Genomic DNA, 63,560 nt, shown 5'->3' with positions numbered 1-63,560 from the left:
TTTTTCTGTCATTGATCCTGGTCGCCCAGGGCGCCCGCACAGCGGTAGAGGAGCGCAGAGGTCCACGCGCAAATCCACTGAGGTGTGGGTGTATAAGAAGGGATCAGTAGCCTGTGCACACATCGGAGGGTGTGTGTGTCAGTCAAGTCACCCCCTCCTTGGGCACCACTAGGGGGTCCCCATCAGCAGATTGACTATGCTAAAAAAAAAAAAAAAAGAAGTGGATGTAAATTTTTAGGCGATCAGGTAAAAGGCAGTTGTGGCCTAGTGGTTAATGTACTTGACTAGTAATCAGAAGGTTGCTGCTATTTGGCCCCTGAGGAAGGCCCTTAACCCTCATTGACACATTCTGTAAGTCTCTTTAGATAAAGGCGTCGGATAAACGGCGAACGTGTAATGTAATGTAAAATCTGACAGCACTTTAACTACAGCCCTGGATTCAGGTGCTTGCTTACCTCCTAAATGGGTGAATATACTGTAGATGTGTTATCTGATTTATAGTCAAGGTTTAAGATTAAGCACTTGTTAGCCGCTCAGGTGGCGCAGCGGTAAAGTACGCTAGCTCACCAGAGTTGGGTTTCTAGATGCATCGTATCGAAACTCAGCTCTACCTTTCCGACCGGGTTGGGCGGCAGTATGAACAACGTTCGGCTGTTGTTCAGGGGGCTTAGGGGTAGAGTCGGAGCATAGGTCCTCATAACTGGTGCGACTGCGGCCCTGCACGGGGCCGAGGAATGACATCGAGGGGGGGTGTGACCCTCAGTGCGCAGTGTCTCTCGGTGTATGAACTCGGCTCGTGCGGGTGAAAAATGCAGGCTGTACTGACTGCGTGTTGGAGGGGGCGCAAGTCAGTCGAGTGGCGTCCGCAGTCAGCGGCAAAGGGTCGAATCAGTATAGAGGACACGATCAGGGTAATTGGACACGATTGGAATGGGGATAAAAGTTGGGGGGAAAAAATAGATAATAAAAAAAAGATTAAGCACTTGTTGATCGTTGTGTAAATAAATTGTCATGACTCTTTGCTGTGTGTGGTTAACACATTCTTATTTTTTTATTATAAGTGTAAAGTTCCATTTTACTTGTTGCTTCAGCATATTTTCCAGTTTCCTATTTTAAATGTCATATAAGAACATAATATCAACCGGTTTAACTTACAAAACACATCTATTTCATTAAATAATAAAGCTAGAAATGCTGTCTGGTGTTTGTTGTTTGAATATGTAATGCATACGGACCACATTATATTAATAAACTGTTTCAAATAAATAAATGCAAACACGTACCTGTTAAAATCATCTTTATTTATCGAGGTCAGTGTAACTAGACAGAAGGGATTTTTGTATTTATATAAATGTCATTATGTGCTAGAACAAAACAGCTGGACACCTGAAGTATTTTATACACTACATTTCCAAAAGTATTCACTCACCCATCCAAATCATTGAACTCGGGTGTTCCGATCACTTCCATGGCCACAGGTGTATAAAACCGAACACCTAGGCGTGCAGACTGCTTCTACAAAGATAAGATGCCACCTGTGCAACAAGTCCAGTCGTGAAATTTCCTCGCTACTGAATATTCCACAGTGCGCATAGAGGTCGCCAATGTTCTGAGTTCGCTACAGAGCTCCAAACTTCACGTGGGCTTCAGATTAGCCCGAGAACAGTGTGTCGAGAGCTTCATGGAATGGGTTTACATCAGCGAGCGCGATGCAAAGCGTCGGACGCGGTGGTGTAAAGCACGGCACTACTGGACTCTAGAGCAGTAAAGACGTGTTCTCTGGAGTGACGAATCACGCTTCTCTGGGTCTGGGTCTGGCGGTTGCCGGGAGAACGGTACTCGTCTGACCGCATTGTGCCGAGTGTAAAGTTTGGTGGAGGGGGGATCATGGTGTGGGGTCGTTTTTCGGGAGTCGGGCTCGGCCCCTTAGTTCCAGTGAGAGGAACTCTTAATGCTTCAGCACACCGAGAGATTTTGGACAATTTCATGCTCCCAAGATTGTGGGAACAGTTTGGGGATGGCCCCTTCCTGTTCCAACATGACTGCGCACCAGTGCACAAAGCGAGGTCCATAAAGAGTCCTGACTTCGATAGAACACCTTTGGGATGAATTAGAGCGGAGATTGCAAAAAGCCTTGTGGAAAGCCTTCCCAGAAGAGTTGAAGCTGTTATAGCTGCGAAGGGTGGGCCGACGACATGTTAAACCCTATGGATTAAGAATGGGACGTCACTCAAGTTCATATGCGCGTGAAGGCAGACGAGCGAATACTTTTGTACTGACATTCTGATTGCGATTGATCGACTGATAATAATACAGACATCCCAAGTGTCCCGGAAGTTCCGGGAGTCTCCCGCATATACACAGCGGCTCCCTGATGCCCGCAGGTCAGATAAGATCTCCCGGAATCTAGAACGAGCGGCCAAGAGCGACACGAACGCGCACACGCGTATTAAATCCGTGATCTGATATACAATCTAGCGCACTGTGTAGGGAACATAAACCAATTGTCTAATTCACTATCTAGTGCACTATGTAGGGAACATAAATCCGTGATCTGATATACAATCTAGTGCACTGTGTAAGGAACAGAAATCATCATCTAGTTATACTTTCTAGTGCACTATGTAGTGAACATGAATGCGTTATCTAATACACCATCTAGTGCACTATGTAGGGAACATAAATTCGTGATCTGATATACAATCTAGTGCACTGTGTAGGGAACAGAAATCATCATCTAGTTATACTTTCTAGTGCACTATGTAGTGAACATGAATGCGTTATCTAATACACCATCTAGTGCACTATGTAGGGAACATAAATTCGTGATCTGATATACAATCTAGTGCACTGTGTAGGGAACATAAACCAATTGTCTAATTCACTATCTAGTGCACTACGTAGGAAACAAATTCATATCTAAAATACTATCTAGGGAACATAAATCCGTGATCTGATATACAATCTAGCGCACTGTGTAGGGAACATAAATCAATTGTCTAATTCACTATCTAGTGCACTATGTAGGGAACATAAATCCGTTATCTGATATACAATTTAGTGCACTATGTAGGGAACATAATTAATTATGTAATACACTATCTAGTGCACTATGTAAGGAACAGAAATCATCATCTAGTTATACTTTCTAGTGCACTATGTAGTGAACATAAACCAATAGTCTAATTCACTATCTAGTGCACTACGTAGGGAACATAAATTCATATCTAAAATACTATCTAGTGCACTATGTAGGGAACATAAATCAATTGTCTAATATACTGTCTAGTGCACTATGCAGGGAACATAAATTCATATCTAAAATACTATCTAGTGCACTATGTAGGGAACACAAATCCGTTATTTGATATACAATTTAGTGCACTATGTAGGGAACTTAAATCTGTTAACTAATACGCTACCTAAAGCATTATGTAAGAAATATAAGTCTATTATGTAGTACACTATCTAGTGCACTAAGTGAGGAACATAAATTCATAAATTCAGACAGGGTACCTCCCTGAAATGAGTTTTTGCAACTTGGGATGTCTGATGATAATAATAATAATATGTGTATAATATCAGCCACATAACGAACACCAGTGTGTTTAACCGCTTGTTTACTGGAATATTTAACTTATTACTTAGATTCACGGACTGGAGTAAAGTCGGTTCGGCCAAATCATCCGAGTCAGCGGTGTTTCAGTGAGAGGACTAATAGAGTGGACACGGTATTAAGAAACTCCAGCAGCGCTGCTGTGTCTGATCCACTCATACCAGCACAACACACACTAACACACCACCACCATGTCAGTGTCACTGCAGTGCTGGGAATGATCCGACACCCAAATAATACCTGCTCTGTAGTGGTCCTGTGGGGGTCCTGACCATTGGTGCTGGAGTCTATCCCAGCTTTTCAATGGGCGCAAGGCACACAGTAACACCCTGGACGGGACGCCAGTCCATCGCAGGGCAGACACACACACACACACCATCCATTCACCTACAGGGCAATTCAGTGTCTCCAATTAACCTGACTGCAAAACTGAACATGCAAACTCCGCACGGAAAGGACCCGGACCGCCCCGCCTGGGGATCGAACCCAGGACCTTCTTGCTGTGAGGTGACAGTGCTACCCACCGTGCCACCCCACTGAATAATCAGCCAAACACAATGTAATCAGAAAAGTAAAGTTTTAATCCAATTTTACCTCAATAATAATAATAACAATATTTTTTAACATCCCCGACACCATTATTTTTGTTCATTTATTCGTGGCCTCTTAAACCTACAGACTTCTGTTAAAAAACACAAACCAACCTGTAAATCATAAATCAAGCTATAAATAAGTATAATAAAGACAAAATACACGCAATTCCAACTTTTTTGTACATTGCATAACATCAGTTATCAGAGTCGACATTTGAATTCTATATGATTTTAAACGACCGAACAGAGTAAGTTTGTACATTTTAATATTATTATTATATCTTGAATAACATCGTAACGTGAACCGTGCAATAACAGGAATTGAAAACATCTGAGAACAGCAATTCTAATAGCACAACAAGCTCAATCGGTTGCTTTATTTTAAAGTTATACAGACCTGAAGTAATGCTGTAGTCTGGTGTAGTTTTTGGTCTGAAAGGTTCATTCTATTAGTCATGCAAGCTTCGGAATGCCATTGGCACAGGCGGGACGGGATGAGCCGTGACGAACATCAGACATGAAGGAAAATGTAGGAAATAGCATGTAAACAAACTGCATACAGGAAGGAATGATGGTAAAGGTGGTACACTTCTTTTTTTATTTCATTTATTGTATTTTTTTAATGCATTTTCTCCCCGTTAGCGCGTCCAATTGCGTCACGCTTCCTCTCCGCCTATGCCGATCCCTGCTCTGACCGAGGAGATCGAAGCTAACCCACGCCCCCTCCGTCACGCGGGCAGCAAGCCGCATGCATCTCGTCACCCACACGTCGACGAGTGTTGCGCCACCTAGCGTTGTGTACGGAGAGACACACCCCCCGAGAGCGCTCCTTCCTCATCTCCGTGTAGGCGCCTCTAATCAGCCGGCAGAGGTCGTAACCGCACCATTCCGACAGAGAGAGACCCACGTCCGCCAATCGTCGTTCGTGTAGCCGCTCAGCCCAAGCAGGCAAGGCAGAGCCGAGATTCGATACGACGTATTCGAGATCCAGCTCCGGTTGCAGCGCGTGTTTTTACCGCCGCGCCACCCGAGCGGCAAAGGTGGTACACTTCTAAACGATCAACTATCGATATTCACCGATTTATGGTCTACGGTACACACGTTTGGTCCCCAATCTTCATTCGGACGACTAGATTTCTAGAACTAACATCAATGACAGTTGTAGCCTAGTGGTTAAGGTACTGGACTAGTAATCAGAAGGTCGCTGGTTCAAGCCAGGTTGCTGCTGATGGGCTCTTAAGCAAGTCTCTTAACCCTCAATTGCTCAGACTGTATACTGTCACTGTTCTGTAAGTCCCTTTGGCTAAAGGCGTCTGCTAAATGACAATGGGACGTTCTGCTAATTCACTAAGAAGAAGGTATTACTCTAAAGAAAACCTGGACAAGTGCTAAAACACAACAGTGAAACTATTCACAGTAAACTGCCTCTTTAAATGTAAATAATTACACATTTATTTCTGTATGAACGTGAATGAACAAGGAATACGTTCACAGATTTGAGGTGTGAACGATTTGTGAAGCTCAAGTCATTCAAATAAAAGAATTCTTTGGTAAACAAATTAAAAGGGACCCAAACAGTCACTTAACATAAACCCCTTTCACACTTTTACCACTAGATGGATCATTCTGAATGCATTTTGTCATAGACTGACCTGCAATCGAGACCTAGTTAAATTCTCTATTAATTACAAAAACTGTAGTACTATGTTTGGACAGGGTTTGGTTTTACAGCTACACTATATTGCCCAAAAGTATTCACTCACCCATACAAATCATTAAATTCGGGTGTTCCAATCAGTTCCATGACGCACCTAGGCGTGCAGACTGCTTCTACAAGCATTAATGAAAGAATGGGTCGCTCTTGGGAGCTCAGTGATGCCACCTGTGCAACAAGTCCAGTCGTGAAACTTCCTCGCTACTAAATATTCCACAGTCGACCGTCAGAGCTATTATAACGAAGTGGAAGCGATTAGGAATGATAGCAACTCTGCCATGAAGTGGTAGCCACGTAAAATAACAGAGCGGGTCAGCGGATGCTGAGGAACATAGTGCGCAGAGGTCGCCGACTTTCTGCAGAGACGATCGCTACAGACGTCCAAACTTCATGTGGCCTTCAGGTTAGCTCGAGAACAGTGTGTAGAGAGCTTCATGGAATGGGTCTCCATGGCCGAGCAGGTGCATCCAAGCCTCACATCACCAAGCGCGATGCAAAGCGTCGGACGCGGTGGTGTAAAGCACGCCGCTACTGGACTCTAGAGCGGTGGAGACGTGTTCTCTGGAGTGACGAATCACGCTTCTACGTCTGGTGATCCGATGGACGAGTCTGGGTTTGGCGGTTGCCGGGAGAACGGTACTCGTCTGACCGCATTGTGCCGAGTGTAAAGTTTGGTGGAGGGGGGATTATGGTGTGGGGTCGTTTTTCAGGAGTTGGGCTCGGCCCCTTAGTACCAGTGAGAGGAACTCTTGATGCTTCAGCATACTGAGAGATTTTGGACAATTTCATGCTCCCAAGTTTTAGGTGTGATGGGGTTGTTACCATTCGGAGGGGGAATAAAACCTGTTGAAACTGGTGCTCTGGTTTGCTATTGCTGAAATGATGGACACCTTGATATTTTATCCTCCCAATATGGTCGTATCCAATTACCCGATTGCATTATGCTTCCTCTCTACTGATGCTGATTGATCCCCCCTTCGACATGTGCGCAGTACCCCGACTGCATCTTTTCACCTGCATGAGGGCGAGTTCATGTGCGGATCAGCCTTGTGTACTGAGAGACACACCCTGATCGACACATCATTCCTCTACTCTGTGCATCAATCAGCCATCAGTTATACGGTCCCGGCTCCGGCTCCCACCCTGTATTACCAACAGCCGACTGTTGTTCGTGTAGGCGCCCAGCCCAGCCGGATGGCAGAGCCGATCTTCTGCTAAACAAGTCAGTCGTTTATGCTGAGATTAACCTCATAATGATCCATGTTTAAGTGTGAAAGGGGCTCCTAAAAAAATCCAACCCTACCTAAAACTATCCATACATAATCATTTATTTTAACACACATTATTGCTCTAAGCTAAATTACCATAGTAAATACACACCAGTGATCAGTTCCAAATGTCCCAAACGCAGAGACCTACATAAAGACGCCAGTGTTCGAAGACATGATCTGCATTGCGGTGAGCTTCTAGTTTAGCGCCTCAGCTCACTAAGATGTAGTGCAACTAAAATGATTGATCCAAATAGAGGAAGCACGAGCAAACCACACGTCAGTTCACCTCTTCCATGTGGAAATCGCTTCAAGTTTCATTTATCATCTACAGTGTATCACAAAAGTGAGTACACCCCTCACATTTCTGCAGATATTTAAGTATATCTTTTCATGGGACAACACTGACAAAATGACACTTTGACACAATGAAAAGTAGTCTGTGTGCAGCTTATATAACAGTGTAAATTTATTCTTCCCTCAAAATAACTCAATATACAGCCATTAATGTCTAAACCACCGGCAACAAAAGTGAGTACACCCCTAAGAGACTACACCCCTAAATGTCCAAATTGAGCACTGCTTGTCATTTTCCCTCCAAAATGTCATGTGACTTGTTAGTGTTACTAGGTCTCAGGTGTGCATAGGGAGCAGGTGTGTTCAATTTAGTAGTACAGCTCTCACACTCTCTCATACTGGTCACTGAAAGTTCCAACATGGCACCTCATGGCAAAGAACTCTCTGAGGATCTTAAAAGACGAATTGTTGCGCTACATGTAGATGGCCAATGCTACAAGAAGATTGCCAACACCCTGAAACTGAGCTGCAGCACAGTGGCCAAGGTCATCCAGCGTTTTAAAAGAGCAGGGTCCACTCAGAACAGACCTCGCGTTGGTCGTCCAAAGAAGCTGAGTGCACGTGCTCAGCGTCACATCCAACTGCTGTCTTTGAAAGATAGGCGCAGGAGTGCTGTCAGCATTGCTGCAGAGATTGAAAAGGTGGGGGGTCAGCCTGTCAGTGCTCAGACCATACGCCGCACACTACATCAAATTGGTCTGCATGGCTGTCACCCCAGAAGGAAGCCTCTTCTGAAGTCTCTACACAAGAAAGCCCGCAAACTGTTTGCTGAAGACATGTCAACAAAGGACATGGATTACTGGAACCATGTCCTATGGTCTGATGAGACCAAGATTAATTTGTTTGGTTCAGTTGGTCTCAAGCATGTGTGGCGGCAATCAGGTGAGAAGTACAAAGATAAGTGTGTCATGCCTACAGTCAAGCATGGTGGTGGGAATGCCATGGTCTGGGGCTGCATGAGTGCAGCAGGTGTTGGGGAGTTACATTTCATTGAGGGACACATGAACTCCAATATGTACTGTGAAATACTGAAGCAGAGCATGATCCCCTCCCTCCGGAAACTGGGTCGCAGGGCAGTGTTCCAGCATGATAATGACCCCAAACACACCTCTAAGACGACCACTGCTTTATTGAAGAGGCTGAGGGTAAAGGTGATGGACTGGCCAAGCATGTCTCCAGACCTAAACCCAATAGAACATCTTTGGGGCATCCTCAAGCGGAAGGTGGAGGAGCGCAAAGTCTCGAATATCCGCCAGCTCCGTGATGTCGTCATGGAGGAGTGGAAAAGCATTCCAGTGGCAACCTGTGAAGCTCTGGTAAACTCCATGAGCAGCAGAGTTAAGGCAGTTATGGGAAATAATGGTGGCCACACAAAATATTGACACTTCAGGAACTTTCACTAAGGGGTGTACTCACTTTTGTTGCCGGTGGTTTAGACATTAATGGCTGTATATTGAGTTATTTTGAGGGAAGAATAAATTTACACTGTTATATAAGCTGCACACAGACTACTTTTCATTGTGTCAAAGTGTCATTTTGTCAGTGTTGTCCCATGAAAAGATATACTTAAATATCTGCAGAAATGTGAGGGGTGTACTCACTTTTGTGATACACTGTATATATAATATATATTATCTCTAAAGGGTTAATGGCAATCTGTGGGATTCTGCACATAGTTTTTACTCCTATGAAAAAACTAGGATAGGATTTGTTCTAGTGTACGTCATATACTAGATATAATGTATATATATATATTTTTTTATTAGTAAAATCTAGATCTATTTACACTACTACGTATGAGATCTCTGCATATATATATAAACAGTGTCTGTCTAAATTCCAGTGCTGCTGTTGTTAAGAAGTTCCCTTTCATATACAACCCCAATTCCAAAGAAGTTGGGACGCTGTGTAAAATGTAAATAAACGTACACATCTCATAGGCCCTTGTTTTATTCACAATAGAACATAGAGCACATATCAGATGCTGAAAGTGAGACATTTTACTCATTTAGAACTTGATGGCAGCAACACATCTTATAAAAGTTGGGACGGGGCAACAAAAGGCTGAAAAAGCAAGTGGTACTCATACAAAAAAACATTTTAGAGAGGCGGAGGTTGGGTCCAAAATTGCATACTTCCATACTGAACTGTATGCAAAAGCAGTATGCGATATCCCATAATTCAACTGGAGCTGCGAAGGCATTCAAAGCGTAGTAAATAAAGTAAGTGTAGGTGTAAGTGAGACAAAAAATTAAAGTGTTATGATCGTGTACAGCCCTGAATAACGTGATGAGCACCTTTGTGGGAAACAACAGGACTAATTTTGTTAATTAATTAATGTGGCGTGGGTAAAACGGCGAACGTAGTACACCCGAGGTTGCGTGCATACTGCGCGCTCGCGTTCTGCTTCACGACGTACTGTTTAAGTGTGCGATTCTGGACGAGGTTTGGAACCCACATACTCCATCCATCCGGTCATCCATCAGGCTGAACGGGCCTGTCCGCAGTCCAGACCGTTCACCAAAATCAGGCAAGGACCCGGGACTGACAAGAACGGGCCAACAATCGTCTCCCAAAAACTCCAGCATTTGGTCTCCTCACTTCACGTAGGGGACGTTACACAATAAGCATCGGTCTCAATCTAATGAGCTCTCTACATAGACTGCATTTAAATCTAGCTCTGCACAAGGGCGGATGATTGACAGAGGGCATAGTGCAATCCATCACTGGCTGGCGACCTCACACACGTCAGGGGCAGGCGCACGGTGATCGTGGCTCGCCTTGGTCGGTACAGGGGTGGCGCGAGCAGCAAAAATGGAAGACGAGAAGGGGAAAATGCAAAGGTAAACATGGTAAAAAATGGTAAAATGTCTCACTTTCAGCATCTGATACTTCTGTGTTCTACTGTGCATAAAACATAGGCTTGTTAGATTTGCAAATCATCTCGTTCTTTGTTTTATTAACATTTATATACTTTACGCAGCGTCCCAACAATTTTTTTTAATTGTGGTTCTATATAAAGAATAGAAAAAACCCAAAGAACGATTGTAGGAGATGCAGTAACTGTATGGCTCAAGGATCATGATTAAACGTGTAGCTGATAGATTATCAGCACTGGTTAAAAGAACATAATCACAGCTTACTGCAGTGTTTCCCAACCACTGTGCCGCGGCACATAAGTGTGCCGTGAGAAATCATCAGGTGTGCCGTGGAAGATTATCCAATTTCACCTGATTGGTACTGCGGTGTGTAGTTACAGGCAGAACAATTACATTCTCTTCCACTAGAGGGCGGTACAACTTCTTGGTAGTGTGCCTTGTGATTTTTCTAACGTGAAATATGTGCCTGGCTCAAAAAGGTTGGGAAACACTGGCTTACTGGACTAAAAATAGCCTTTAAAAAAAAAAAAAGACACTAGAATCAGATTCAAAATCAGCGCAGTCCTCTCGCTGTGCATTATAACCCTTCATAAACCCCAACGTTCACTTACCACATGCTCCCTTTTTTTTGTTCTGCTCTCCGGCCCTTGTGTGTGTGTGTGTGTGTGTGTGTACTGTGACGAGGTGTTCGTTCGGCGGAAGTGTTCGTCTTGTTCTATAGGAAGGGAGCTGCAGACCTTCTCTGCACTGCAGCGTACGTGTGGTTGTGCGTCCACAGTCAAGTAAGTGAAATGAATAGGGTGAGGGAGGATTCACTCCTGCGGCGCAGCAGGGGGCAGCACGCCCTTCTCTCTCAGGTGGTTGCCCAGCATGTTGAAGATGCTGAGCTGCTGTTCGGGTTGCAGGACGAGCAGCTGCTGTAAGACCTTGCTGGGGTTCGGACCTCTGAAAGACAAACGGCAAAACAACAGTCAGTAAAAGTGTAGCCGTAGTTTTATGCTTGCTAATTCTTTTAGGGTGAATAAGGGTAAAATGTGGGACAATTACAATAATTGGGTAACTATTATTAGTAAAGGGATTCAGAAGCTGAGTGAGTTAAGGGACTTGCTCAAGAACCCAACCATGGCTGCATGGCAGAGCTGGGGTTTAATTTTACTAGCCATATATGGGCACGATTACCATATATGGGCAGTGGTAGCTCAGTGATTAAGGTACTAAACTAACAAGCAGAGGGTTGCCAGTTCAAGCCACACCACTGCCAAAGTAGTCACTGTTGGGCCCCTGAGCAAGGCACTTAACCCTCAACTGCACAATGCTGCCTACTGCCTGTACATCATTTTTAGTAGCGTCTCTGACTGTAGGAACATTGTTTGATTACAGTTTCTTTAAGAGGTAAGACTATAAAATTAGGATCAGCACAAAACATAAGAGTGTAAGGTCTCTGTTTTGGCCAAGGTGCACGAACAGTGGGGATTGATTCGTGGGGATTGATTGATAGCGCAGCTCTCTGTGTGCAGTACAGCTCTCCGATGTGAGAATCCACCACTGGCGATTGAACAGAAGCGGCTAGCGACCGCATACAGCGGAGGAAGGCCCATGATAGTCTGAGGCTCTCCTCGGCCAGTGCAGGGGACGAGAGGATTGCACCAAGGAACCAGAAATGAGCAGACTGGAGGACAAAAAGGGGAACACATGTCCGCTGGGTTCAAGGTAAAACGCACAACCTTACCTTATAAAGCTTGCTATGTAAACGTGAACAAATGTGGCCATCAGATACTGACAGTCGAATCGGTCCATGATGCCACCATGTCCGGGGATGGTGTCCGCAAAATCCTGAGGAATTAAAAACGCTGTTATTCAGTGTGTTACCCCACAGACAAGGCTGTACGGTCTTCAGCGCTGGATTCCCACGAACTAGGGTTGATGCTGCATAATTTCATGTCCCTATTATATAAAGTATATATATATATATATATATAATATATATATATAAAATGTATGCATTTTCTCCCTTGTAGTGCGTCCAATTGCCCGATTGCGTCATGCTTCCTTCTCCACCGATGCCGATCCCCACTCTGATTGAGGAGAATGAAGCTAACCCACGCCCCCCTCCGACACGTGGGCATCAGCCGTATGCATCTCATCACCTACACTTTGACGAGTGCAATGCGGATCAACACGGTGTACGGAGACACACACCCTGAGAGCACTCTTCCCTCATCTCTGTGTAGGCGCCATCAATCAGCCTGCAGAGGTCGTAATTGCATTAGTTATGAGAGAGAGAGAGACCCTATCCGGCTTAGTCCCGCCCATATCTGAACAACAGGCCAATCGCTGTTCAGCCGGAAGGCAGAGCCGAGGTTCGACACGATGTATTCGAGTTCCCAGCTCTGGTTCCAGCGTGTGTTTTTACCGCTGCGCCACCTGAGCGGCACAAACAAGATCTTCAAATGTCAACCTGAATGAATCAATCTGTTAAAAAGGCCCAAAGCTTGTTAAACTGTACTTAAATATTCATTATTTGGATTCCTTTCAGTCCAATTCAAATGCATCATAAACCCGCTTTGTTTTTTTTTTAAACCTGTCAGTTTGGTTATCATTAGGCTGCACATACCAATTTCCAGATGCATATTTTACCGTACAGGAGAGTCAGAAAGGACAAAGAGAAGATAAGAGCGAGTTATTCAGACTTACCTTGATTTTAAAAGCTCTTTTGAATCCACTGGCGAAGAAGCCACCGAAGGGGCCGATTAGCGAACCGAACGTGGAGAGAGCGATGCTGTGGATTTGAAATGGGTACAGATTCACCGTTTCCTGTAGGACAAAAACAGGCATAAAATTAAATACATTTATTACGCATCTGATGTCCAATGTACAGTATAAAATGTGTAAATAAAAACAAGTCTAATTAGTTTCTATCAGCTGTATTTCTGCCCAATAGATCAATATGCTAAAATCGGGTAGATGTTTGCCTGGTCGTTTTAAGAGCTTTCTATACATACACTGATCAGCCATAACATTAAAACCACCTTGTTTCTACACTGACTGTCCATTTGATCAGCTCCACTTACCATCTAGAAGCACTTTGTAGTTCTACGATCTGTTTCTCTGCATGCTTCGTTACCCCCCTTTCACAGAGCAGGTATTATTTAGGTGGTTGTGTTAGTGTGTGTTGTGCTGGTATGAGTGGATCAGACACAGCAGCGCTGCTGGAGCGTTTAAACACCTCACTGTCACTGCTGGACTGAGAATAGTCCACCAACCAAAAATATATCCAGCCAACAGTGCACCGTGGGCGGCGTCCTGTGACCACCGATGAAGGTCTAGAAGACGACCGACTCAAACAGCAGCAATAGATCGACCGAGCGATCGTCTCTGACTTTACATCTACAAGGTGGACCGACTAGGTAGGGGTGTCTAATAGAGTGGACAGTGAGTGGACACGGTATTTAAAAACTCCAGTTCCCAGATTTTACGTATCCTCCGGGAGCTATGGTTTCCTCACAACAGTTCAGACATCGAATTGGAGAGATGATGGTTTTTGACGTTGAACTTGAACCGATAAATCATGTATATTTAACCTGTAGCTACCTGTCCTGTCATGATGGAACCAGTGATTTGCGTGATTAGTTACAGCCTTAGTAAATTAGAAGCACTTTATTGTCTAGAATCGTCTCACCTTCGTACATTTAGACTGTAGAGGCACAGCACAACATGGATTAATCTACATAGCTGTGCAGCAATGATTTTTATCAAGCGTCTATGGTTGGTCAAGAAAGCCTTGATTGATTCTAGTTCATCCCGAAGTTGTTCGGTGGGGTCGTGGTTTGAACCTGGGATTTCTTAACGTCTGTAGAGCTTGCTTTGCGCACAGGGGTAGGGCCTTCCCTAAGCTATTGCTGCCAACTTGGCAGCATATCATATCCTTTCTATAAATGATTTATTACAGCCGTTTGGGATCGTCGTGGCTGTAACACATACATTCCCAATACTTTCGTCCATATAGTGTGTGCACACGTCCTTACCCATCTCAGGACGTTCTGCACCGCCGCGGGCAGCTTGTACTCCTGCAGCACGAACAGCTCCGAGGGTTCACATTCCACTGCGAACCGGTTGGTCTCGCTGTTGTACTCGACCGGGCAGACGAAGTACTGGTACTGGGAGAGCAGGTAAGCAAACTGAAATAGAAAGAAAATCAAACCCGGTCATCTGCACTGATGTTTAGGAAAAACGCTCTGAAGCTCGGATATGCGGAACATTTCATTGTACTGTAGATGTGTATATATACTGTATATATACTGTACACATACTATACACAGGTGCTGGTCATAAAATTAGAATATCATGAAAAAGTTGATTTATTTCAGTAATTCCATTCAAAAAGTGAAACTTGTATATTATATTCATTCATTACACACAGACTGATATATTTCTGATGTTTATTTCTTTTAATGTTGATGATTATAACTGACAACTAATGAAAACCCCAAATTCAGTATCTCAGAAAATTAGAATATTACTTAAGACCAACACAAAAAAAGGATTTTTAGAAATGTTGGCCAACTGAAAAGTATGAACATGAAAAGTATGAGCATGTACAGAACTCAATACTTAGTTGGGGCTCCTTTTGCCTGGATTACTGCAGCAATGCGGCGTGGCATGGAGTCCATCAGTCTGTGGCACTGCTTTATCTATGGGGTTAAGGTCAGGCGAGTTTGCTGGTCAATTAAGAACAGGGATACCATGGTCCTTAAACCAGGTACTGGTAGCTTTGGCACTGTGTGCAGGTGCCAAGTCCTGTTGGAAAATGAAATCTGCATCTCCATAAAGTTGCTCAGCAGCAGGAAGCATGAAGTGCTCTAAAACTTCCTGGTAGACGGCTGCGTTGACCTTGGACCTCAGAAAACACAGTGGACCAACACCAGCAGATGACATGGCACTCCAAACCATCACTGCCTGTGGAAACTTTACACATGTCCTCAAGCAACGTGGATTCTGTGCCTCTCCTCTCTTCCTCCAGACTCTGGGACTTTGATTTCCAAAGGTAATGCAAAATTTACTTTCATCAGAGAACATAACTTTGGACCACTCAGCAGCAGTCCAGTCCTTAGCCCAGGCGAGACGCTTCTGACGCTGTCTCTTGTTCAAGAGTGGCTTGACACAAGGAATGCGACAGCTGAAACCCATGTCTTGCATACGCCTGTGCGTGGTGGTTCTTGAAGCACTGACTCCAGCTGCAGTCCACTCTTTGTGAATCTCCCCCACATTTTTGAATGGGTTTTGTTTCACAATCCTCTCCAGGTTGCGGTTATCCCTATTGCTTGTACACTTTTTTCTACCACATCTTTTCCTTCCCTTCGCCTTTCTATTAATGTGCTTGGACACAGAGCTCTGTGAACAGCCAGCCTCTTTAGCAATGACCTTTTGTGTCTTGCCCTCCTTGTGCGAGGTGTCAATGGTCGTCTTTTGGAAAACTGTCGAGTCAGCAGTCTTCCCCATGATTGTGTAGCCTACAGAACTAAACTGAGAGACCATTTAAAGGCCTTTGCAGGTGTTTTGAGTTAATTAGCTGATTAGAGTGTGACACCAGATGTCTTCAATATTGTACCTTGTCACAATATTCAAATTTTCTGAGAACCTGAATTTGGGGTTTTCGTTAGTTGTCAGTTATAATCATCAACATTAAAAGAAATAAACATCAGAAATATATCAGTCTGTGTGTAATGAATGAATATAATATACTAGGCTACAACTGCCCTAATATGTTACAGATGTGATAAAATAACAATATATGTTTCATTTTCTACTTTCGAGGTTGGTGCGAGCTTACAATGAACCCGAAAACCACCGTAGAGAAGAATCCTCCAATAAAGCCTTCCCAGGTCTTCTTTGGAGAGAGCTAAATAAAAAAAAGCATGAAGGTTTGACTTGAAGTTCATTTTATAGACAAATACTATTAAATATCCAAAATTCGACAGAAAATTCACCTTAATCAAAGGCGTTCTTCCAAAGAAGAAGCCGAACAGGTAAGCCATGATGTCATTACAGATGACGATCGAAATCGGTACAATGAACCTGTAAGACAAACACGCCAGCGTCGTCGTTAGCATCTGTCTGTAATCAAAACTAATCGGCAGATGCCGGGCCGACGAGTCGGATGCGAGTCCTGCTTACCAAATCATTCCTTCAAAAAGGTTTTGAATGACCAGATGAGACTGAGTTACCACAATCAACAGCGTCACATGGGTCCATGCAAACTGAAGTGGCAAAGAAAACACACACACACAGACACAGGACCACATTATTAATGGAACAGCCGGGATGACGTTTTGTTAAAGAAATTAGACAGCACACATTCCTACTATCATATATCATATATATCATGTATAATTCTACGGTTGTTTTACATCTATAGAGCTTTTAATATTAAGTCTTTATTAGTTGAATGACGTATAATACACTTCCTTTGTTCACTTGCTCATACTTCCATGTCACAATTATTCAACCCCTTCATAATAGCGCTGATCTTAAACCCTGTAAGACCTAAATTTGGGTACCTACATGATTTAACCATTGTAAATTCAATAACAACATTAAAACCACCTCCTTGTTTCTACACACACTGTCCATTTGATCAGCTCCACTTACCATATACAAGCACTTTGTAGTTCTACAATTACTGACTGTAGACCATCTGTTTCTCTGCATACTTTGTTACCCCCTTTCATGCCGTTCTTCAGTGGTCAGGACCCCCAGAGGACCACTACTACTACTAGAGCAGGTATTATTTAGGTGGTGGATCATTCTCAGCACTGCAGTGACACTGACATGGTGGTGGTGTGTTAGTGTGTGTTGTGCTGGTATGAGTGGAGTTTTTAAATACCGTGTCCACTCACTGTCCACTCTGTTAGACGCTCCTACCTAGTCGGTCCACCTTGTAGATGTAAATCGCTCATCTATTGCTGCTGGTTGAGTCGGTCATCTTTTAGACCTTCACCAGTGGTCAGAGGACGCTGCCCACGGGGCGCTGTTGGCTGGATGTTTTTGGTTGGTGGACGATTCTCAGTCCAGCAGTGACAGTGAGTGAGGTGTTTAAAAACTCCATCGTACTCATACCAGCACAACACACACTAACACACCGCCACCATGTCAGTGTGCTGAGAATGATCCTCTACCTAAATAATACCTGCTCTGTGGTGGTCCTGACCATTGAAGAACAGCATGAAAAGGGGGCTAACAAAGCATGCAGAGAAACAGACGAACTACAGTCAGTAATTGTAGAACTACAAAAGTGCTGAGTCAAGTCTTCAGGCTCTAGCTGAAGCACATTATCTACAATCACTCCCACTTACAGAATGATGGATTAATCGTGAGTCAGTGCGGTGAGAGGGTTCACAGATTGCTCAAGCAAATGTCATCAGTTCAGATACCGGATACAAGTGCACTGGATTTATTATTTATAATCTGTATAATCTGTATGCCAAAAGTCTTGCAGACCAACCTAGAGCTCTAAATTGTTTATTTATTTATGGTATGTTGCCACTTTAGCCCATTTCCATGGCATACCTTTGTTGGCATTTAGATACGATGGTTATAATACTGCAGTGATTGTATTAGGTGTTTTAAATTAACGTGGAAGATGTTTCTCAGGTTTTCGGGAGCTCTATAGAAGCTGGCTATGGCGGGGTTTCTTCCAGAACAAGAACAAGAACTGTACACCGATCAGGCATAACAATATGACCACCTTCCTAATATTGTGTTGGTCCTTCTTTTGCTGCCAAAACAGCCCTGCAACTGTGATGCTCTGTGTATCCTGACTCCTTTCTATCAGAACCGGCGTTAACTTCTTCAGCAATTTGAGCCTTGGCCGCCCATGACCCTGTCGCCGGTTTACCACTGTTCCTTCCTTGGACCGCTTTTCATAGATACTGACCACTTGTCCCACTTTAGCGCATCCGATTTCTGCCCGTCAATCATCCTCTCACTAATACCGGCCCCTGCTCTTGATCGGGGAGGACGAGGCTGCTCCGCGCCCCCCTCCGACACGTGCACAGCACTCGAACATCTTAACGCCTACACTTGACGAGTGCAGCGCTGTGTACGGAGAGCCACACCCTCTACCGCACTCCTTCCCCGTCTCCGTGCAGGCGCCACCGACCAGCCCGCAGAGGTCGTGATCCAGTCGCACTAGTCTGAGAGAGAGAGTCCACATCCGGCTTAATCCCGCACCTATCTGGACAACAGGGCAATCGTTGTTCACGTGGCCGCTCGGCCTGAGCCGGCCTGCAGTTTCGAAGATGCTCTGACCCGGTCGTCTAGCCGTCACAATTCGGCCCTCGTCAAACTCGCTCAGATCCTCACGCTCGCTTAATATATGCCACCTACTAACAGGTGCCGTGATGAAGAGATAATCAGTGTTATTCACTTCCCGTGTCCGTGGTCATAATGTTATGCCTAGTCGGTGTATATCCGGAATATTAGCTTGTTATTCTTAGATTCTTAGCCATGGGACCCTTACATCTACGAGACCCACTGTGGAAAAGGCCAGGTCTAGTTCTCTTCAAAGACAGACGGCTATGACGAACATTGAGATTTCTTGGCTGTGCTTCAAATCGAGTCCTGTATGACATAAGGTGTGACTTTAATATACGTAGTGCACTACCTAACATATTATTTTAAGGTTGCCAGGATGCAGTTAGTGACACTGGTTTAATAACTGCGCTCAGGTGGTGCAGCAGTAAAAAAAAAACACACGCTAGCACACCAGAGCTGGGATCTCGAATACATCGTATCGAATCTCAGCTCTGGCATCCGGCTGGGCCGAGTGGCCACATGAACAACGATTGGCCTGTTGTTCATATATGGGGGGGGGCTCACCGTGTCACGGTGGCTCAGTGGGTAGCACAGTCGCCTCACAGCAAGAAGGTCCTGGGTTCGATTCCCATGTGGAGTGGTTCAGATCCTCCCCCCCCCCCCCCCCCTTTAGCACATCCAATTGCTCAATTAGCATTCGAACCCGGCCCTGACCGAGGAGATCGAAGCTGACCCATATCCCCTCCGAAACACGAGCAGCAGCCGGATGCATTTTTGCCACCCACACATCGATGAGTGTTGTGCCACCTAGCGTTGCATGTGGAGAGACACACCCTAAGGGCGCTCTTCCTCATCTCCTGTGCAGGCGCCTCTAATCAGCCGGCAGAGGTCGTAATCGCACCATTCTGACAGAGAGAGACCCACGTCCGGCTCTTTGTCCCACCGGCCAATCGTTGCTCATACGGCCACTCGGCCTCGAACCGGTGAGGCAGAGCTGGATTCGATACGATGTACTCAGAATCCAGCCCTGGTCGCAGCGTGTCTTTTTACCGCTGCGCCACCTGAGCGGCTTGTTCAGATCCTTTCTGTGTGGAGGTTACATGTTCTCCCCGCGTCCGTGTGGGTTTCCTCCGAGCGCTCCGGTTTCCTCCCACAGTACAAAGACGCGCAGTCAGGTCAACTGGAGATACAAAATCGTCCGTGACCGTGTTCGATATTAAACCTGAACTGATGAATCTTGTGTAACGTGTAGCGACCTGTCCTGTCATGAATGTAACCAAAGTGTGTAAAACAATGGATTTAAATCCTTATAAAAATAAATTAATAAGTATTCTTGCCCTGCAGAACTAGTATTAGTGCCAATAAGTCTAAACCGAAATACAACGCCGTCATACTGATGGGTGACAAACATCACGCGGACACTCACAAGGCCGTTTTCCTTGCACAGGTGAAATATTACAGATTTACACCCAACGTTGTTACTTTTAAAAACGTCTACAGCACAGAGTGTGTGAACGAAACGACTCATGTTTGGTTAGTGCTTGCACGCGGTTCCGCTGGTACACACCATGTAAAACTGCAGGCGGTAATGTTTCTTCACTAAGCTCAGAACAAACATGCAGAAACCTGTGAAAGGCAAATAACATGCGGTCAGTTTCAAACCGATGGAACATTTATACAGTACACAGTGATAACATTACCAGAAAGTGAGTGCGTGTGTGTGTGTGTGTGTGTGGGGGGGGGGTATATGTATAACCATAGACTAGTAACAGAAGGCTCGCTGTTGGGCCCTTGAGCAAGTCGCTTTGGATAAAGGCCGCCCCCCTCCGACGTGTGCTTCTTTTCACCTGCACGAGGCGGGTTCGTGTGGGGTTAGGTCATGCACAGATCTCCCTCATCCCCCGTCTCACTGCGCAGGCACCGTCGATAATACATTTAAATACATTTTCAGCATTTATCCTAAGCGACTTACAGTACTGTGACATTATACAGTCTGAGCCAGGGGTGTCAAACTCATTTTCACCGAGGGCCACGTCAGCATTATTGTGGCCCTCAAAGGGCCGATTGTAACGTATCCTGCAGTGATTGCAGTCTGTTGTTTTTCTTGGAGGCTAAATTCTGCATTTATATCGTCCTCCTTTACCACAGACACGGCCTCATAACACAAGAGACGCACCGTTTTCTCTTCCTGAAGCACAAACTTGTTTTCATTTTCATTAAATTTCCTCCTTCTGCTTAATTTTCTTACTTATCTTCTTGTACATTTTGGGATCATGTGTAAATATTTGTTAACATCGTCTACTGGCGGGATGTGCCACTTTGCAGGTCACAAAATCAGCCTGCATTTTGAGAGATGCAGTTTATGTAGGATTTTACAGTGTATTTTAAGACAATCATTCTGCCCTCACTAATAGTTTATCCCCCTTTCTCAGCTAGACAGACAGGTAGACAGACAGACAGCTCTCTTCAGAATACAGTTGGTTTTATTTGCTTCCCAGCTGTGTGATACACTGTGTGCACCAGAATGAAGTAAAACTACAAACAATACAAACAATAAAGAACTTAATACAGTACAAGCACACAGCTGTAGTCAAGTGTTACATCTGGTACAATATGAGATTTAACCAAACGTAAAATAGCGCTAACGAGTTAGCATTTTGTGTAAAGATACTAATTGCTATAGTAACGGTAACAATTGTATTTAATTACGGTAAATTTGTAACTAAAACGCTGTGATATACTCACTAAACATTTACAAACAACTGAGAATATAAACGCCCCTACTTACACACGATGCTTTGGTAATATATTACAAGATAATTATTTATATTTATTATTATTGTTTACGTTACTACCCGCGTTCTTTTGCCGTAAAAGTCACATGGCTTCTCAGCGAGGGTCAAAGTTAGTTGCCATGACTACGATGTCAACAGTTGCACTTAAAGGCGCAGGTGTCCCATTAAATTATAACTGCGTCTCTGTAACGACTCCAACAATCGTACAGTCGTTTAAGCTCTCGCGGGCCACATAAAATGACGTGGGCCGTGAGTTTGACACCCCTGGTCTAAGCAATTAAGGGTTAAGGGCCTTGCTCAAGGGCCCAACAGCAGCAATGGTAGTGGCAGTGGTGGGGCTTGAACCAGCAACTTTCTAATTACTAGTCCAGTACCTTAATCCCTACAGTCCTCCCTCCCTCAGACTGGCCGATCAGTGTCCGATCATGTTCTTGCTGGTAATCGTATCGTTACAGGGTGAAACAAGTTCACCGTCATGCTACTTCATCCACCAATTAGTATCTGAGTAAAAGGTCACATGACTGGACTAAAGGTCACTGTAATCAGTGGCATGTTTGGATCAGAGCACCAAAAAGTCCTTCTAGCTTGCTCTTTAAACTCCACAACTCAAAGCCAACCACTGATCAGTCAAAATAACATCACCATGCATATTTGATAATTGTCTGGCTACTATTGAATATGTATAGAATCGAATAGTAGCCAGACAATTATAATACAATTACATACAATAAATCACAATTTGCTGCTGTAGTTTATCCAGTTACCATAAGAGACTAATGCAAACTCCTAGTTAGTGTAATCTGTGCCCCCCCCCTGCACTCTGAGCCTTGTATACGTTCTTACTTACCTGCCAGGTATAAGGTAAAGGAAATGAAGCGATGATAGCGAACGAGGAACTGCAGCGGTTCCTCCCTTTGGACTAACACACCAAAATAATCGGCTACTGTCTCGCCATAGAAGAAGTAGTTCACACAAATCAGAAAGTACCTGAAATGCAAGACACGTGTTTTTTATTGGAGACCATTACAGTACCATAGCACGCTTTATGTATACATGTATATGTACACTGATCATCACTGTACGCTCACTGTCCATTTTATCAGCTCCACTTCTACAATTACTGACTGTAGTCTACCTGTTTCTCTACATACTTTTTCACCCTGTTTTTCCATGGTCAGGACCCTCACAGGACCACCACAGACCGGGTATTATTTAGATGGTGGATGATTCTTAGCACTGCAGTGACACTGCCATGGTGGTGGTGTGTTAGTGTGTGTTGTGCTGGTATGAGTGGATCAGACACTCACTGTCCACTCTATTAGACACTCCTACCTAGTCAGAGACGAGTTGGTCATCTTCCAGACCTTCATCGGTGGTCACGGGACGCTGTTGGCTGGTTGTTTTTGGTTGGTGGACTATTCTCAGTCCAGCAGTGACACACTAACACACCACCACCATGTCAGTGCTGAAAATGATCCACCACCCAAATAATACCTACTATGTGGTGGTCCTGGGAGAGTCCTGACCATTGAAGAACAGCATGAAAGGGGGCTAACAAAGCATGCAGAGAAATAGATTGACTATATATATATATATAGATATAGATATAGCTATAGATATATGTATATACACACACTGTCTGTGCGGCTCTTGTTTGGATACAGTGGGCGCATTTTTTAAATTCTCCAGCATGGAAGTGCACTTTGCTCAGCCGCAGTTAGTCACTAGTTTATCTATGTACAGAGGTGAGAGACGGATGACAGGAGAGCACGTGCACTTGGGTTTAAACGTATTTTTTTTAATACTGTCAAAATCCAGGTGCTTTGACCGCTGACGAAAACAGCATCAGTGCTGCTCCCAAGCCTGCAATAAGGAGGGCTGCGTCAAGAACGGCACCAAAAGCGGTTTTGCTGCTTCTCATGTGAATGCGCCCTTAGACCGCTGTGCCACCCAAGCCAAAGTGTAAATAGTCACGCCATTGCGAGTCTTTTATAGATGACTACAGATGTGCACTTCAGTCAAACGTCACTTACCAGCTCAGGGTTCTGAACCAGGGCAGCTCGTAGGAATGGTAAACTCTATAGCCGATGGTTATGATTTCCTGAAAACACTTGATTTGAACAGACATAACCTGCGTAAAAAAAGATAGGTTTAAATATTCAGTAGTCTTCCAGTTTAATAAGAAACGTCATATTTAGTACATTATAAATAAAGTAATTTTTTACATCAACATAGATTAATAAAAATGCTGATATTATATATTAACTTGAAGAAAATGATGTAAATATACAGTTGTAATCACAAATCTTCAACTCCCCTAAGTTAAAAGGTATCATGATGTGTATATAGGTTGGTACATATACAGATGTACAGTACAATCAAATTATTACTGCGCCTATGCCAGCTTGTTTGAAAGCTGGGGTCAGAGCGCAGGGTCAGCCATTGAACGGCGCCCCTGAGAGGGTTAAGAGCCTTGCTCAAGGGCCCAACAGTGGCTGCATGGCAGAGCTAGGATTCGAACTCTCAATCTTTTAGTTGATAGCTTAAAGTCCTACCCATTAGGCTACCCATATGTGTGTGTGTGTGCAGTGTGTTTATATATATATATATATATATGTATGTATATGTAACTGACCTGTAAGGGCAGTGGTAACTTAGTGGTTAAGGTACTGGGCTAGTAACCAAAAAGTCACTGGTTCAAGCCCCACCATTGCCAGGTTGCCACTGTAGGGCCCTTAAGCAAGACCCTTAACCCTCAATTGTTTAGACTGTATACTGTCACAAATGCAGGTCGCTTTGGATGAATACTGACAATGTAAATGGCCCATCACAGCTGAAGCAAATTAAGGGTGGTTATTGAGTCCTAATGGTTTAATCATGCAGTAACCCAACTTTAGGTCCTACAGACTAGAAGTAGGTTATAAGATCAGCAATATTATGTAGAAGCTGAATAGTTGTGGCATGGCCAAAATACAGAGGATCCTCGATTTAACGGACTAAAACTGGGGGAGCACTGGTCTGTAAAATGCGACCGTCCGATTAAAACACCAGGGGGTGCAAAAAAGATACGAAAACACAGCACTAAGGTCCACAAAAGTGCTAAACATGCACATATAACGAACTGTGAAATGAACAATGTAAATAGAAATGTAAATATGTCATGTTAAACCTGTAAATAAATATTAAAACTGGTGTGCTGTACTAATAGGGAGAAATTTTCATTTAACTTGTGTGGTGGGGGAGCATAAAACAGAGAAAAAGGCGAGAACGAAGCGAGCCTCCCGGCAAAACAAAAGCCTATCACTCATGTACACAGAGACATGTGCACGGGCTAGAGGACGGTTACTGAGCTACTGGTCCTGGTACGCTTCTCCTGGGAATATTATCGGACCAAATAATCGGACCAGGCGCTCAGTTTTCCAGATTTTGTCTGTTAAATCTGAAATACGTTAAATGGAGGCTCCTCTACATCATCGTTGAACTGATAAAGACTTTTATCAGTATTAATCCTTATTCTCTTTCTTTGAGGGGAGGGTGTGTGTGAATATTTCAGATCGCAACTGTATAAGTCCAAAAATAACTAATTTCCTGAGCGTCCTGCTTCTTTACTATTAAACTAAATAAAAGCCACACATGCACATACTTACAACAAACATAAGCATAATGGGTCCCAAGTAGATGATGAGGAAAAAGCCTATGATCATTGTGAGTGATAAAATCCCTCGTACCCACCAGTTCTTCCATCTGAAAGCAAAACAATAACAGAATCCCATCAGCAACCTTCCATATTAGCTTACGTTGGTGTTTTCGGGGCGGCGCGGCAGCTCGGTGTGGGGTCCATTCTGTGTGGAGTTTGCATGTTCTCCCCGTGTCTGTGTGGGTTTCCTCCGGGAGCTCCGGTTTCCTCCCACGGTCCAAAGACGTGCAAAGCTGTCTGTGTGTAACATATATCTGGCAACCCTGATTACGCCAGCGCTCGACTATAGCTTATCAGGCACCTGCACAGAGACGGGGGATAAGGGAGATCAGTGCGTGACAAGAAGTCACTAAAAAGAAAGCAGGTGGCTTTAAAGCAGCAGTAAATTACACTAGCCCACTACCGCTGGGATCCAGGGTTCGGGTTGTGCCCCCGGCCCACGTGCTACTGCCATTGTGTCTGGTATTCTAGTTAAATTTACTAAAGCTGTAGCTAATCAGGCAAATTGTGCCAGAAGTACTTACCAATTGGGCTCTGCTTGAAGTGTCAAACAAAATACATTGAAACTATTTTAAGTGAGCAAGCAAACAGTCCTGAGAGTCCTGATGAGCTACAGCTTGAGTAAGTTCAACCTGGTCGACAGCACAGCTGGTGATTCAAACCCGGGATCCCAGCGGTAGTGGGCAAGCATAATTTACATTTACATTTTCAGTACATGTGACGGTACACAATCTGAGCAATTGAGGGTTAAGGGCCTTGCTCAAGGGCCCAACAGTGGCAACCTGGCAGTGGTAGGGCTTGAACTGGCAACCTTTTGATTACTAGTCCAGTACCTTAACCACTAAGCTACATCTGCTTTAAACCCACCTGCTTTCTTTTTAGTGAATTCTTGTCACGCACTGATCTCCGTTATCCCCCGTCTCTGTGCAGGTGCCTGATAAGCTATAGTCTGGTGCTGGCATAATCGGGGTTGCCAGATATAAGTTACATAAGCTTTGCACGTCTTTGGACCGTACTAGGAAACCGGAGCTCCCGGAGGAAACCCACACAGACACGGGGAGAACATGCAAACTCCACACCGAATGGACCGGGACCGATCCGCCTGGGCGACAGTGCTACCCCCCCCGACCCACCGTGCCTCCCCAGCCCCTTAGATAAAACCTAGGTGGGTTTTTTTTTCTGAACAAAACTGTCTTGTGTTATTACAGTGATAATCAGAATCAACACCGTATTATAAACCAGTAAATAAAATGCAGAGTGGGTGTGTCCAGTCTTCATAAAGCAAACACAGTAATCCTGGTAAAGGATCATTTATCAGCCTGTACAGTTACAGAGCCATAAAGCGTTCGCCAAGAGGAGGGGGCAGGATAAAGGACGGGCGCTGCCAACCCTGCAGCGAACCAACCAGCGTGAAGGCGAAGCTGTCGGAACAGAAAATGGAAGACGGTGTGACAAACGGGGTGGGGTGGTGCAGGAGAGAGGAGGAGGTAGAGAGGTACAGAGGCCTGTAGATTGTGACGTATAGCTCTTGGGTTTTATATCTATATGACCTTGGTCTGAATTTGCTGGGCTGTGCAGTCCTGGGGAGACTGGCTCTAAATGTCGATCAACTAATTATGTACATTTGATCATTAACACCTGCCAGCTAATTACTGTTGTTATGTATTTTTTCCTCTCACCTGGTTTCTGAATGTTGGTTTACTTTTGAGGAAAAAAACCTGAACAATAAAGGCTGATGTAAGCCACAAACTATGTATGAGGGTTTTTAGTTTTTGGTTCCACCTTTTCAAGCTATCAGTTATAGGATCAGGAAAAACGAGTCTGTGAGGAATGTGTGTGTGTGTGTGTGCGTATATATATATATAAATGTGTGTGTACGTAGTGTGTGTGTGTATGTATGTACACGTACACACACACACACACACATATATATATATGTATAGAACCCAGGACCTTCATGCTGCTAGTGTGTGTGTGTGTGTGTGAGAAGTGTGTATATATAAATGTGTGTGTATATGTGTAAGTATGTGTGAGTATATATGTTCTGTATGTGTGTATACTGGTGCTGGTCATAAAATTAGAATATCATGAAAAAGTTGATTTATTTCAGTAATTCCATTCAAAAAGTGAAACTTGTATATTATAGTCATTCATTACACACAGACTGATATATTTCAAATGTTTATTTCTTTTAATGTTGATGATTATAACGGACAACTAACGAAAACCCCAAATTCAGTATCTCAGAAAATTTGAATATTGTGACAAGGTACAATATTGAAGACACCTGGTGCCACACTCTAATCAGCTAATTAACTCAAAACACCTGCAAAGGCCTTTAAATGGTCTCTCAGTCTAGTTCTGTAGGCTACACAATCACGGGGAAGACTGCTGACTCGACAGTTGTCCAAAAGACGACCATTGACGCCTCGCACAAGGAGTGCAAGACACAAAAGGTCATTGCTAAAGAGGCTGGCTGTTCACAGAGCTCTGTGTCCGAGCACATTAACAGAGAGGCGAAGGGAAGGAAAAGATGTGGTAGAAAAAAGTGTACAAGCAATAGGGATAACCGCACCCTGGAGAGGATTGTGAAACAAAACCCATTCAAAAATGTGGGGGAAATTCACAAAGAGTGGACTGCAGCTGGAGTCAGTGCTTCAAGAACCACCACGCACAGGCGTATGCAAGACATGGGTTTCAGCTGACTCATTCCTTGTGTCAAGCCACTCTTGAACAGGAGACAGCGTCAGAAGCGTCTCGAATGGGCTGAAGACAAAAAGGACTGCTGAGTGGTCCAAAGTTATGTTCTCTGATGAAAGTAAATTTTGCATTACCTTTGGAAATCAAGGTCCCAGAGTCTGGAGGAAGAGAGGAGAGGCACAGAATCCACGAGCTGAAGGCCACTATCAGAGCAACCTGGGCTCTCATAACACCTGAGCAGTGCCACAGACTGATGGACTCCATGTCACGCCGCATTGCTGCAGTAATCCAGGTAAAAGGAGCCCCAACTAAGTATTGAGTTCTGTACATGCTCATACTTTTCAGTTGGCCAACATTTCTAAAAATCCTTTTTTTGTGTTGGTCTTAAGTAATATTCTAATTTTCTGAGACACTGAATTTGGGGTTTTCATTAGTTGTCAGTTATAATCATCAACATTAAAAGAAAGGTGGGGGGGTTAAAAACCTTCTCGTCCAACATCGGTCCATGACCTCACAAAGATCTGGATGGAACATGGACACATTTCCACAGGCAAAGCCTTCCCAGAAGAGTGGAGACTGTTAATCTGGAACAGGATGAGGAGCTCAAGGGCAGGCGTCCACATACTTTTGGTCATGTGTCTCATCTCCATGTTGAATCGGAACTAAATCAGACCTGATTTGCCTGTCCCAGCACTTAGTGATATTGATACGTGTATACCTGGACGACAGGCCCTCCAGGGCTTTGTTGAGACACTCGGGAGTGTTGTCTGTAGACGGGGGCACGTCGGGGGTGTCTGCTTCACCCTCATTGGTCAGGCCCAGTCTGTCTTCTTCCTGCACACATACACACACGGGGTCGGATATTTAAAGGACGGTAGGAATAAATGATCATCAAATACATTATTGTGGTCAGGGTTGCGATGGGGGCTGGTTCCACCGGGTAAACACCCCAGACAGGGCGATCTATCCCCCCACTCCACCCCTCAGCCAGACATAGCCAATCATGTCAAGTCAAGTTTATTTGTATAGCACTTTTTACAATAGACATCCAGGACTGACAGACTGATAGCCTATCACCTCTGAGATTTGAGCCCAGATCTTAGAGGTGATAGGCTATCATAAGAGACCGAGTGGTCATTACTATGACACTATACAGTCTGAGCAATTGAGGGTTCAAGCAGCCACTTGGCATTGGTGGGGCTTGAACCAACAACCTTCTGATTGCTAGTTCAGTACCTTAACCACTAGGCTACAACTGGGGCTGAGGGAATCTCAGCTGTGCTACCGGCCGGTCGGGCTTCTCCATGGCCGAAACAGCCCAGCCTTTGAGAGCTGTGCTTGTCGGTGCGCTCTTAGTGCTGATCCCAAACCCGGATAGAGAAACTGCTAGCGGGACATTTCGCTAGCACACCAGCACGTGTTTTACTCAACTAGCATTGTACATTATTAACTACATCCTTTGTTGTTTTACTCCAAAGACGTTCTGATGGAAACCTGTTCACCCGCCGAGGTTAAGGATTAAAGTCGAGACTGCCGTGACAACTATGCTGCTCCTGCCGGATGTGACGGGTCTGGAGTAATTGCACCAAGAATGACGAGAACTCACTACAGACTTTATTGAAGACTAGAGCGGATAACAACTCTATTATTATTTATTTATTTATTTATTTATCTATTTATTACCAGTTATAACTTTTAGATCATTTAATTCTGTGTTTGTATGCTTTGTGTAAATCGTGTATTTATTTAAAGTATCCTCCAGACCACCCAAGAAGGACGGGCCCTGCCGAGTCTGGTTCCTCTCAAGGTTTCTTCCTGTTATTTTCAGGGAGTTTTTCCTTGCCACAGTCGCCCTCGGCTTGCTCAACAGGGGTTTTTGTATCTGTTGGTCCTGGATTTTGTAAAGTTGCTTTGAGACAATGTCTATTGTAAAAAGCGCTATATAAATAAAGTTGACTTGACTTGACCTCCTCCACTTAATGATAGCTAGTTAGCTCAGCAGATAATTCAGTTAAGATATTTAACCTGTTATGGTTTAGTTGGCATAGCCAGTACACTATTTGTAATAAACTATGACACACAGCCTTCAGTTTGTGATAATGAATACAGCTTTCTCTTTTGCTCTTTCTATTAATAGCACTAAGCAATGGAGTGTGGATGAGAAGAGGTTCATGCTCCCCTCAAATGGCTGAGGTCTTCACAGACAGCATTCACGTTTCTCAACCACATGTTATAAATGTTTTTGACTTCCAGAGTGATAACTTCTGAAACATAACAGTTTCTAATGCTGTCCAAAGCTTTCTTATTTAATTGAATTGTTTTATTGTGATTGTGTATTAATGTTTCAAATATATTTAATTAAAATATCAAGCTTAAGTTTCATATTCATGTTTCATGGGTCATTATTTTAATTTGATATTGGAACTTAAATAACATAGAGTTTTGTTATGTTAAGGCAGAGATAGAAGGTATGACATAAATAATCGTTGACTAGTCGACTAATCGAGGAAGAAAAAAAAAAAAAAAAAAAAAAAAAAATCGTCAGATTAGTCGCCTACTAAAAAAATCGTTAGTTGCTTCCCTAGTTGCCACTGGTCGGCTGGGCGCCATCTAGCGGGCATAATTGGCAGTACCTGCAGCGGACACGTTTCTGACTACATGGGTGGGGTCTTCAAACTCTGTCTAAGGACTTCGATTAGCAGGTGGAGAGGCGCCTGTGCAGAATGCACGGGTGGAAAAAGGGTTCCGCCAAGGGCCGCGCGCGGGTCGGACTCGTTTTTACTGCTTGTCGCTGAGGCGAGCGGCAAACTGGGTCAAAGTTCAAAGTGCCGCCAACGAGACAAGCTGTTCACACAGGATGATGTAGGCAGGAGTGAAACACACCCGGTGGAATGAGACACAGCCAGCGGGGAGCGCTTTTGCCACATATCGGCCTAAAGGTGAACGAAGCCTCGTGTAAATGCTGCCTTGGTCTGCATTTGAGCCTGGCACTATACAGAACCCGCAGCAATCCCAGCAATCCCATTTTTATCGTTTATGACATGGTTAGGCATCGGCACCCTTACAGCACGGCAGGGCAGAGAAGAGCTGGAATGAAAATCCCGGCAGATGAATTTACCTGTCAATGAGAGACAGTCAAAGTAATGGGGCTGGACGTCCATGCCACTCTAGATCAGAACGAATGCCAGGCAAATGCTATGCAAATTGAGGGCGGACAGAGAAGCGACTCGTCGGAAAAATGATACACGCAGGCTGGCACCATACGGCACCGGTCTCGGCGTCAGGTCTGCTACTCCTGTCTCACCGTTCAATAAAAATCATTACAGGTACAATAATTAATGACGGCATATTCATTTAATACACTGATCAGCCATAACATTAAAACGACCTCCTTACCACATAGAAGCACAATTACTGACTGTAATCCATCTGTTTCTCTGCATGCTTTGTTAGACTCCTTTCACCCTGTTCTTCCAAGGTCAGGACCCCCACAGGACCCCCACAGAGCAGGTATTATTTAGGTGGTGGATCATTCTCAGCACCGCAGTGACACTGACGATTGATGGTGGTGGTGTGTTAGTGTGTGTTGTGCTGGTATGAGTGGATCAGACACTGCGTCCACTCTGTTAGACACTCCTACCTAGTCGGTCCACCTTGTAGATGTAAAGTCAGAGACGATCGCTCATCTATCGCTGCTGTTTGAGTCGGTCATCTTGTAGACCTTCATCAGTGGTCACGGGGCGCTGTTGGCTGGATGTTTTTGGTTGGTGGACTATTCTCAGTCCAGCAGTGAGGTGTTTAAAAACTCCACTCATACCAGCACAACACACACTAACACACCACCACCATGTCAGTGTCACTGCAGTGCTAAATACCTAGAGTCCTGTGGGGGGTCCTGACCATTGAAGAACAGCATGAAAGGGGGCTAACAAAGCATGTAGAGTAACAGATGGACTACAGTCAGTAATTGTAGAACTACAAAGTGCTTCTGTATGGTAAGTGGAGCTGATCAAATATATATGACCCTAAAGCTGACCGTAGTAAGGTTTCTCATGTCAGTGCAGGGTGGCTGGAGAGACATTACAGTAGAAACAATACGTGCACCTGCTGCAAATGCAATTGTTTTGCCAGACATGACATCAAAACGCACCAGTGGAAAAACATAGACGAGCTTGTATACGCAGGAGCCATAACAAGCGGCTTAGGGTTGACGGGCTCCTACCGTCATCAAACGTTAACACTAAAGAGTCAGACGCGTTCAGAAGGGCGTTCGACCAGTATAAATCTCGATTTGACAGTCTGATTAACTGGAAGAGTCTATCTCAATCAGACCTGATTGGCGACAATGGGCGAACAGCCTAACCACTGGGATGTGCCGGTCCCAGAGATGAAAATAAGAAGGTTGCATCAGGAAGGGCATTAGGCTTTACAATCAGAACCGCCCCAAGCAAAGCACCGGTAATCTTCGTATACATGCTGATAACGTCACCATTCATTAAAAGTTGTTTAAAATTGTACATTTATGCCGTTCAGGTGGCGCAGCGGTAAAAACACACGCCGCAACCGGAGCTGGATCTCGAATACGTCGTATCGAATCCAGCTCTGCCTTACCGACGACCGAGGCCGGGCGGCCGCACGGACGACGATTGGCCTGTCGTTCAGATGGGCGGGACTAAGGTCGGACGTGGGTCTCTCTCTGTGAGAATGGTGCGGTTACGACCTCTGCCGGCTGATTAGAGGCGCCTACACCTGAGAAGATGAGGAAGGAGCGCTCTCAGGGTGCGTCTCTCCGCACGCGACGCTAGGTGGCGCCACACTCGTCAATGTGTGGGTGGCGAGACGCATAAGGCTTGCTGATCGTGTCGGAGGGGATGTGGGTTCGCTTCGATCTCCTCGGTCAGGGCGGGGATCGGCAGAGAGGATGCGTGATGCAAATTGGGCAATTGGACGCGCTAAAGGGGGAGAAAATGCATTAAAAAATTTTTTTTACATTTATTTTATAGTCTTTTGTATACACCGATCAGGCATAACATTATGACCACCTTCTTAATATTGTGTTGGTCCCCCTATTTCTGCCAAAACAGCCCTGCGACTGTGATGCACCGTGTATCCTGACACCTTTCTATCAGAACCAGCATTAACTTCTTCAGCAATCTGAGCTACATTAGCTCGTCTGTTGGATCCGACCATAACCCTGTCGCGGGTTTACCACTGTTCCTTCCTTGGACCACTTTTGATAGACACTGACCACTGCAGACCGGGACACACCCCACAAGAGCTGAAGTTTCGGAGATGCTCTGACCCATCACAATTTGGCCCTCAATAAAATGTTCACTTGCTGTGTAATATATCCCCCCCCAGTAACAGGTGCCGTGATGAAGAGATAATCAGTGTTATTCACTTCACCTGTCAGTGCTCATAATGTTATGCCTGGTCAGTGTGTTTCTTTATATTTCTACATTTTTGCCCCACTCACTGCTGTAATAATGCAAGTTCCCCTCTTTGGGATAATACATGCTCTCTTATTTTATCAAAAACTGGGCCAAATTAGGTATGCAGACCACATCCACTGTGGTGACATAAATATGAGAACAGCACCCAAGTTGCAAAAACTCATTTCAGGGAGGTACCCCCGGACCCGGACCTCCAAAAAAAGCTAAAAAACCTCTCGCACACACCAAAGGATTATGGGTGATAACAGAACTTTTAGGAGCTGCTAACTGTTCGCGTCACAAACACATTAATGTGTACTACATAGTGCACTAGATAGTATTTTAGATATGAATTTATGTTCCCTATGTAGTGCACTAGATAGTGAATTAGACAATTGGTTCCCTACACAGTGCACTAGATTGTATTTTAGATATGAATTTATGTTCACTACATAGTGCAATAGAAAGTGTATTACATAATTATGTTCCCTACATAGTGCACTAAATTGTATATCAGATAACGGATTTATGTTCCCTACATAGTGCACTAAATTGTATATCAGATAACGGATTTATGTTCCCTACATAGTGCACTAAATTGTATATCAGATAACGGATTTATGTTCCCTACATAGTGCACTAAATTGTATATCAGATAATGGATTTATGTTCCCTACACAGTGCACTAGATTGTATTTTAGATATGAATTTATGTTCCCTACATAGTGCACTAGATTGTTTATTAGAAAAGAATTTATGTTCCTTACTTAGTGCACTAGATAGTGTACTAGATAACAGACTTATGTTTCTTACATAATGCTTTAGGTAGCGTATTAGTTAACGGATTTAGGTTCCCTACATAGTGCACTAAATTGCATATCAGATAATGGATTTAGGTTCCCTACATAGTGCACTAGATAGTATTTTAGATATGAATTTATGTTCCCTATGTAGTGCACTAGATAGTGAATTAGACAATTGGTTCCCTACACAGTGCACTAGATTGTATTTTAGATATGAATTTATGTTCACTACATAGTGCAATAGAAAGTGTATTACATAATTATGTTCCCTACATAGTGCACTAAATTGTATATCAGATAACGGATTTATGTTCCCTACATAGTGCACTAAATTGTATATCAGATAATGGATTTATGTTCCCTACATAGTGCACTAAATTGTATATCAGATAACGGATTTATGTTCCCTACATAGTGCACTACATTGTATATCAGATAACGGATTTATGTTCCCTACATAGTGCACTAAATTGTATATCAGATAACGGATTTATGTTCCCTACATAGTGCACTAAATTGTATATCAGATAATGGATTTATGTTCCCTACACAGTGCACTAGATTGTATTTTAGATATGAATTTATGTTCCCTACACAGTGCACTAGATTGTATTTTAGATATGAATTTATGTTCCCTACACAGTGCACTAGATTGTATTTTAGATATGAATTTATGTTCACCCCATTGTGTATTACATAATTAATTATGTTCCCTACATAGTGCACTAAACTGTATATCAGATAACGGATTTATGTTCCCTACATAGTGCACTAAACTGTATATCAGATAACGGATTTATGTTCCCTACATAGTGCACTAGACAGTATATTAGACAATTAATTTATGTTCCCTACATAGTGCACTAGATTGTATATCAGATAACGGATATAATACGCGATCGGGGAATAAAGTCTGTGTCGCCTGCGTACGTGTGTGTGTGTGTGTGTGTGTCCCTCTTGGCCGCTCGTTCTAGATTCCGGGAGATTTTATCTGACCTGCGGGCATCAGGGAGCCGCTATGTATATGCGGGAGACTACCCGGAACTTCCGGGAGACTTGGGATGTCTGTTATTGTAGTCATGTGACAGACACCAGCGCATCAGCTTTTTAATGCTCAGTGAAGCTTTAAGAATAATCGTCTCCTTAATCTGCAATAAAACTAGATTTCAGATTTCACTTCTGCAGCCTGTCTAACGAAGTTTGACCTTGCAGCTACGACGAAACAGTAAACAGTAATAAAAAAAACGACATACGCTTGTTATCAGGGTGTGAAATCTGAAGGACCTTTACCAGCTTGCTCAATACATCACGCAGCGGCGCATGTCAATAAACAGAACCTGGACAAACTAAGCAGGCCACACCCTGATAAGTAAACAGCGGGTGAAAAGAAGTCATCTAATAAAAACTATTGCAGGGTGGATCTTTCCTCCCACGCTTTTGGACAAAGCCAGTCATGTCGGTGTTAGTGTAGGCACCTGTAGGTGTAGGTTTTAAGGAAATCTCCTGGACGGCTGCTATAGTGTCCAAGTGACAAACAGCCAAGGAGCCAAGGCATTCTACACCAAAAGTATTCACTCACCCATCCAGATCATTGAATTCAGGTGTTCCGATCACTTCCATGACGCACCTAGGTGTGCAGACTGCTTCTACAAACATTAGTGAAAGAATGGGTCGCTCTCAGGAGCGCAGTGATGCCACCTGTGCAACAAGTCCAGGTGTGAAATTTCCTCCCTACTAAATATTCCACAGTCGACCGTCAGTGCTATTATAACGAAGTGGAAGCGATTGGGAACGACAGCGACTCGGCCACGAAGTGTTAGCCGCGTTAAATTACAGAGCGGGGTCGGCGGATGCAGTCGATCGCTACAGACGTCCAAACTTCATGTGGGCTTCAGATTAGCTGAAGAACAGTGTGTCGAGAGCTTCATGGGATGGGTCTCCATGGCCGAGCAGCTGCATCCGAGCCTCACATCACAGAGCGCGATGCAAAGCGTCGGACGCGGTGGTGTAAAGCACGCCGCCACCGGACTCTAGAGCAGTGGAGACTAGGGCTGGGTATCGCCACCAATTTCCTGGATCGATTCGATTCCGATTCACCAGGTCCCGATTCGATTCGATCTTCGATTTTCGATCCAATTTCGATTCAACACATTTAGGCATATTTGAGTTACATTAACAGGTTTTGTTTACATATGTACAGATGTTCAGAGAACGAATGTGATAATTGTACAAAGAACACTCATTATTAAAAATATTTGTGTATTTTGTTTACATAAATAATTAATCCAAAACAGAAAACAGTAACATTCAACAGCCAGGTGTATGTTTACATTACATTTACAATGTTGTAGCATGTCAGACAAATGAAATAATAATAAAAAATGAATGTTACTGTTTTCTTCCATTTGTCTGACATGCTACAACATTGTAAATGTAATGTAAACATACACCTGGCTGTTGAACAGCTTATGCCAAGTTTACACTACACGACACTCTGATTAACACGTGGTCACTGTAATGTTCACACTACACGACTGATCGGCGATGGGGGGTTTTACACTACACCATCTATCACCAGGGGGAATCACAGGCGAGCTTCTCTGGTCTCCAAAACTACGTTTTGTCACGAAAACACACGTGAGAAGTGATGAAAGGTTTAATGATACCACGTCCAAACATGCACATCAACAAGTAGCGAGCAATCAAAGTTTGTGCGCTGATGAAATAAATGAATCTGAGTGGATTTGGCAACACGAGCAGCATGGATCGTTCTGTAGTGAGTTGGAGGTTAATAAATATTTTGTTTTGTAGAGAACGATCTCGCGTGTGCTGATGTATTCTGATAGAAACTATATTGCGCTCCACCACCTGTTTCCAACCTCTCCCCTGTGTTTCCCCTCGCTGTTTCTCACATTGATTGAGAGCCGAGCTTTGATCGCAGAGCGAACACCGAGTTCCTCCCGAATCCAGAGCCGAGCGAAAATCAGTGCAAAAAGTTGTGTAGTGGTCATAACTTGAGCTTCTGCCATGCTAAACTGATGTGCAGGTCAGATCTCGTTGCATGAAAAAACAGTGGCTGGTCACGCGAAATTAAAGGGGGTAACAATAGTAATAGATTTCCGTGTGCACCGTAAAAAGGGGCGTATTTAAAAAATCGATCTCGCATTTATATGAATCGATATCGGATCGTTCAAATAAAGATCGATTAAAATCGAAAAATCGATTTTATAAACCCACCCCTAGTGGAGACGTGTTCTCTGGAGTGACGAATCACGCTTCTCTGGGTCTGGGTTTGGCGGTTGCCAGGAGAACGGTACTCGTCTGACTGCATTGTGCCGAGTGTAAAGGATCATGGTGTGGGGTCGTTTTTCGGGAGTCGGGCTCGGCCCCTTAGTTCCAGTGAAAGGAACTCTTAATGCTTCAGCACACCGAGAGATTTTGGACAACTTCATGCTCCCAACTTTGTGGGAACAGTTTGGGGATGGCCCCTTCCTGTTCCAACATGACTGCGCACCAGTTGGATGAGACAGTTTGGTGTGGAAGGACTTGACTGGCCTGACCTCAACCCGATAGAACACCTTTGGGATGAATTAGAGCGGAGACTGCGAGCCAGGCCTTCTGGTCCAGCATCAGTGTCTGACCTCACAGATGTGCTTCTGGAAGAATGGTCAAAAATTCCCATAAACACACTCCTAAACCTTGTGGAAAGCCTTCCCAGAAGAGTTGAAGCCCTCTTAGTTAGACCCTATGGATTAAGAATGGGACGTCACTCAAGTTCATATGCGTGTGAAGGCAGACGAACGAATACTTTTGGCAATATAGTGTACGTACAGCCTATATTAAATCCTATACTCATTCCCGGTAAAATTTCCACTGCTGTCACTTTCTCGAACCCCGTAGCACCCCGTTACCACCCTACATATGGGCAAAAGTAACCAAGATAGAAATGATCCAATACAAGCAAGTATTTTCCAGAGATTTGGGTATTATGAGCCGAGCGTCTAATGAGCCATTTAGGAAGTGCACACTGAGGGAAAGTTGAGTTTGAGAGGTCTGAAATTTCAGATTGATGCTTGTAAGAGAAGCCCTGCTTGCTAACTTTTTAATGAGGCGACGCCGAGGGCTGCTGACAGGCTTTTAAAAATAGACTGAAGACCGTGACTCGGCAGGTCGGCTGTGAGAGAGCCACACGTTTCAGAACCGCTGACTCTTAAATAGGGCGGCACGGTGGCTCACAGCAAGAAGGTCCCGGGTTCGATTCCCAGACGGGGCGGAGTTTGCGTGTTCTCTCCGTGCCTGTGTGGGTTTCCACGGGGCGCTCCGGTTTCCTCCAACAGTCCAGAAAACGTGCAGTCAGGTTAACTGGAGACACCGAATTGCTCTATAGGTTAAAAGGTGTGTGCTTGTGTGTATATACTGTATATATATATATATATATATATATATATATATATATATATATATATATATATATATATATACTGTATATAAGTATGTGTGTGTATATACAGTGTATCACGAAAGTGAGTACACCCCTCACATTTCTGCAAATATTTCATTATATCTTTTCATGGGACAACACTATAGACATGAAACTTGGATATAACTTAGAGTAGTCAGTGGACAGCTTGTATAGCAGTGTAGATTTACTGTCTTCTGAAAATAACTCAACACACAGCCATTAATGTCTAAATAGCTGGCAACATAAGTGAATACACCCCACAGTGAACATGTCCAAATTGTGCCCAAATGTGTCGTTGTCCCTCCCTGGTGCCATGTGTCAAGGTCCCAGGTGTAAATGGGGAGCAGGGCTGTTAAATTTGGTGTTTTGGGTACAATTCTCTCATACTGGCCACTGGATATTCAACATGGCACCTCATGGCAAAGAACTCTCTGAGGATGTGAGAAATAGAATTGTTGCTCTCCACAAAGATGGCCTGGGCTATAAGAAGATTGCTAACACCCTGAAACTGAGCTACAGCATGGTGGCCAAGGTCATACAGCGGTTTTCCAGGACAGGTTCCACTCGGAACAGGCTTCGCAAGGGTCGACCAAAGAAGTTGAGTCCACGTGTTCGGCGTCATATCCAGAGGTTGGCTTTAAAAAATAGACACATGAGTGCTGCCAGCATTGCTGCAGAGGTTGAAGACGTGGGAGGTCAGCCTGTCAGTGCTCAGACCATACGCCGCACACTGCATCAACTCGGTCTGCATGGTCGTCATCCCAGAAGGAAGCTGACGCACAAGAAAGCCAGCAAACAGTTTGCTGAAGACAAGCAGTCCAAGAACATGGATTACTGGAATGCCCTGTGGTCTGACGAGACCAAGATAAACTTGTTTGGCTCAGATGGTGTCCAGCATGTGTGGCGGCGCCCTGGTGAGAAGTACCAAGACAACTGTATCTTGCCTACAGTCAAGCATGGTGGTGGTAGCATCATGGTCTTGGGCTGCATGAGTGTTGCTGGCACTGGGGAGCTGCAGTTCATTGAGGGAAACATGAATTCCAACATGTACTGTGACATTCTGAAACAGAGCATGATCCCCTCCCTTCGAAAACTGGGCCTCATGGCAGTTTTCCAACAGGATAACGACCCCAAACACAACCTCCAAGATGACAACTGCCTTGCTGAGGAAGCTGAAGGTAAAGGTGATGGACTAAACCCAATTGAGCACCTGTGGCGCATCCTCAAGTGGAAGGTGGAGGAGTTTAAGGTGTCTAACATCCACCAGCTCCGTGATGTCATCACGGAGGAGTGGAAGAGGATTCCAGTAGCAACCTGTGCAGCTCTGGTGAATTCCATGCCCAGGAGAGTTAAGGCAGTGATAATAATGGTGGTCACACAAAATATTGACACTTTGGGCACAATTTGGACATGTTCACTGTGGGGTGTACTCACTTATGTTGCCAGCTATTTAGACATTAATGGCTGTGTGTTGAGTTATTTTCAGAAGACAGTAAATCTACACTGCTATACAAGCTGTACACTGACTACTCTAAGTTATATCCAAGTTTCATGTCTATAGTGTTGTCCCATGAAAAGATATAATGAAATATTTGCAGAAATGTGAGGGGTGTACTCACTTTTGTGATACACTGTATATATATAAGTATGTGTGTGTGTGTATACATATATGTGTGTGTGTGTGTATATATATATATAAGTATGTGTGTGTGTGTATATATATATATGTGTGTGTGTGTATATGTGTGTGTGTATATGTGTGTGTGTATATATGTGTGTGTGTATACAGTACAGGCCAAAAGTTTGGACACACCTTCTCCTTCAATGCGTTTTCTGTATTTTCATGACTATTTACATTGTAGATTCTCACTGAAGGCATCAAAACTAGGAATGAACACATGTGGAGTTATGTACTTAACAAAAAAAGGTGAAATAACTGAAAACATGTTTTATATTCTAGTTTCTTCAAAATAGCCACCCTTTGCTCTGATTACTGCTTTGCACACTCTTGGCATTCTCTCAATGAGCTTCAAGAGGTAGTCACCTGAAATGGTTTTCAGGTGTGCCTTATCAGGGTTAATTAGTGGAATTTCTTGCTTTATCAATGGGGTTGGGACCATCAGTTGTGTTGTGCAGAAGACAGGTTACTACACAGCCGACAGCCCTATTGGACAACTGTTAAAATTCATATTATGGCAAGAACCAATCAGCTAACTAAAGAAAAACGAGTGGCCATCATTACTTTAAGAAATGAAGGTCAGTCAGTCCGGAAAATTGCAAAAACTTTAAATGTGTCCCCAAGTGGAGTCACAAAAACCATCAAGCGCTACAGCGAAACTGGCACACACGAGGACCGACCCAGGAAAGGAAGACCAAGAGTCACCTCTGCTTCTCAGGACAAGTTCATCCGAGTCACCAGCCTCAGAAATCGCAAGTTAACAGCAGCTCAGATCACAGACCAGTTGAATGCCACACAGAGTTCTAGCAGCAGACCCATCTCTAGAACAACTGTTAAGAGGAGACTGCGCAAATCAGCCCTTCATGGTCAAATAGCTGCTAGGAAACCACTGCTAAGGAGAGGCAACAAGCAGAAGAGATTTGTTTGGGCCAAAAAACACAAGGAATGGACATTAGACCAGTGGAAATCTGTGCTTTGGTCTGATGAGTCCAACCGCCGTGTCTTTGTGAGACGCAGAAAAGGTGAACGGATGGATTCCACATGCCTGGTTCCCACTGTGAAGCATGGAGGAGGAGCTGTGATGGTGTGGGGGTGTTTTGCTGGTGACACTGTTGGGGATTTATTCAAAATTGAAGGCACACTGAACCAGCATGGCTACCACAGCATTCTGCAGCGACATGCCATCCCATCTGGTTTGCGTTTAGTTGGACCATCATTTATTTTTCAACAGGACAATGACCCCAAACACACCTCCAGGCTGTGTAAGGGCTATTTGACCAAGAAGGAGAGTGATGGAGTGCTGCGGCAGATGACTTGGCCTCCACAGTCACCGGACCTGAACCCAATCGAGATGGTTTGGGGTGAGCTGGACCGCAGAGTGAAGGCAAAGGGGCCAACAAGTGCTAAACACCTCTGGGAACTCCTTCAAGACTGTTGGAAAACCATTTCAGGTGACTACCTCTTGAAGCTCATTGAGAGAATGCCAAGAGTGTGCAAAGCAGTAATCAGAGCAAAGGGTGGCTATTTTGAAGAAACTAGAATATAAAACATGTTTTCAGTTATTTCACCTTTTTTTGTTAAGTACATAACTCCACATGTGTTCATTCCTAGTTTTGATGCCTTCAGTGAGAATCTACAATGTAAATAGTCATGAAAATACAGAAAACGCATTGAATGAGAAGGTGTGTCCAAACTTTTGGCCTGTACTGTATATATATGTGTGTATATGTGTGTGTGTGTGTGTATGTCACTGTGTGCCTTGCGCCCATTGAATAATAATAATTGGATAAGTGGTTAAGAAAGTGAGTGAGTGTTAAATAGCTTTTTTTAGCAAAGACTGGATACTTCAAGACATCACGATGCTTGAAGGTTGGGCTGCCACTGATGCCACTTTTTTTCAAGCAACCCGTGTTTTGACCATGATTTTGACCAAAATAAAAGATCATTAATAAAATTGGTGGCAATCTGGTCCCACTGTGATTTACAAGATGTAACGTAAAGCCTCCACAAGGGGGCGTTCATGTACAAGTTCCTCATCATCGCTGCATTGTCCCTCACCCCTACAGACACATAGACGACCGGTCGATCGATAGCAAAGCTGGGACTCTAACTCGAGAGGCTTCATGTGCCCTGGCATCGATGCCCAACAACCGCCTGCGCAGTATTTAACAGCGTTTCTGAATGTTCACCGGTTACTTTCACATCGTCGGTAGTTTTCAGCAGGGATTAATGAAACATTAGTTTGATAGCGCTCACAGACATAAGTGAACTCTTCCTGCTCTCAGATAATGTGCCAGTTGTCTTAGGGCATGATGATTGATGGGTACATTCCCTGTCAACTCCCTGAATAGTAATAACCATTACTCACTACTTACTGAATTACTATATTGAAGGCTTCGCTTCCTATGATTTGGAATCTCACTTAAAATGAGGTCAACGTCACAGGGAATTGTTGGGACGCAGCTCGTTTGTGTTTAAAACATGACATCATGATGGGCGGGGCACGGTACCTATAGGGCAAGGCATGGTACCTGTATATCTATAGAGATCTGTTTGTTTACTAAACCCATGGATCTATTGTAAGTCGACCGGACGTGATGCACTAGGTACTTTATTGTCTCTTTCAGTCAGACTTTGTGGCAGTGATGAGGGTTTTGTTTGGTTTGTTAGCATCTGTGGCTATCTGGTGATTAACCTCTATACATACAATAGAAACGCCCCCCCCACCCGCCCGATATATATATATATATATACATATACACCGATCAGCCATAACATTAAAACCACCTCCTTGTTTCTACACTCACTGTCCATTTTATCAGCTCCACTTACCATATAGAAGCACTTTGTAGTTCTACAATTACTGACTGTAGTCCATCTGTTTCTCTGCACGCTTTGTTAGCCCCCTTTCACCCTGTTCTTCAATGGTCAGGACCCCCACAGGACCACTACAGAGCAGGTATTATTTAGGTGGTGGATGATTCTCAGCACTGCACTGACACTGACATGGTGGTGGTGTGTTAGTGTGTGTTGTGCTGGTATGAGTGGATCAGAGTTTTTAAACACCGTGTCCACTCACTGTCCACTCTATTAGACACTCCTACCTAGTCGGTCCACCTTGTAGATGTAAAGTCAGAGACGATCGCTCATCTATTGCTGCTGTTTGAGTCGGTCGTCTTCTGGACCTTCATCAGTGGTCACAGGACTCTGCCCACGGGGCGTTGTTGGCTGGATATATTTTTGGTTGGTGGACTATTCTCAGTCCAGCAGTGACAGTGAGGTGTTTAAAAACTCCAGCAGCGCTGCTGTGTCTGATCCACTCATACCAGCACCCAAATAATACCTGCTCTGTGGGGGTCCTGACCATTGAAGGACAGCGTGAACGGGGGCTAACAAAGCATGCAGAGAAACAGATGGACTACAGTCAGTAATTGTAGAACTACAAAGTGCTCCTATATGGTAAGTGGGGCTGATAAAATGGACAGTGAGTGTAGAAACAAAGAGGTGGTTTTAATGTGGTGGTGCAAACCAGGATCCAGTGAGGTCATCATTATTTTTTTAGCACCCACCAGTTCCTCTAGAAAGTCTGTGTAAAGATACTTGCCCTGACATGACCTGTTTGGGGCAACTTAAGAAACAGGCTATACCATAATGAAAGAATCAGAGACGGGGGAGGGAGTCCACAACCACTCCCTGTTCGTCACTTTGCACTTCAGATTAATGAATTTTGTTGTACTGTACACGTGTATATGTATACATGACAAATAAAGGCATTCTATTGTATTCTAAAATAATAGAATAGTACTTCTACTTACTCCCACTGTTACTTGTTGCTGATATATCTGTCAGTGTTTAACATACAATGCCCTAAAATCATTCACTTAATTATTTTCCCATTTTTTTCTCCATTTAGTCATATCCAACTTCCCTGGTTATATCTCCTCTACTTACCCTGATCGAGGAGGGCCATACATGACACATGACACACACCCTTCTGACAATGTGTAGTAGCCAACTGCTTGTTTTCACCCACATGAGGCGGGTTCACAAGGGATCAGTATCGCCTACCAAATCGAGCTGCAGTCCCCTGGTCTTAACCCCCTAGAAAACCTGTTGGGTGAGCTAAAGAGGAGCGTGCACAGGAGAGGACCCTTGACTATCTTTATAGATAGATAGATGGATGGATAGACAGGTAGACAGGTAGACAGGTAGGTAGGTAGGTAGGTAGGTAGGTAGGTAGGTAGTTGGTTAGACGGATAGATAGATAAGATAGAATAGATATATATATATATATATATATATATATAGAGAGAGAGAGAGAGATATAGACAGACAGATAGACAGACAGACAGATAGAGATACAGATAGACAGACAAACAGATAGGTAGAGATACATATACATATATACACATAATATATATATATATATATATATATATATATATATATATATATATACAGTATATACTGTACATATATATACGTAGAGTGAGAGAGAGAGATAGACATACAAACAGACAGATACAGATATATATATATATATTAGGGCTGTCGAAGTTAACGCGATAATAACGCATTAACGCGACCTCAATTTAACGCGATTAAAAAAAATAGTGCCGTTAACGCAAATTCTATTTGGCCCTGCGAGTCATCCGTAGTTCATGTTGAGACTTGCCAGCGTTTTTCATTTGCGGTTTGTTAACATAATGTAACCGAGCGTGTAGGGATGCACTCGCTTAATAAAGAAATAAATACACGCTATATTCACAAGTTGTCGGGAGCAGAACACTTTATTACACTTAATTAACTTCTTCTGTTACCGTACCGGACAGCTGGAGTTATCGCGTTAGCCAAGCATGCTAGTCCATGAACTATGGAAGCCCCAAAGGGTCAAAACACACTCACTTCGTGTAGAAACGTCCATCAAATGTCACGATACAACCACAGAAAAGTCTGTTACAATAACTACGCCTTATCCCACCTAAAGCACCGCTGATCTACAATATTTGGAGAAATTCTAACCTACAATCTGACATTTATACGAAGTCAAGGGTCTCTGCTGGATAGTATTACTGCCTAGTATGTGAGAGAATTACAGTTTTCTCTTGTCCCAGCAGTTTTTAACATCAGTACATTTAGCATAAAATGTGTTCACCATTTTAATTGTAACATTTCACTTAAAAATCCTTGTTTTCTTCTTTTTTTTAAAAATGCGATTAATCGCGATTAACTATATGAAATTCTGAGATTAATCGCGATTAAAACTTTTAATCGTTTGACAGCCCTAATATATATATATATATATGTATACACACACATAGATAGATAGATAGATAGATAGATAGATAGATAGATAGATAGATATGTATAGATAGAGAGAGAGAGAGAGAGAGAGAGAGAGAGAGAGAGAGAGAGAGAGAGAGAGAGAGATAGTCTGATAGACAGACAGACAGATACTTTAGACCCCCTTCCTACCCCCACTCGGTTGATTTGGTCCCTCTCAATATTAATTCACTGCTATGGCCTTGCTCCAACCAAGCTGTTATAAGAGAAGACTAAGTGCTGTTTAACTGGCACAGGGACGTGTTTAAATAAGTTTCCTTCTATTAAAGGGTGGATTTTCCTCATTCCTAGGCTAATTCACCAAAAAAACATATTACTACAAGTGTATATAAGCATTAGACCTGAACTACACTAGGGTAATCTTAAAGGCATACTCAGGGCTGTTTCAATCCGATAGTACTGTACTAGATAGTACGCGTCACGCCCCCGCTGGTGCACTAAGTTGATGTACTATTGAGTGTTAAAGTACGCGGTTTGGGACGGAGCCCCGGTAAAGGACTAAACTAGCTGGTACGGTTATACAGCAAGTTACTACTGACCAAATAAAACCACACAGTCCTTCCAGTAGACGTGTTTACTCGCCTAAGTCTTTAATATATGTTTATTATTGTGCTATGAGCTTTCTAGCTCGGCTATTAGCCAGCCGGCTACTTTGGTTAGCATGCTAGCGGCTCGAGGCCGTTGACGGTGTGAGGTGAGTTACCTTGTCGCTGATGTTGCTGTCAGGCTCCCCGCCTCCCGCTCCTCGCTTCCTAAGCTCCGTCATTCCGCACTTCTCCCCGCACACTAATGCATAAGTGGTGTAGAAACAGCAGTTCGGTATCAGCGTCAGGACCCAGAATCCGTTCAGGTGAAGCGGCAGGGCTGGAGAAGCAGGTACCGGTGGGTTTGGATGCTCGTCAGGGTGTCCGCGGCCCGGCTGCGTGCGTTTGTTTATGTCCGCAGATCCGGAGGGTTTGCAGCAGCAGCGCTCGAGCGCTTCACCGAACACTGAACTGACACTGGGGTTGCCAGATTGGTAAAAAAATATATATATATACACGAGTTAGGCATCAATAATGTTTGAATTCAAAGGAATCGTTCACTTGAACCATTGGAGTCGGTTCACATGCTAATTTAATTCATTATTTATTTATTAGGATTTTAACGTCATGTTTTACACACTATTAGGGATGTAACGATTCACCACAATACAGTTAATAACCGATTCAAAGATTTCATTTACATTTTCAGCATTTAGCCGACGCTTTTATCCAAAGCGACTTACACGATGAGCGGAACTCGATGAGCAATTGAGGGTTAAGGGCCTTGCTCAGGGACCCAACAGTGACAACTTGGTGGTGGCGGGGGTTGAACCGGCAACCTTCTGTTTATTATAGTCCAGTACCTTAACCACTGAGCTATCACTGCCCTATTTTACGATTCAAATCGATTTGACATGTACAACGAATCGATATTCACTTGAAACATCAGAGGGCAGTGGCGCTATACAACTCGCCTGGTTGACGTCAGTGGCGCTATACGCCTGGTTGCCAAATTCGGGGTTCAGCCAGTCTGGGATTGATTCAAAATTGTTTTGCATAGTTTGTACCTAACTCAGAAATAAAAGGGCATTCATTATTAAGATCAATAAATGATAATCACAAATACAGTATTTAATTTTCTTTTTTTAGGAGAAATTAAAAAATATTATTCGTCTTCAATTTCAGTTCGTAAAAATCATATCGTGAACCCAGTATCGTGAATCGCATCGCATCGTGGGTAGAGTGTATCGTTACATTCATGACATGTCAGGTAGTCACTGGTTAGTAGTAGGTTTAATATCAAACACAATCATGGACGATTTTGTATCTCCACTTCACCTCGCTTGCATGTCTTTGGACTGTGGGAGGAAACCCACGCGGACGCGGGGAGAACATGCACACGACACACAGAAGGGACCTTCTTGCTGTGAGGCGACAGTGCTACCCACCATGCCGCTTGAACTATAGTCAAGGGCAAAGCAGTTCTAATAGTAGGATTTATTGGAGCACCACCAAACATTTACATTTATGGCATTCAGCAGACACTTTTATTCCATGCCACCTACAACTGTAGCCAATTCCAAGCAATTGAGGGTTAAGGGTCTTACTGAGGGATTCAATTAGTCTAGTACCTCAACCACTAACTTACCACTGCCCACTGCTAACGTCTTGATGTCAGATATCCCAGGACACCAACTGGGGTTTTGTGGAATCAGCACCTCAACGATCCAGCTGTTTTAATGGCTCAAGAGGGGCCAACACGACATTAGAAATGAGGTTTTATTGTTATCATTGATTGAGAGATAGAAAACCAACTCGTTTCTCCTTCAAATCAATACAAGCCTGCGCAGATTCTCGGCCAATCTGGCAACACAGTCGTCAGCCTCGCGTTGATCCGCTTACGCATCGAACCGAATAGCTATGAGTCGGTTCATTGAAGAGTCGACTCTTCAAGTGTAGGCAATGATAGATTTCAAGTTTGCGAGTCGATTCATTTCATCAACGTAAAAAATAAACAGCTATGAGTCGGTTCATTGAGGAGTCGACCCTTCAAGTGTAGGCACTGATAGAAGAATTCTAGTTTGCGAGTCGATTCATTTCATCAACGTAGAAAATAAACAGCTATGAGTCGGTTCATTGAAGAGTCGACTCTTCAAGTGTAGGCACTGATAGAAGAATTCTAGTTTGCGAGTCGATTCATTTCATCAACGTAGAAAATAAACAGCTATGAGTCGGTTCATTGAAGAGTCGACTCTTCAAGTGTAGGCACTGATAGAAGAATTCTAGTTTGCGAGTCGATTCATTTCATCAACGTAGAAAATAAACAGCTATGAGTCGGTTCATTGAGGAGTCGACTCCTCAAGTCCACGCACTGAGTTTGCGAGTCGATTCATTGCATCAAAATAGAAAATAGGACAGAAATGGGTTAAAACTCATAAACACACAATATTATATAAACTTTTACTATGTTTAAGTGTAATTAGTTTGGGTGTTTTCATTTTTGAAAACAGTACTAAATGACCAAAAGTATATGGACACCCACTTCTAATGACTGGTTTGAGATGTTTTAGCCACAATCATTGCTAACACGTGTATAAAACCAATTATATGAAATAATAAAAATAACATTGTCAACTTTCCAACCCATCGCAGGGTTGATCGACAGCACCTCTGAGATTCGAACCCGGATCCCGGGGGTTGGTGGGTTAGTGAGGCAGAATGAGGATGAACCCTAGGACGCATGCTGCCACTCTTCCAGCCACGAGGCAGGAACACCCCGAACGGGCCGCCAATCTATTGCAGGGCTTACCGACAGCACCTCTGAGGTTCGAACCCGGATCCTGGAGTCAGTGGGTTAGTCATTGTGGTGTATAAGATGTAACGAAGCCTCCACAAGGGGGCGCTCACGTACAAGTTTAGTTAATTATTGTTAAATTTCTTTTGGCTGAAAGAGTTGAAACCTTGGCTTAGGGTATTGGGTATATACTGTACCTTTTCCAGCCTGAATAAGGACATGACAACACCTAGAATTAAAAAAAAAACATAAAATAGATCCAAACTGGTGATAAACGGTGAGGATTTAATTGAAATAAAATTAAAAATATGAGTAGCAGATCTATTGCATTATAGTAACAGTACAGTTCAGGGTTACTCTACAAGGAAGGGCATGTACAACGCACAATGAACATTCATCTAACACAGATTGCACACCAGTTACTCTAGTAATGCAGTCTAACACCAGACCCACCCTCCCGCCCTCCCTCCCTCCCTCCACCCTTTTCCCCTCCCCGAAGAAGAAAATATTAAGAATTATTATTTTCTATTTTTGTGATCAGGCCTTGATATCCATACACAGAATACAAAAGTGAACCCGAGGGTTTTCGGAATGGCCGGTTCGTACTGGTAATGGTCAGTCTGTACAGCTCTCAGGTCGTCGTCCTGTCGAATCATTTCATAATGCCTTAAAAATAATGCAAAATCATAATTACATTAATAACAATAATAGTAATAATAATGCCGAACGTGTACAGCGCACCGACACGAAGTCAGCCGCGTTAGACGTGCAACAGAAACGTACATAATCATAAAAAAAAAAAAAAGGAAATATCAGAATTGCATAAATACTTTATACAGTCCATACGGTGTGAAGGAATGAGCCAATCACATCGAACTCCCTCGAACAGAACCGTGAAACGTGTTTGTACGGACACGTCAAGGCGCAGAATTCAATTCTGACCGATATCGGTATCGACCTCAAGCTGCTCGTCGTGGGCAGAATCCCGAAAGCTCCGATGTCCTGATTGCACGCTAATAATATACAGTAAAATATCGGAATCGCAGCTAACGTAGCATAAAAAAAAGGGGTAATAATTCTGCCTTTAAAGTGTCTAATAGTTTCTTTAAAAAAAAAAAATGAAATAAAACCTCCCAAAAACGGTTCTTCAATCATAAAAGCAGCACATCCGATGCCGGTCTGCCCACGGTAGCTACATCGAAGATGATTCCAGTTAAAAATCGACAACGTGATTCATTTCATCATGACATGCAATTTCATTTCTGATTCAATTTCATCCGATTCAGTTTTATCCTGGTCAGGGTCGCAGTGGGTCTGGATCTGACGGGAAACGCTGGGCGGGCGGGCTCGCTCGCGCGAGGCAGGAACACCCCAGACGAAGGTGCTGCGTAGATGCACCTATGGGATTTGGACTCGTGGTGGCACTCCCAAACACCCCAGACGGGGCGACACCTCTGAGGTTCGAACCCGGATCCCGGAGTCGGTGGGTTAGCCAAGCAGAATGGGGTGGCAATCAATCACAGTGCTGACCGACATCACCAGTGAGGTTGGAACTCTGCACAGCCAGCGATCTAGGTTCCCCAGAACGCTGCAACAAGGCAGCACTGGCGCTCACATTAACGTGAGTCTATGATGTTTTAAAGCGTATAACAGACCGTATATCATGGTCAAGGTGGGTCCCGGAGCCTATACTGGTATTACTGGGCACACGACGTGTTACCGGGGTGTGTCGCTGCGAACGTAGGAGCTGAGATACCGTGGGCAACGCCTCGTCGTAACGCCTCGTCGTAACAGAATCCTGCATAACTAGATCGACGCAATCTCGTGTTAGTAACATTCGTCCCCGCTAGTGTTCCGGACGCCGTCCCCGGCGACGTCTACCGTCTACCGCACCCCTCCGACGCTGTATCACGGGCGACGTGTTTCATTTCCGAACGCCGACTTCTCGTGTTCACTTTAGTGTAGTTAAAAAGGCCATCGGAATATTTACACTATAAACATCTCGGCGCGTCGGCGCGTTCGGAATCGTCCGGAAACGTCAACCGGCTCGAGCGGGAGGCGGAGTAAGTGAGGAGGGAAAGCGGAACCCGGGACCCTGCTAATTCGGTTAGGTTCGAGTGTGTGTCGGGTCAGTGCTTTATGAGTAGTGTAGTGTGTGTGTGTGTGTGTGTGTGTGTGTGTGTGGGGGGGGGGTTTCTAAAGGTAGCGGTGCCGAGTTAGTTCTTGGAACCGTCTTCTGAGCTGCGTTCATGCTGCAGGTTGTAGTAACAGTTCTGGCACACGCGGACCGGAGACGAGATCTTCAGCCGCTTGATCTCGGACTGGAAGCGGCTGCACCTGGAAGAGGAAAAGTTGAGTGTTAGGAGCCGTAACATTAAATCCACCTCCTGTCCATTTTATCAGCTCCACTTACCATATAGGAGCACTTTGTAGATCTACAATTACTGACTGTAGTCCATCTGTTTCTCTGCATGCTTTGTTAGCCCCCGTTTATGCTGTTCTTCAATGGTCAGGACCCCCACAGAGCAGGTATTATTTAGGTGGTGGATTTTTTTTAATGCATTTTCTCCCCCCTTTAGCGCGTCCGATTGCCCAACTGCCCTGACCGAGGAGATCGAAGCTAACCCACATCCCCTCCCACAGCCGTATGCATCTTGCCACCCACACACTGTCGAGTGTGGCGCCACCTAGCGTCGCGTGCGGAGAGACGCACCCTGAGAGCGCTCCTTCCTCGTCTCCTCAGGTGTAGGCGCCTCTAATCAGCCGGCAGAGGTCGTAACCGCACCGTTCTGACGGAGAGAGACCCACGTCCGACCTTAGTCCCGCCCATCTGAACGACAGGCCAATCGTCGTCCGTGCGGCCGCTCGGCCTCGGTCGTCGGTAAGGCAGAGCTGGATTCGATACGACGTGTGTTTTTACCGCTGCGCCACCTGAGCGGCTTGTTGTGCTGGTATGAGTGGATCAGACACAACACCTCATCGTCACTGCTGGACTGAGAGTAGTCCACCAACCAAAAATCTCCAGCCGACAGCGCCCCGTGGGCGGCGTCCTGTGACCACTGATGAAGGTCTAGGAGATGACCGACTCAAACAGCAGCGATTGATGAGCGATCGTCTCTAGGTAGGGGTGTCTAATAGAGTGGACAGTGAGTGGACACGGTATTTAAAATCTCCAGCAGCGCTGCTGTGTCTGATCCACTCATACCAGCACAACACACACTAACACACCACCACCATGTCAGTGTCAGTGCAGTGCTGAGAATGATCCACCACCTAAATAATACCTGCTCTGTGGTGGTCCTGTGGGGGTCCTGACCATTGAAGAACAGGGTGAAAGGGGGCTAACAAAGTATGCAGAGAAATAGATGGACTACAGTCAGTAATTGTAGAACTACAAAGTGCTTCTATATGGTAAGTGGAGCCCATTAGTTTGGTCTTTCCCACCCAGCAGACTTGAGGCCAATTGTGGCCTGATAGAGCCGAGATTCGAACCCAGGAGCTGAAAATCTCGGCACTGGTGTGCTAGTGGACTGTGCCATTGCGCCACCTGACTTTAAGATAATTCTGCTTCCTTTTAAAGCCCTCATGGCCTCCTACCTAGGTGCACCTCTTTACCCTTACCATCCCGACCGCTGTGTATGTGTTCTCCTACCTGTACACCTCGCGCCTTGCACTTACTTTTGGCAGAAGAGCTGGCCGCAGTTCCTGCAGTGGTGGCGTCTCTCGGTGAGGGAGAACCGCACGGCGCAGGCCGAACATCCCTCCACCTGCTCGTCCTTCACCCAGTGATCGGCGGCGGAACGGCCCGGCTGCTCGCTCACCGACCAGCTGAAGACGCGGCCGCGCCCGTCCCCCACCACCACCTTGCTGTGGTCCCTGCGTACAGCGGCACAGAAGATCGACGGGCTCAGAACTAGCATCCTGATGGGATTGGTCTCTTCCAGGGTGTCACTGAATGACCTCACGGTCATCAAATGTCGACCCAATAATGAGAGTCAAGAACGACACTCGAATCTCAGCGGTGCTATCGGCCAGTCGGGCGTCTAGACAGACACGATCGGCCACGTCTGGGACGAAAGGAGGTTCGGAATAAGGTGGGTGCTTGGATCCAGGGTATTACTGCCTTACGCACAAGTGTTACCTGGTTTAACGTGGCCCGCTGGGACCTTGACCAGGATGATAAAAATGATATGAATGAGATAAGTACATACGATCTAGAGAACAGGACCCTTTCTAGATCTCTATATCTAGACCTAGCTAGTATTCTGCTCATTCGCTGACTGTCTGGTTTACCACCGCTTTATCCTGGTCAGGGTCGCAGTGGGTCAGATTCATTAGGCAAGAGGCAGGAAACACACCGAACAGGGCAGACACTCACATTAGGGGTGGGCAATATAATACCGGTACAGTTGTAAACTCGATATGATTTTTGCCATATCGCGATATTGTTAGCAAACGTGCATCACTCACTCTCAAGCGGCGTAACAGTGAAATAATGGCAACCAATGCAGAGAGTAGTACCGGAGTTAGCACTGAGGATGAACTAGTCCCTAAAAGCCTATCACTAGTGTGGAAGGTTTTCGGATACAGAAGGTCAGACTCCAAACTAAATTTGCAAAATTTGCAAAAGCACCCGTGTGAGTACGAGAATGATGTGAGAACAAAAACTGTGTCGGTGAACGAACACAGAATACACAGGTTAGCACACAGGTTACCATCTGAGAACGTTTAAAACACGAAAGCGCTAAGCGGAACGCTTTCCTTCGCGTATGAGCATGGAAACTGAATCCCTGAGTCAATGAGTCAGAAACGACTCTCTTCAGATGAATTATTCATTGGAATCGAATCAGAAAACTGTGCTCTTATCTGTGGTCAAGATTCATTCGTGTCGCTGAACTCCGGTTCAGGAGATTCAGATGTATGAACCAATCAGAGCTGCGAATTTAGACTGTGGGCGGTTTCAAACTCTCTCTTCATTGGTTGCTGTATAATTGACAGACACGCTTTCATTATGCAATGACAGCAAATCATGATCAAATATTAAACGTTTTCGGGATGTTTTTGATGTGATTGAGAGATTCTGCTGGTTTGTTTGATATAAATGTTGTCAATATGAATACAAATACAGCCTTATAATAATACAAAAAACACTGTAATTAGTCAGAATTGATCAGAACTACAATGTTTTGTGTTTTTAAGAGAAATTATAAACAATATAAGGTAAAATACGGGCAGTGGCCTGCCATTGTACTTTAAGTTTACATTATATCGTATCGTATATCACCACTTCTCAAAAGCATATGGAGATATGAGTTTTTTAGCCATATTGCCCAGCCCTACTGGAAGTGATGCTTCATTTAATGTACATTTAGTAACATTTGTACCTTAGATTTCCTGAGTGTCTGCAAAACAAAGGTGTTTTTAAAATAAACTTTTTTTTAAAAGTGTTCTTATACAGTTGTGTTCAAAATAATAGCAGTCCAACAGTCACTAACCAGATCAATCACTGTTTTTGGTAGAAATTATATTTATACATGGCAAAAAACTTACTAGTAGGTGTAGTAGAGTAATAAAAAACCAACAGACCCAACCATCATGACATGCATGCTGCTGATTCTGTGTAATTGAATAAGTAACTAAAACGGGCGTGTTCAAAATAATAGCAGTGTGAAGTTCAATTAGTGAGGTCATTCATTCTGTGAAAAAATGGGTGTCAAACAGGTGGCCCTTATTAAAGTATAAAAGCAGCAGACGTTGTACATGCTGGTTATGGTGCATTTCTCTCTAAAAAACAGAGTGAAATGGGTCGTTCCAGACATTGTTCAGAAGAACAGCGTACTTTGATTAAAAAGTCGATCGGAGAGGGAAAAACATATAAAGAAGTGCAGAAAATTATAGGCTGCTCAGCTAAAATGATCTCAAATGCTTTAAAACGGCAACCAAAACCAGAGAGACGTGGAAGAAAATGGAAAACTACCATTCGGATGGATTGAAGAATAGCCAAAATGGCAAAGACTCAGCCAATGATCAGCTCCAGGGAGATCAAAGAAGGTCTAAAGTTAGAAGACGCCTGTGTGAAGCCAAGCTATCGGCAAGAAGCCCCCGCAAAGTCCCATTGTTGCAAAAACGACGTGCTGAAGAGGTTACAATTTGCCAAAGAACACATTGACTGGCCTAAAGAGAAATGGCAAGAGAAACATTTTGTGGACTGACGAAAGCAAGATCGTTTGTCGGTTTGTCAGACGACCCCCGGACACTGAATTCAAGCCACAGTACACTGTGAAGACAGTGAAGCATGGTGGCGCAAGCATCATGATATGGGGATGTTTCTCATACTATGGTGTCGGGCCTATTTATCGCAGACCAGGGATCATGGATCAGTTTGAATACATCCAAATACTTGAAGAGGTCGTGTTGCCTCATGCCAAAGAGGAAATGCCCTTGAAATGGATGTTTCAACAAGACAATGACCCCAAACACACCAGTAAGCGTGCAACATCTCGGTTTCAGACCGACAAGATTAATGTTATGGACTGGCCAGCCCAATCTTAAACCTTAAACCAATAGAAAACTTGTGGGGTGACATCAAAAATGCTGTTTCTGAGGCAAAATCAAGAAATGCAGAGGAATTGTGGAATGTGGTCCGATCGTCCTGGGCTGGAATACCTGTTCACAGGTGCCAGAAGTTGGTTTACTCCATGAAACAGATGTTATACAACTGATTATTAGTTTAGTGGTTTACAGGAAAGCTAAATATTGAAGCATTTTTCAGTTTAAACAGTAAATGTTTGAGTTTGTAAAGAAAAATGCAGACTGCTATTTTTTTGAACAGCCTAATATTCCCTTTTCTTCACTTTCTGTAAAGAAATAACACATTTGATCAATTTTAATTCATGTTTTGATTTGGAAAAGAATGTGCAGTGTTCTCAATGCATTTGTGTGTATGAAAATAAAAGCTATTCTAAGAATTCTGAGCTTTATTCACTTTTTTAAACACACTGCTATTATTTTGAACACAACTGTATATCGCGAGTGAATATCGTTATCGCAAAACTATCCCAAAATATCGTGATATTATTTAAAGGCCATATCGCCCATCCCTAACTCACACTTGGGGCAATTTCTACTCGTGGGAGGAAACCCGAGCACCCGGAAAGGACCCAGGGGAATCGAACCCAGGCCCATTCCTTATACCCCACGCTCCAACACAGACACTTAAGCAGTGCTTACTTCGAGATGGCGAGCGCTGTGATTTCGGCTGGCTGAGCGTTGTCCTTGCGGTCGAAAGCCGTGTGCATGGTGAGTTTGCTCCGGAACACCAGCTGTCTCTCCCATCTGTAGCCTGCTCACACAAAACGGGACCAACAAACACGGTGTGTTAGCCTCGTGCGCAGAGGACTGTCCTAATTATTATATAGTCCACTAACATGGGAATTAAATGCAAATGCTTAATGTCCCGTCACAGATAGAGAACCACTGGTACGTCCCTGCTTGACCATTTCTTTAGGCAGGTAAGGACAATGATCATTGAGGTGTGTGTGTTTGGATCAGCCATAACACAGATCCACTTACCATATAGAAGCACTGTAGTTCAACAATTACTGACTGTAGTCCATCCGTTTCTCTACATACCTTTTTAACCTGCTTTCATGCTGTTCTTTATTGGTCAGGACCCCCACAGAGCAGGTATTATTTAGGTGGTGGATGATTCTCAGCACTGCAGTGACACTGACGATTTATGGTGGGGGGGTGTTAGTGTTAGTGTGTGTTGTGCTGGTACGAGTGGATCAGACACTGTGTCCACTTACTGTCCACTCCTACCTAGTCGGTCCACCTTGTAGATGTAAAGTCAGAGACGATCGCTCATCTATTGCTGCTGTTTGAGTCGGTCATCTTGTAGACCTTCATCAGTGGTCACAGGACGCTGCCACTGATGGTCAGTAACGCGTTACTCTAATCTGACCACATTTTTCAGTAACGAGTAATCTAACACGTTACTATTTCCAATCCAGTAATCAGATTAAAGTTACTTATCCAAATTACTGTGCGTTACTATTTTTGTCATTTTCCTTAGTAAAAAGATATATTTTTGCTTTCTTCTTGCGTCTCGGGGAGTGACGTCTGTCCTATGCGACAATTAAGTCACGGGCTGCGTCCGGAATCGCATACTTAGTAGTATACACTTAGAAGTATGCACTACTCGGCCGGTAAAGAAGTACATCTTACCAACGTCAAGTGATGACGTGGGGACGTGATGACGTAATATCACCATAGTTACAGAGTCATTACAAACCCCACTCGCCAAAATTTAGGATATTTATCGTCTTTTTGTTATTTATTTGTCTTAAAAATTTTTTATTTTATTTATCTTACTTACACTTGTGAACAGAGGACGCCGCCATCTTTCTTGTTTCTTATTCCGCTTCAATCGCCTACGCAGCTCCAGTTGCATTATGGGATACATTAGCGGACCGCATTATGTAACTAATAAAGTAACTTGTAATCTAACTTAGTTACTTTTAAAATCAAGTAATCCATAAAGTAACTAAGTTACTTTTTAAAGGAGTAATCAGATTACTTTTTCAAGGTAACTATGCCATCACTGGACGCTGGATATTTTTGGTTGGTGGACTATTCTCAGTCCAGCAGTGACAGTGAGGTGTTTAAAAGCTCCAGCAGCGCTGCTGTGTCTGATCCACTCATACCAGCACAACACACACTAACACACCATCACCATGGTGCTGAGAATGATCCACAACTCAAATAATACCTGCTCTGTGGTGGTCCTGTGGGGGTCCTGACCATTGAAGACCAGCATGAAAGGGGGTTAACAAAGCATGCAGAGAAACGGATGGACTACAGTCAGTAATTGTAGAACTACAAAGTGCTTCTATATGGTAAGTGGAGCTGATAAAATGGACAGTGAGTGTAGAAACAAGGAGGTGGTTTTAATGTTATGGCTGATCGGTGTATGTGCTGCTGTTACAGATGTGTATCCATGATTGGTGATGTGCAGAGACGGGGGATCCTATTGGATGGACAACCATCTGTGCATCATGAGGAAAACGTTTCTGTAGGTTCTGTGCTCTACTGTTACAGACCTGCTCTGAGTTTGCTGTACGGCCGTGGCTCCGGGCCGCTGGGCTGCAGCGGCTGCGGCACGGGCTGCGGCACGGGCTGCGGCACGGCGTGAGCGGTGGCGGGCGCGTTGGCGCTGGGATTGACCGGCTTGGCCTGTCCCTCCGAGTAGTTGACGAACACGAAGCCCTCCTTCTCGTCCACGCTGAGCGAGTCGGACCAGCGGCGCGAGTCCTCGGAGCTGGAGGTCCGGGCGCGGGGAGGTTTGGGGGGGTGCGTGGCGCTGCCCGGTTGGCCGTTGGGCGCCTGGGTTTGGCAGTCTTGGCTCACGCTGGCGTCCTCGCCATCTGACTCGCTGCTGTCCTCGTCGGCGGGTTCGCGCCCGTCTGGGGGGTGAGGAGGGAGGCGATCGGGTTAGGGAAGGACCGCATTTCATTCAACCTGACTACTGTGCAGACTATATGGACAAAAGTATTTGGACACCCGTTCTAATTACTGAATGTATGCGCTAACAGTTGGTATTGTGATTCATCAATTTTATGAAGGAAAACAGTTTAGGGAAGACCCTTTCCTGTTCCATATAAAGACCTAAAAATCTCAAGTCCTGACCTCAGCCCCACTGAACAGCTCTGGACATCAAACATCAATGGGCACAAATTCCCACAGACATACTTCAAAGTCTTGTGAGAAGCCTTATCATAAGAGTGGCTACTGTTCTAGCTGAAAATGGTATTTAAATACCATTTGTTTTTTAAATGGGACGTCCATTAAGCTCACAGTCTGGTGTCCAAATACTTTTGGTCATTCAGTGTATAAACAACTCCTAAATAACCGATTTTGATTAATTAAGTGAAGAAATCGCAGGTTGGCGCTGGGCATTACCGATTTTTTCCTCTCCGCAGCAGTCGGGCACATCCGAGGGCTCGACGGGTCCTGGCGCAGGGGTTTCTGGGACTTGAAGGAACTCCATTCTCCAAAACTACAAGACACGTGGCAACACGGTTAATCAAAAAAAAAAGCACGGACAGACTGGACAAACTAGTACGCGAGGGCGGTCGGGCGTTACCCTGACGACGCCGTCCGAGTGTCCGGTGACGATGACGTTCTGCGTGTCCCACTCGTTCATCTCGGACACGCAGCAGCACAGGATCTGCTGGCTCCGCCCCGTGAAGGTGTTGGCGCTGGCGATGGGGTTGCCGTTGATGCTCCAGACGTGGATGTAGGTGCCGGCGCAGGACACGACGTCGCCCTGCGTGGGAGAGGTCGGGGGTTAAACCTGGGTTCGGGGGTTTGTACATGGAGCGCGTGTGCTCGACCGGCCCCACCTGAACACTCACCGTGAGCTCGTTGATACAGAGCGCCGAGACGGGAGCGCGGTGGCCCCTCAGCTGCGTCACGAACGACAGCTTGTTCAGATCCCAGACGATGCAGGTGCGGTCGCGGGAGCCGCTCACGACGATGTGGTAGGCCGAGGACGCCGTCAGACAAGTCACCGCGTCCGTGTGACCCAGCAGGGCCTGGAAACGAGAGACCAAGGGTCACGGTGGGTCCGATTCACTGGGCGAAAGGCAGGAAACACCCCGGACAGGCCGCCAGTACATCACAGGGCACACCCTCATACCTAGGGGAACTTTAGTATCTCTGTTTAGCCTGTGGTACGCTTTTATCGTGTCATATCAAACAGTTCGTCTCATTGGGGGCGCTTTGAAAAGGTCAAAGTCAAAGTTCAATCAGGTGAACGGGCGGTTTAGTCCAATCAGAACACCCCACATGACCCTGATGCACAAAATAAGCCCCTCCTCCTGCTTTTTTTTTGATCATGTGATCAGATCCAGGTTAAATTTTATGGCAGGTCTGTTTCTGGTGTCTGTGCGGGCGCTCGACCGGTTGATAGCAGAGCTGAGATGCGAACCCGAGAGCTCGAAATCTCAGCACCACAGTAGATCTTTTGTTAGTCTGAATGAGACACCAGGCGCCAGACGCCTTCATATCCTTTGGCACCAATGAGTCTTGGCCGCCCAACAACCTGTCAACGGTTGTGGCATGTCCCGCCCTCTACTACTCACCATGCCTTGCTGTTTTGGAGGTACTTCAAGCCAGTCATCTGGCCATATTAAAGCGCCTTTTACATACCCATAAATATATATATATATATTTATATTTACATATAAGGATTATACTAGAGATAAAAACACAACAAAACTAAGACATTTGTTCCGTTACCTGTTTGAGCGTGAGGGTTTTGGCCTTTTCTTTAGCCGTGCTCGTTTCCCAAACGCAGATGCCGGTGCTCGTGCCACCGGTTATCACCAGCTTGGGATTCGGACAGATTGCGCACAAGATCTGACCCCATTCAGACAAGCACTCGTAAACGATCACCGCCTGTAACAAAACATACAAGTAAATAAATGAATACAACTCCAATCAAGCGTTTCACTGACACATCATCTGTGTGACACAAACTGAATGAATGCAAATGACATCATTTCTTACTAAAGATTAGAATCAGAAGGTCTGATTGGTTCAGAAAGCTGGTTCAGTCTTTCAACCATTAGCGCCAATTCTGTAGGAGCGTTCCATTCACCCCAGTTGTTCCTGTGAAGTGCACTACGTAGGGTATTCCACCATTTGAAGTGAGATTCCAATCCAAAGGTAACGAAAATGTTCAAATGAAGTGAACTTCAAACTCGTAACATATAAGTAATTGTCCCACGTAACTAATGTTAACACATGCTGCGACTCGGTTCGATCTCTGGTTCATGGTGGCCGTGATTTGTCCCTGCCTGTACTACCATCTATGGCTTTCTGTTTTGGGGTACTTCAACCCAGTCGTTTGGCCATATTGATCATCAACCATACACAGATCAGTCATAACATTAAAACCACCTCCTTGTTTCTACACTCACTGTCCATTTTATCAGCTCCACTTACCATATAGAAGCACTTTGTAGTTCTACGACTACTGACTGTAGTCCATCTGTTTCTCTGCATGCTTTGTTACCCCCCTTTCATGCTGTTCTTCAATGGTCAGGACCCCCCCAGGACCACTACAGAGCAGGTATTATTTAGGTGGTGGATCATTCTCAGCACTGCAGTGACACTGACATGGTGGTGGTGTGTTAGTGTGTGTTTTGCTGGTATGACTGGATCTGACACAGCAGCGCTGCTGGAGCACCTGTGTCACTGCTGGGCTGAGAGTAGTCCACCAACCAAAAATATCCAGCCAAAAGCGCCCCGTGGGCAGCGTCCTGTGACTCAAACAGCAGCGATAGATGAGCGATCGTCTCTGACTTTACATCTACAAGGTGGACCGACTAGGTAGGAGTGTCTAATAGAGTGGACAGTGAGTGGACACGGTATTTAAAAACTCCAGCAGCACTGCTGTGTCTGACCCACTCATACCAGCACAACACACACTAACACACCACCACCATGGCAGTGTCAATGCAGTGCTGAGAATGATCCACCACCTAAATAATACCTGCTCTGTGGTGGTCCTGACCATTGAAGAAAAGTATGTAGAGAAACAGATGGACTACAGTCAGTAATTGTAGAACTACAAAGTGCTTCTATATGGTAAGTGGAGCTGATAAAATGGACAGTGAGTGTAGAAACAAGGAGGTGGTTTTAATGTTATGGCTGATCGGTGTATATTAATAATAATAATAAAGGCTTTGCAGCAGTGAACATGTGAGCAGAGTGTTGCTAGGATGAAAGCCGCTGACCTTGTCCGATTCGTAGTTGGCCAGTCTGCAGCTGAGGTCGGCGTAACCCCAGGCGAACGTCTTGTTCCAGGCAGGAGGCACCAGCACTTTGTTCTGCTCTACCGCCAGGATGCCCTTATCGGTACAAACTATCTGACCCACCGGCTCCTTCAGTTCTGCAACCCACACACACACACATGAATCTGTATATTAAAAATGTAAAAAGCGCAAATATAAAACGCAAGACAGGACAGCCAGACGTCTACGGTACCTTTGACCGGGGCGAGGGAGGGACGCAGGTTGTCCAGGTGGTGGAAGAAGATCTTGTCTGTGGTGGAGCTGATGGAGGCGGTAATGCCCGGAACGTCCCCGTTGGATTTGCTGCGCACCCGCTTAGGGGGGTGGGGCTTCTTAAAGAGCTGCGATAAAATCCACACGTACAGATTTAATCTTCATTCTAAATATAAATTATGAGATATGAAATATTCACTAGTTATAATGTATGGGCGCTTGAATTAGGTTTGCCCACTACCACTGGGTTCCAGAGGTTGAATCCCTAGCGAGAAGGGATGGGGTGGTCATGCTTCACATGACCATGATGTTAGAGGCTTCCATGCGCAAAATAAGCCCCTCCTCCTGCCTTTTGTTTGATCATGTGATCAGGTCTAAATGTATGTACAGTATTGCAGGGGGTCGGGGGTGAATACTTCTGCTCAGATAGGTGGTTATGTGAGTACAAGCATGTATTTGGTGGAGATGTGAATAATTTGCTCAGATAGGTGATTGTGTGTGTGAAAGCATGTATTTGCTGGGGAGCTTATGTATCAACAATACGCTGGGCGGGGCATGTACACATTTTTAGGTATCCAGTTATCCTGCTAAATACAACTTGTTAGCCACTCAACATTGATCAGATATTATGGGGGGTCGAATCCCCAGCAGTGCTATCAACCAGTCAAGGGTCTACCTGGTGAAGGGACTTCCAAGAAGCTTCCATGCGCAAAATAAGCCCCTCCCCCTGCTTTTTCTTTGATTATGCGATCAGTAAAGAATTTCAGTTGTAGGTCTGCCACAAAGCCCATGTCAACGTAAAGCTCACTTGACTGTGGACAGTGTCATCCAGGTTCCATTTCATAGCACACCCGTTTTTGGTGGAAGTGACCAATCATGTCTGTGTGGGCGCTCGCCCGGGTGATAGCACGGCCGAGATTCGATCAAGAGCTCAAAATCTGAGCAATGGCTCAATGGATCAGCGTGTTTGACCGCTGCGCCGCCAGAGCTCCCCCGATCAAGATTTCTAATGAGGAATTATAAAGCCCTGTCCCAAATTTAAATGACAAAATGTACTGTATGCTTAGTCTGACCCAGCAGAGTTTCAGAAAACACCACCATAGACTTCAGAAAGCACCTGTTTGGGGATCTGGCCGAAGTTGTTGATGAAGCCGATGGTGGCGGTCTCTTTCAGAGGGTCGTTGATGTTGTAGATGTCCACTTGGCCCTCGTAGAAGAGATGATGGAACACGTTGACGGCCTCCATGGCTGGAGGACCCTGCTGCTTGTAGCCGAAAATGAGGTCGATCCACTCGTGCAGGTGGGCGCTCACGTAGTCGCACTCCAAAGCCTGAACACACACCGAGGAACAGAGGTGCAGTGCTGATTACATAAGTGTCTGTCTGGACCTTCACAAGATGAATAAAAGCATCTAGACACCTGACATCTCGTTCCAAACCAGGGGCATTAATACCAAGTTGCTCCAACTTTACTACACTAAGTTGGATGAATATTTTTGCTTAGATAGGCGATTGTGTGT

The 63,560-nt window shown here is 44.5% G+C and overlaps 2 protein-coding genes across 5 annotated transcripts in view; both read right to left on the bottom strand.

The window, feature by feature from the left end:
• Positions 1 to 10,157: 10,157 nt before the first annotated feature.
• On the bottom strand, positions 10,158 to 46,622 carry cds1 (CDP-diacylglycerol synthase (phosphatidate cytidylyltransferase) 1). Its single transcript, XM_063017685.1, has 13 exons — positions 46,354 to 46,622; positions 28,651 to 28,766; positions 25,183 to 25,279; positions 23,569 to 23,666; positions 22,383 to 22,522; positions 20,308 to 20,366; positions 16,602 to 16,684; positions 16,415 to 16,502; positions 16,258 to 16,326; positions 14,453 to 14,605; positions 13,122 to 13,241; positions 12,157 to 12,260; positions 10,158 to 11,372 (listed from the first exon to the last, which is right to left on the bottom strand). Exons 1-13 carry the CDS (start codon positions 46,414 to 46,416, stop codon positions 11,240 to 11,242), a joined length of 1,323 nt encoding a protein of 440 aa, XP_062873755.1. The 5' UTR covers positions 46,417 to 46,622; the 3' UTR covers positions 10,158 to 11,239.
• Positions 46,623 to 49,233: 2,611 nt separating this feature from the next.
• The window catches only part of wdfy3 (WD repeat and FYVE domain containing 3), a 94,328-nt gene continuing 80,001 nt past the window's right edge, over positions 49,234 to 63,560 (bottom strand). For all 4 annotated transcript variants that reach the window (XM_063018042.1, XM_063018040.1, XM_063018041.1 and 1 more), the window contains 11 exons: positions 63,159 to 63,371; positions 62,022 to 62,169; positions 61,772 to 61,926; positions 60,270 to 60,428; positions 59,384 to 59,563; positions 59,113 to 59,295; positions 58,929 to 59,025; positions 58,070 to 58,432; positions 56,199 to 56,310; positions 52,647 to 52,844; positions 49,234 to 51,305 (listed from right to left, as the gene is read on the bottom strand). In XM_063018042.1, coding sequence (XP_062874112.1) covers positions 51,185 to 51,305; positions 52,647 to 52,844; positions 56,199 to 56,310; positions 58,070 to 58,432; positions 58,929 to 59,025; positions 59,113 to 59,295; positions 59,384 to 59,563; positions 60,270 to 60,428; positions 61,772 to 61,926; positions 62,022 to 62,169; positions 63,159 to 63,371 — 1,929 coding nt within the window. In that variant the 3' untranslated portion in view covers positions 49,234 to 51,184. The remainder of the gene's footprint in view (positions 51,306 to 52,646; positions 52,845 to 56,198; positions 56,311 to 58,069; positions 58,433 to 58,928; positions 59,026 to 59,112; positions 59,296 to 59,383; positions 59,564 to 60,269; positions 60,429 to 61,771; positions 61,927 to 62,021; positions 62,170 to 63,158; positions 63,372 to 63,560) is intronic.

The sequence above is a fragment of the Trichomycterus rosablanca genome, chromosome 21 (genome assembly GCF_030014385.1).
Source record: "Trichomycterus rosablanca isolate fTriRos1 chromosome 21, fTriRos1.hap1, whole genome shotgun sequence".
NCBI lineage: Eukaryota > Metazoa > Chordata > Actinopteri > Siluriformes > Trichomycteridae > Trichomycterus > Trichomycterus rosablanca.
Note: the sequence above shows the minus strand (reverse complement) of the source record. Positions and strands in the feature narration are given on the sequence as shown.

Bases quoted from the DNA above. Each gene is read 5' to 3' on its own strand.
- cds1 (XM_063017685.1), bottom strand. From the start codon at position 46,416: ATGACGGAGCTTAGGAAGCGAGGAGCGGGAGGCGGGGAGCCTGACAGC. The intron at 12,261-13,121 runs GTAAGTCTGAAT...TTAATTCCTCAG, and splicing joins AAAGAGCTTTTAAAATCAAG to GATTTTGCGGACACCATCCC. The intron at 11,373-12,156 runs GTAAGGTTGTGC...TTTGTCTTTCAG, and splicing joins TACATAGCAAGCTTTATAAG to AGGTCCGAACCCCAGCAAGG.